Source organism: Tamandua tetradactyla, chromosome 26, assembly GCF_023851605.1.
Source record: "Tamandua tetradactyla isolate mTamTet1 chromosome 26, mTamTet1.pri, whole genome shotgun sequence".
NCBI lineage: Eukaryota > Metazoa > Chordata > Mammalia > Pilosa > Myrmecophagidae > Tamandua > Tamandua tetradactyla.
In genome coordinates, this window is record NC_135352.1 from 34,849,567 (window position 1) to 34,921,655 (window position 72,089).

At 35.6% G+C, this 72,089-nt stretch overlaps 1 long non-coding RNA gene across 2 annotated transcripts; it reads right to left on the reverse strand.

Annotated features, from left to right (window-relative positions):
• Positions 1–19,139: 19,139 nt before the first annotated feature.
• On the reverse strand, positions 19,140–45,072 carry LOC143669776 (uncharacterized). Of its 2 annotated transcripts, none has more exons than XR_013169051.1 (3): positions 44,641–45,072; positions 43,675–43,797; positions 19,140–19,340 (listed from the first exon to the last, which is right to left on the reverse strand). It is a non-coding gene; the product is annotated as an uncharacterized LOC143669776 (long non-coding RNA). The 2 variants fall into 2 exon arrangements; XR_013169052.1 differs by lacking the exon at positions 19,140–19,340 and adding an exon at positions 43,171–43,343.
• Positions 45,073–72,089: the final 27,017 nt, after the last annotated feature.

The window sequence follows — 72,089 nt, forward strand, 5'->3', positions numbered from 1 at the left end:
AAACAAAAACAAAAAAACCCTATAGCTCAGATGCAGCTTCATTCAGTGTTTTAACATGATTACTTTAAGATTAGGTATTACTGTGCTGTCCATTTTTGAGTTTTTGTATGTAGTCCTGTTGCACAGTCTGTATCCCTTATGCTCCAATTACCCATTATCTTACCCTGTTTCTAACTCCTGCTGGACTCTGTTACCAATGACATATTTCAAGTTTATTCTCGAATGTCCGTTCACATCAGTGGGACCATACAGTATTTGTCCTTTAGTTTTTGGCTGGACTCACTCAGCATAATATTCTCTAGGTCCATCCATGTTATTACATGCCTCATAAGTTTATCTTGTCTTAAAGCTGCATAATATTCCATTGTACGTATATACCACAGTTTATTTAGCCATTCTTCTGTTGATGGACATTTTGGCTGTTTCCATCTCTTTGCAATTGTAAATAATGCTGCTATAAACATTGGTGTGCAAATGTCCGTTTGTGTCATTGCCCTTAAGTCCTTTGAGTAGATACCTAGCAATGGTATTGCTGGGTCGTATGGCAATTCTATATTCAGCTTTTTGAGGAACTGCCAAACTGCCTTCCACAGTGGTTGCACCATTTGACATTCCCACCAACAGTGGATAAGTATGCCTCTTTCTCCGCATCCTCTCCAGCACTTGTCATTTTCTGTTTTGTTGATAATGGCCATTCTGGTGGGTGTGAGATGATATCTCATTGTGGTTTTGATTTGCATTTCTCTAATGGCCAGGGACATTGAGCATCTCTTCATGTGCCTTTTGGCCATTTGTATTTCTTCTTCTGGTAGGTGTCTGTTCAAGTCTTTTTCCCATTTTGTAATTGGGTTGGCTGTCTTTTTGTTGTTGAGTTGAACAATCTCTTTATAAATTCTGGATACTAGACCTTTATCTGATATGTCATTTCCAAATATTATCTCCCATTGTGTAGGCTGTCTTTCTACTTTCTTGATGAAGTTCTCTGATGCACAAAAGTGTTTAATTTAGAGGAGCTCCCATTTATTTATTTCTTTCTTCAGTGCTCTTGCTTTAGGTTTAAGGTCCATGAAAGTGTCTCCAATTGTAAGTTTCATAAGATATCTCCCAACATTTTCCTCTAACTGTTTTATGGTCTTAGACCTAATGTTTAGATCTTTGATCCATTTTGAGTTAACTTTTGTATAGGGTGTGAGATATGGGTCTTCTTTCATTCTTTTGCATATGGATATCCAGTTCTCTAGGCACCATTTATTGAAAAGACTGTTCTGTCCCAGATGTGTTGGCTTGACTGCCTTATCAAAGATCAAATGTCCATAGATGAGAGGGTCTATATCTGAGCACTCTATTCGATTCCATTGGTCGATATATCTATCTTTATGCCAATACCATGCTGTTTTGACCACTGTGGCTTCATAATATGCCTTAAAGTCAGGCAGTGCAAGACCTCCAGCTTCGTTTTTTTTCCTCAAGATGTTTTTAGCAATTTGGGGCACCCTGCCCTTCCAGATAAATTTGCTTATTGGTTTTTCTAATTCTGAAAAATAAGTTGGTGGGATTTTGATTGGTATTGCATTGAATCTGTAGATCAGTTTAGGTAGGATTGACATCTTGACTATATTTAGTCTTCCAATCCATGAACACGGTATGCCCTTCCATCTATTTAGGTCTTCTGTGATTTCTTTTAGCAGTTTTTTGTAGTTTTCTTTATGTAGGTGTTTTGTCTCTTTGGTTAAATTTATTCCTAGGTATTTTATTCTTTTAGTTGTGATTGTAAATGGGATTCGTTTCTTGATTTCCCCCTCAGCTTGTTCATTACTAGTGTATAGAGAAGCTACAGATTTTTGAATGTTGATCTTGTAGCCTGCTACTTTGCTGTACTCATTTATTAGCTCTAGTAGTTTTGTTGTGGATTTTTCCGGATTTTCGATGTATAGTATCATATCGCCTGCAAACAGTGATAGTTTTACTTCTTCCTTTCCAATTTTGATGCCTTGTATTTCTTTTTCTTGTCTAATTGCTTTGGCTAGAACTTCTAACACAATGTTGAATAATAGTGGTGATAGTGGACATCCTTGTCTTGTTCCTGATCTTAGGGGGAAAGTTTTCAATTTTTCCCCATTGAGGATGATATTAGCTGTGGGTTTTTCATATATTCCCTCTATCATTTTAAGGAAGTTCCCTTGTATTCCTATCTTTTGAAGTGTTTTCAGCAGGAAAGGATGTTGAATCTTGTCAAATGCCTTCTCTGCATCAATTGAGATGATCGTGTGATTTTTCTGCTTTGATTTGTTGATATGGTGTATTACATTAATTGATTTTCTTATGTTGAACCATCCTTGCATACCTGGGATGAATCCTACTTGATCATGATGTATAATTCTTTTAATGTGTTGTTGGATACGATTTGCTAGAATTTTATTGAGGATTTTTGCATCTATATTCATTAGAGAGATTGGTCTGTAGTTTTCTTTTTTTTGTAATATCTTTGCCTGGTTTTGGTATGAGGGTGATGTTGGCTTCATAGAATGAATTAGGTAGTTTTCCCTCCACTTCGATTATTTTGAAGAGTTTGAGGAGAGTTGGTACTAATTCCTTCTGGAATGTTTGATAGAATTCACATGTGAAGCCGTCTGGTCCTGGACTTTTCTTTTTAGGGAGCATTTGAATGACTAATTCAATCTCTTTACTTGTGATTGGTTTGTTGAGGTCATCTATTTCCTCTTGAGTCAAAGTTGGTTGTTCATGTCTTTCCAGGAACCCGTCCATTTCATCTAAATTGTTGTATTTATTAGCGTAAAGTTGTTCATAGTATCCTGTTATTACCTCCTTTATTTCTGTGAGGTCAGTAGTTATGTCTCCTCTTCCATTTCTGATCTTATTTATTTGCATCCTCTCTCTTCTTCTCTTTGTCAATCTTGCTAAGGGCCCATCAATCTTATTGATTTTCTCATAGAACCAACTTCTGGTCTTATTGATTTTCTCTATTGTTTTCATGTTTTCAATTTCATTTATTTCTGCTCTAATCTTTGTTATTTCTTTCCTTTTGCTTGCTTTGGGATTAGTTTGCTGTTCTTTCTCCAGTTCTTCCAAATGGATAGTTAATTCCTGCATTTTTGCCTTTTCTTCTTTTCTGATAAAGGCATTTAGGGCAATAAATTTCCCTCTTAGCACTGCCTTTGCTGTGTCCCATAAGTTTTGATATGCTGTGTTTTCATTTCATTCATCTCTAGGTATTTACTAATTTCTCTTGCAATTTCTTCTTTGACCCACTCATTGTTTAAGAGTGTGTTGTTGAGCCTCCATGTATTTGTGAATTTTCTGGCACTCTGCCTATTATTGATTTCCAACTTCATTCCTTTATGATCCGAGAAAGTGTTGTGTATGATTTCAATCTTTTTAAATTTGTTAAGACTTGCTTTGTGACCCAGCATATGGTCTATCTTTGAGAATGATCCATGAGCACTTGAAAAAAAAGGTGTATCCTGCTGTTGTGGGATGTAATGTCCTATAGATGTCTGTTAAGTCTAGCTCATTTATAGTAATATTCAGATTCTCTATTTCTTTATTGATCCTCTGTCTAGATGTTCTGTCCATTGCTGAGAGTGGTGAATTGAACTCTCCAACTATTATGGTATATGTGTCTATTTCCGTTTTCAGTGTTAGCTGTGTATTCCTCACGTATTTTGGGGCATTCTGGTTCAGTGCATAAATATTTATGATTGTTATGTCTTCTTGTTTAATTGTTCCTTTTATTAGTATATAGTGTCCTTCTTTGTCTCTTTTAACTGTTTTACATTTGAAGTCTAATTTGTTGGATATTAGTATAGCCACTCCTGCTCTTTTCTGGTTGTTATTTGCATGAAATATCTTTTCCCAACCTCTCACTTTCAACCTATATTTATCTTTGGGTCTAAGATGCGTTTCCTGTAGACAGCATATAGAAGGATCCTGTTTTTTAATCCATTCTGCCAGTCTATGTCTTTTGATTGGGGAATTCAGTCCATTAACATTTAGAGTTATTACTGTTTGGATAATATTTTCCTCTACCATTTTGTCTTTTGTATTGTATATATCATATCTGACTTTCCTTCTTTCTACACTCTTCTCCATATCTCTCTCTTCTGTCTTTTTGTATCTGACTCTAGTGCTCCCTTTAGTATTTCTTGCAGAGCTGGTCTCTTGGTCACAAATTCTCTTAGTGACTTTTTGTCTGAGAATGTTTTAATTTCTCCCTCATTTTTGAAGGATAATTTTGCTGGATATAGGAGTCTTGGTTGGCAGTTTTTCTCTTTTAGTAACTTAAATATATCATCCCACTCTGTTCTAGCTTCCATGGTTTCTGCTGAGAAATCTACACATAGTCTTATTGGGTTTCCCTTGTATGTGATGGATTGCTTCTCTCTCGCTGCTTTCAAGATCCTCTCTTTCTCTTTGACCTCTGAAATTCTAACTAATAAGTGTCTTGGGGAACGCCTATTTGGGTTTAATCTCTTTGGGGTGTGCTGCACTTCTTGGATCTGTAATTTTAGGTCTTTCATAAGAGTTGGGAAATTTTCAGTGATAATTTCTTCCATTAGTTTTTCTCCTCCTTTTCCCTTCTCTTCTCCTTCTGGGACACCCACAACACGTATATTTGTGCGGTTCATATTGTCCTTGAGTTCCCTGATACCCTGTTCGAATTTTTCCATTCTTTTCCAGATAGTTTCTGTTTCTTTTTGGAATTCAGATGTTGTATCCTCCAAATCACTAATTCTATCTTCTGTCTCTTTAAATCTATCATTGTAGGTATCCATTGTTTTTTCCATCTTTTCTACTTTATCCTTCACTTCCATAAGCTCTGTGATTTGTTTTTTCAGTTTTTCTATTTCTTCTTTATGTTCAGCCCATGTCTTCTTCATGTCCTCCCTCAATTTATCGATTTCATTTTTGTAGAGGTTTTCCATTTCTGTTCGTATATTCAGCATTAGTTGTTTCAGCTCCTGTATCTCATTTGAACTATTGGTTTGTTCCTTTGACTGGGCCATATTTTCAATTTTCTGAGCGTGATCCGTTATCTTCTGCCGGCGTCTGGGCATTTAGTCAGATTTCCCTGAGTGTTCGACCCCACAAGTTGTAAGATTTTTCTGTGAAATCTCTGGGTTCTGTTTTTCTTATCCTGCCCAGTAGGTGGCGCTCGTGGCACACGTTTGTCTACGGGATCCACCAGTAAAATTGCTGTGGGTCCTTTAACTCTGGAAAACTCTCGCCGTAGGGGAGGTTTGGCAGCCGAAGCGTCTTGGAAGAGGGCCAGCCGGCCCGGGGGTCCAAACACGGGGAGGGTCGCCGGCTGCCGTAGCACGTGAGAGTGCCCGACCAAATTTCCTAGTCGGCCTGGGGCGCCAAGCATGGCAGAAGGGCGCCAGCTGTCGCAGCCCAGGGGAGTGCACTGTTCCCAGGCGGACCGGGGAGTCACGTGTTTGGAAGGGACCCCCTGGTCACCGTTCTCCGCAGTCTGGGGATTTCTGACCCAATTCTTTCAGTTGGTCCGGGGGGCCTTGCGTGGTGGGGACGCCAGCCGCCATGGCCTGAGCGGACCGCCTGCCCAATTCTGCCCGCTGGCCTGGGAAGGAGGAAGGGTGGGACTCCGGCTGCTTGCCATCCCGCCCAGGAAAGCCCGCGTCAATCGGTGTTCTCACCGGAGCTGATTCTCCCAGACAGTCAGCCATTCCAGGATGGGGTACGCCATCCCTTTGATCTCCGTCGTGGCTCAGGGAGCTGCTCTGTATTGTCTCCACTCCCCCAGTAGCTGTTCTGGAGGAGGAAAGGTGAGGGCGGCAAGGCTGTCGAGGCTGGTGGCGGAGGAGCCGGTGAAGGTGGGGGAAGAGGGCACCGTGGTGGTTGGAGAGCCGCCGGAGCAGGCGGAGAAAGAGAGGGGAGAAGGAGGGCTGGCAGGTCGGCTGCTGCGGGGTGTGGGCGCCGCACGGCGGGCCGGCGGAGAAAAAAAGTCTCTCCATCATATTTGAAAGACAGTTTTGCTGAATACAGAATTCTTGGGTGCCAGTACTTTTTCTTTGTTTTCAAAAACTTGAATATGTCATCTTCTCACATCCTTAGTTCCCAATAAGAAATGGCACTAAATCATATTAAGGCTCCTTTGTATGTGACACATTGTTTCTCCCTGGCACCTTTCAGAATTCTCTTTATCTTTGTCATTTGCCAGGCTCATCATCACATGCCATGATATGGATCTACTTGGGTTCATCTTATTTCAGGCTCATTGAGTACCTTGGATGTGTATGTTTATGTCTTTCATTAAATGTAGGATGTTTTCAGCCACTCTTCTTTTTCATCACTTTTTGGGACTTCCTCAATATAAATATTGGTGTGCATTTGGTGACTCATAGGTCCTTAGGCTTTGTTTACTTTACTTTATTCTTTTGTCTTTCTGCTCCTTGGACTGTATGGTTTTAATTTTCTTATCTTCAAGTTCATGGATTCTTTATCCTCCCTCCTCCAATCTGCTATTGACCCTCACTGGGAATTTCTAATTTCTGTTACTGTGGTGTTGAGTTCTGTGTATGTGGTTCCTCTTCAAAATTTCTATCTCTATGCTAATATTCTGTTTTGGTTCATTTATCATTTTTCTAATTTTTTTTCTTTAGTTCTTTGTCCATGCTTTCCTTTAGTACTCTGAGTATATTTAAAATCATTCTTTAAGTCTTTGGTGTGTCCCAAGCTTAGTCCTCCATGCTGGTAGTTTCTAATGCTTTACACTTCTCCTTTGCCTTGGCCATCAATTCTGGTTTTTTGGGGAGGTTTATTTGTTTGTTTGTTTGTTTATTATTGTTGATTTTTTAGTATGTTTTATAACCTTTTATTTAAACCTGGGGCATATTAATATTAGAATGTGTTATTGTTGAAATTTAGACTCTGCAGCATCTATTCCTTAAGTTTTGTATCCAGCTAGTGCTATACCAGCTTTCCTTGGATGCCAGGAACCAACAAAATCAAAGAAGAATGTATTTTCCTAGTCTTCACAGTTTGATCTACATAATTGCTTTCTACAGGGCTTATCCCATGATTCAAAGAAGGATATCTCCAGACCAAAGCTTTGAGGTATCTCTGTTATTTTTGTACATGCTTTCTGTCTGGCACATACACTTGTGGCCCTAGAGAATTCCCCGTTTTCAGTTATAAATGCACCCTCTTCCCTAGGAAATAGATTGCTCATGATTGCAGGCATATAAGTGTATGTCATACAGCCAATAATCCCATGCCCGAAGCAAAACTATTTGCTGTTATCTCATAGAGTTTTGTAGAGGATTCACTGAGTTGTCTTCTACATTCAGGGAAAGTTTTGGGATGGTGAGTCCCTCAGCCACAATCAGAGAGATGGGACCATGCAAACGTGCTCCCAGCAGACATGTGAAGGTCACTCAGCTTCCTCTGGATCAGGACAAGGGATCTGCACTGGGAGAGGGATGACTCTACTCCAAGCTGTGAAGGGTAGGAGGGACCATCCAGGATATCGTAGGATCCTACAAATTTAAGTAGTCTTTCTTATTGCCATTTATTCTATCCTTGAATCAGTTTTCAAGTTACGAGGAAAATATTTCTACCCATTTTTGCTGACTATTCAAAGCTTCATGGAGGGGATGGAGCCCTGTAGCCTCTCACTTTGCCCTCTTGATCTTGCATGTACATCCTAAATAAAGATATTCTAGATTGAGAAAGAAAGTCATAAACAGAACTACATACATTCTAAAGTAGGATATTGCCAAAACGCTATAGATTTAATGAATAAAAAGAAAGGGAATTCAGTGATTTTTTTCAGCCATTAATTAGCAACTCTGATAGATACTATATCTGTGATATCATTATCCCTCACATAAACCTGCATTATCATATTTTCAAGCATTATCATGTTTTTAAGAGGCGGATTCTGAGAATGAACAAACTAACGTTAACTTGTCAAGTTCAGTTAGTACCAGAGCTGAAATTAGAATTCAGATGTGTTCAATTAGGTAAACTGTGTGACAGTCAATAAATCAAGTTGCTAGAATTTCCTCGCCACCTGTTTAATTTCATAAAATGTAATGATGGAAGCCTTTTTTCGTTATATGTAAATGTGCTCTCCATATTAAATATTCAGTAGAAATTAGGTGTAGCAAAGACAGAGATAAAATTCTCTTTAAATTTATCTGATTAGGTCCACAAAAGTACATGGGCACACATACATGAAAGTAAAACCTAAAATGACTTAGAATATTTTATAGGTTATATCATTGATGCTTATGCTTTAAGTTGTTACTTTACCTAAATGCATTTTAAGGCCACTATAACCAGATTCCTCTTTTTCTGCATAAATCACATGATAGTACATACTTTCTTGTGGGGATGTAAAAGTAAATGCCTCAATAATTAATTGATAAATTAACTGAAAAAAGTTGTCAAGTGGACATGAAAGCTTCAAAAGAAATCCTGACATTTCAGAGCTAAAGAGAAACAAACAAGCGAATATCAAGCTTTTCAGGATTAGTGGAATTGAAGTCAAAGTTCCAAGATGGTCTTTGACTTCAGATGGACATATTTTAACATGAAGCAATATCAAATGTCAAATTCAGATATTTAAAGTTTTAAAAGAAGAGCAGCAAGTTTCCTTGCTGAGCTCAGAAATTTTGTTGGTTTATCTTTAATTTTTAATTTTAGTCTTTAATTTGAGTTATTTCTAAATTTTCTTTTTTAAGAGAAGTTCTGAGTTTATAGAACAATCATGAATAAATTACAGGATTCCCATATGCCCATTATTAACACTTTGCATTGATGTGGTACATTTGTTACAATCTACAAAACCACATTTTTATAATTGTACTATTAATTATAGCCCATAGTTTAACCTTCACAAACACTGTTTGTGTTGTGCAGTTCCATGGATTTTTTTAAAAATTGTATTCTATTGTGATATATACAACATAAAATTTCATCTTTTAACACATCAGATATATACTTCAGTACTGTCAATTACATTCAAGCACAATTATACTTACAATCTTGTGCTTCCATCGCCATGACTCATTACCAATGCATTTCCATTATGCCATATGGGAATTCTGCACATTTTAAATCTTCACTCCCTATTCCCTATCCCCACCCAATCCCCTGGTAACTTATTACTATAGATTGCTAGGCTGCCAAAATGCAGATAAAAATCGGGTTGGCTTTTCCAATGAGAACTTTTTGGTTTACAAGTTTATGGTTTTGAAGCCATGAAAACATTCAAAGCAAGGCAACAAATAGGCAATGCTTTCTTCCTGAAGACGAACTGCTGGAAGTCCTGGACTTTTCTGTCGTGTGGTGAGGCACGTGTTGGTGACTGCCGGGCTCTTCCTTCCTTCCTGAGTTTCTCTGCTTTCAGTTTCGGTTCCATGACATTCTTTTTCAGATTCTATGCATTTCTCTCTATCTCACCCTCTTTTAAAGGACTCCAGTGAGGGGACTAAAACCACCTCTGAATCAGGTGGGTCACGTTTTAACTAAAGATCCTACTCGCCAAAAGATCCTACTACAATGTGTCCACACCCACAGGAGTGGATTAACTTTAAGAGTATGCTTTTGTGGGATATACGCAGTCTCAAACTACCACACCTATATTCCTGTTTCTGACCCAGAGTTTGCTTATTTTAATTATTTGATATCAGTTAGATTAAACAATATGTGTCCTTTTGTGTCTGGCTTACTTTACCCAACATAATGTCTTCCAGGTTTGTTCATGTTGTCACATGTATCCAAATTCCTTCTTTTTATGAATGAATGATATCATCTTGTATGCATATATGATATTTTGTTTATCTATTCAACAGTTGATCCATGTATGGATCCAGTAGTATGTATGTATGATATATTTTTTGTCCATTCATGCAATTTGGGTTGCACCCATCTTTTGCAATTGTGAATAATGTCACTATGAACAAAAGTGTGAAAATTTCTGTTTAAGTTCCTGCCTTCCTATCTTTTGGGTATATATCTACTAGAGGGATTGCGAGGTTAAATGGTAATTCTATACTCAACTTTCTGAGGAACTGACAAGCTGTCTTCCACAATGACTACACCATTTTACATTGCCACCAACGATGAATGAGTGTTCTTATTTTTCCATATTCTCTCCGACATTTGTAATTTGTTTTTCAAGAGTAGTCATTCTAGTGGGTATGACATGGTTGTGCTTAGTCATTCTAGTGGGTATGACATGGTCTGTCGTTGTGCTTTTGATTTGCATTACTCTGATGACTAATGATATTGAACATTTTTTCTTGCAACTTTTGGTGATTTATATATCTTCTTTGGAGAGATGTCAATTCAAACCTTTTACCCTTTTTAATTGTTTTTTTTTGTCATTTCATTGGTAATTTAAAGGATTTCTTTATATATTCTAGATATTAATCCATTACTGGATATGAGGTTTCCGAATATTTTCTCCCATTGTTCAAACTGCTACTTTACTTTCATAATAAAGTCCTTTGATTTACAATATTTTTTATTTTTGATAAGGTTCAATTTGTCTATTTTTCCTTTGTTGCTTATGCTTTGGTTGTAAAGTCTAAGAAACCATTGCTTAACACAAGGTATTGAAGATACTTTCCTACATTTACTCCTAAGAGATTGATAGCTCTAGCTCTTATATTTAGGTCTTTGACACATTTTTAGTCAGTTATTTATAAGCTCTGAGGTAGAGGTTCTCCCTCTTTATTCCACAAATGGTTATCTAGTTTTTGCAGCACCATTTCTTGAAGAGACTATTCCTTCTCAATCGAGTGGCTTTTGCCTGCTTGTCAAAAATCAGTTGACCATAAATTTGAGAGGTTGACTTTTGAGCTTTCAATTTAGTTCATTGATCTAGATTTTGGTTATTGTGCCAGTAACTTGCTGTTTTCGACTACTGTGGGGTTTTTTTGTTTGTTTGTTTGTTTGTTTGTTTGTTTGTATGGGCAGGCACCAGGAATCGAACCCAGGTCTCCATCATGGCAAGCAAGAATTCTGCCACTGAGCTACTGTTGCCAGCTCTTGACTACTATGGTTTTGTCATGAGTATTTTTGATTTGTTTGTTTCTTTTTTGGTATGCTGTGTGGTGAGAGTCACAGTTGATTCGTTTTCTATGCCACTATTCTGCTACTGAAGCACCAATTGTAGATTTTATTTTGGGTGCGGGAAGTGCATAGGCTGGGAATCGAGCATGGGTCTCCTGCATGGCAGATGAGAATTCTACCGCTGAACTACCTTGGGCCCCCTGTAATAAGTTTTAAACCAGGTAGTATAAGTCCTCCAACTTCATTTATGTTTTACAAGATTACTTTGGCTGTTTGGGACCCTTACCCTTCTGAAAAAAAAAATTGATGGTTTCTTTTCCATCTCTGCAAGGACAGCTGCTGGAATTTTTATTGGGATTGCAGTGAATATATAAAGGGCTTTGGATAGAATTGACGTCTTAATATTTTGTCTCCTAATGCACAAACATGGAATATCTTTTCATTTATTAGATCTTCCTTGATTTCTATTAGCAGTGTTTTGTAGCTTTCTGTGTACAAATCCCTCATCCTTTTTCAGATTTACTTCTAGATATTTGATTCTATTACTTGCTATTATACATGGGAATTTTTCTTGATTTCTTCTTCTGATTGTTCATTGCTTATATATACATATAAATATTACTGATATTTGGATGTTGATCTTGTAGGTTTCCATTTTACTAAATTCATTTATTAGCTCTTGGAGCTTTGTTGGGGATTTTTCAGGATTTTCTCCATATAGAATCGTGTCTTCTGCAACTAGTGAAAGTTTCACTTCTTCCTTTCCAAATTGGACACCCTCTATTCCTTTTACTTGCTTAGTTGCTCTGGAGTGAACTTCCAATATAATGTTGAATAACAATGATGGCCGTGGGCATCCCTGCCTTGTTCCTGATATTAGAGGCAAAGCTTTCATCTTTCATCATTGAGTATAATGTTAACAGAGGGTTTTTCATATATAATCTTTATCATATTGACAAAGTTTCCTTCTACTTCCAATGTTCTAAGTCTTTCTATAAATATGGGGTGTTAAATTTTGTCAGATGAATTTTCTGCAATTGAGATATAATGTGTGCCACCCCCCATTCTCTTAGTGTGTTTTATTACATTAATTGAGTTTTTTTTCATGTTGGGCCAACTTTGCATAACAAGAATAACTCCCACTTATTCACTGTGTGTATTTCTTCTAATATGATCTTGAACTTAGTTTGCTAGTATTTTGTTGAGGATTCTTGCATCTATATTCATAAGAGATATTAGTGTGTAGTTTTCTTTTCTTATGCTATCTTATCTGGCTTTGGTTTGAAGGTGATGTCTGGCTTGTAAATGAATTTAGGAGTTTTATTCACTCCTCAATTTTTTTGGAATAGTTCAAGCAAAATTGTTGCTCTGTATTCTTGGGATATTTGAGAGAATTATCCCATGAAGGCATTTGGTCCTGGGCTTTTGATTGTTTGGAGGTTTTTGATTACTGATTTGGTTCCTTTACTAGTTATTGGTTGTTGAAATTTTCTATTTGTTTTTAGTCTGTGCAGGTAGTTTGTGTAATCTAAGAATTTTTCCATTTCATCTAGGTTCTCTAATTCATTGGCACAGAGTTGTTCAAATGTTACTTTTACTTTATTTCTTTTTGCTGCTTTAAACCACTATTTAGTGTCCTTTCCTTTCAGGCTGAACAATGCCCTTTAGCATCACTTATAGGTCTTAGTGATGAACTCCATCTGCTTTTTAATTTTTCTGGAAATGTCTTACTATTCCCTTGTTCTTGAAAGAAAAGCTCAGTGTATATAAAATTCTTAATTGGCAGTTATTTTCTTGAGGCAATTTAAGTATCTCAACCTATTACCTTCTGGGCTCCATCGTTTCTGTTGAGAAATTGGCAGTATTTATAATTGAGGCTCCCTTTTACATAATGCAATGTTTTTCTCTTACAACTTTCTGAACTCTCTACAAGTAGGGAGTTATGTATATATATATATAAACTTTGCATTCAAGCATGTGATCAATATATGATGGGTGTATTTTTCTTCATGTTTATCAGGTTTAGTGCTTTCTAAACTTCTTGGATCTGCATATTCATATTTTTTGGTAAGTTTTGGAAGTTATCTGTCATTCTTTTGCTTTTCATATTTCTTTCTAATTCTGTTCCTTAGCCTGTCTTACTTCAATTTTCTTGTCTTCAAATTTGGTGATTATTTCATCTTCCTTCTCCAATCCCTTGGTGCCACCCTCTTGCAAATTTTCAGATATTGTAGTTTTCAAATCCAGTAGTTTCCTTTTAAAAAACTTTCTTTCTCTTTTTTAAGATTTTCCTATTTCTCATACATTATTTACCTCATATCCTTTATATTTTTCTCCATATCTGTATTCATCTCCTTGAACATTTGTAAGACTATGTTTTGAAAGTTTTTTTTATACATTCTCAGTCTCATCTTCTTCATTGGTGTTTACTGAAGTTTTACCCCCTTCCTTTGGATGGACCATCATTTCTGGTTCCTTTGTTTGTCTTTTACCCCTTTGTTGAACACTATACCTTTTAATATTGAAAAATGTTAACTTTTGGATTTATTCTCTGAGATGTTTGTTTCTTGATTTTATAATCAATCAATGATATATTAGAGATTTTATTGTGTCGGTCCTCATATCAGGGAGGATTGCTTAAGGCAAAGACACACTACAGAGTCTTAACTGTCTTCTCTGGACCTGTGCCTTGTCCTTGACTCATACTTGTTAGTTGCTTTAGAGTTCCTCTGTTTAATAGTCACCTTTATTTCACATGAGACAGACCTCTTCTTTCTTTTGGGTATTTAAAGCCAGGAAGCCTTTGTCCCAGGCCATCCTTTTCAATAGTTTTCTGCATTCCCTTTTATTTTGTTTTGTTTCAAGCAGCTTCACCTGAGAGCATGTCAGAGAGACTTTCAGAGAGACTTTTCCAAAGTAGTCTTTCCCAGCTGAATCAGGACAGAGATTCATGATTGTGTTGCAGACTGGCTCCAAACTACATCAGGGAAAGGACCAAGAAGGGTACCAGGAACTTCTTCCATGGCTCCTAATGCAGTCATTTCTTCAGCTTCCCAGGAGGTCAAATGCAGCCCTTCAGCTGTCTCCTGCAGCCCTGAAGACTCATAGAAACTTTGTGTCTCCTTAGCTGCCTTTGTCCAGGGTGGGTTGGAACAATGGCTGTCCTCAGAGCTAGACCCCCAGTGATGTGAAGTCACTAATCCTGGTCAGCAATTGGCTGTGCTCATACCTGATCTCTTGAGCAAGATGGGTTTTATGTCATTTCTGTCACCAGAAAACTACCCAGGGTCTGAATCACAAGGCAGCCATCCATGAGAACAGGGAATGAGTGCTGGTGACTACTACTCAGTGAGCAATTTACTGGTCTTGACTGTAATTTATCAGCCTCTTCTTTTCACTCTTCTGCTGGACCCTGGAGTTTGAAAATAGCTGTTTCAGATAGTTATTGCCTGATTAATAGTTGTTCTGTTGGAAGGACTGAATACAGGGTATTCCGACTCTGTCATTGTCCCACAATCCTCCCCTATTTCTAATTTTCCTATGTTGTAAAGTTTGATTGTCTTCTACTGCAATGTTTGATAACATGTCCTGTCTTTATTAACTTTATATTTAAGAGAAAACCCTGCAACTCTGTGGCTCTGCTCTACATAATAAACTAAACCATTAATTTAATTGAGGTTATGAACAGTACACACAGATTTGATTATATTTCTTTGCAAGCAGTAGTTGCATATGTTATCTGGAATTAAGCAATATTGTCTTCCTTTTGAATGTCCGCTCTACAAATATCTTTTAAATGAGGACTAACCCCATTCCATGTTAATGTCAATAGTTTCTTTTCTTTATGATTTCAGTTATTTAAAAATTTTCTCTGTCTTTACTCCCCATCATCCTTGATCTCTATGGACTGAGAGTTCAAACGATAGTAACATAGCTCCTATCAAAGTGTAAATGCATGTTCATTAGGATTGGCCCTTATCCAATAGCATTTCTGGAAACTGTATAGATGCTAAATATGAAAGTTTGATTTTAGAACTAACAAAACTTGTGAGGGCCCCCTAGAAAACCTGAAGGTTTTAATGAACTGATGTGTATAGATGAGGGGGAAGAAGATAAAGGCTGATGAAAATATTATCTTAGAAAGGACATGGAAAAGGAACTGTGCTTTAAAATAAAGCAACAGCTTTAAAATTCCATTTTTGTACCTTAATTGCATTGTCTTGAAAAAAATGGTGCTTCGTCTTTATACTAGAAATCAATGGCAAAACTGCAGATCACATTATCAAAGAGATGGAAAAAAGAACTGCTCCAAAGCGCTGCTGTGGTGAGGTTACATGAAAAGAGATGCAGGCTATGTAGACTCTCCATTATTTTTCCAACCACGCTTTCAGCCTCAAATTCCTAGTAATGGTGTATTACAGTCTAAGAAGAGTACCTCCTTTAAATTTTTATTTTCTTAAAAAAAGACTTGTCTGCTCATCAAATATAGGATCAGTTCTGCTTTCAGGTGCATGGGCTACTGTCTCTGATGCCGGTCCTCCCTCCTCACGTGTAGATGACAAAGATGATGTACTTAGGATTTTTAGAATTGAATGACAAATTATAGCTGCCACTTGGATGTTTTGATGTTCTGAAGTCCCTGGATCAGCAGAGAAGAAGGGCCATTGTCTTTGCACAGACAACTTATCCTGGTCATCAGGAGGAGTAAAGGATGTTGGTATACAATGGGATAACAGGAACGTGTGTGGAATTCAGCCTCTCTATGGAACCCAGAGGGGCAGTGGTGCATACGGAGTGATGCATACGGAGTGATGCAACACTCAGGTGCCACTTTAATAAAAACTTCCTGTCCACCTGCAATAATATTCAGATGAAATCTCCTTCAGTGTCTGGTAAATTTGCCAAAGACCATTTCACCCAAGGTTACACTTTCCTTGGGATAGGACTTTTCTGGTAACTAAGACAGATGGGGGTTAAAAAACAGCTGGCCAATTCTGCTCAATGTGGGACATGCTAACCAGTGACACTGACTCCACAATTTCCTACCAGATTGGCCAAGGCTTCATTGCACTTGCATCAGACCAATATTTTCTTTGTTGTATCCATTTCACTAGTTCTGTTCACAGACACTGATCCCTAATAAACATCTCACACCCTGCAGTAGTTTCCTATGGAGGCTGCAACAAATTAGCACAAATGCAATGGCTTACAATACTGTAAATTTCAAAAGCAAAGGCTGCATTTCTCCTGCAGTTTCTAATGGAGAATCTATTTCCTTGCAATTTCCAACTTCTTGAGACTGTCTGCATTTCTTGACTCATCGCCCTTTCCTTGAATCATTCTGACCTTTGAATCCATCACCACGTTTGTTCTCATTCTAACCCTGCAGCTTCTTTCTTTACAAGGACACTTGGGATAGTATGTTGCCAACTTGGATAATCCAGAATAGTCTTCCCATGTCAAGATCCTTTATCACATTTTCAAATTTCCTTTTTGCCATACAAGATATCATATTCACACGTTCCAGACATTAGAATGTAGTCATCTTAAGGGGACCATTATTCTCTCTATCAGATAAACCAAAATTCATCTCCATATCTGTGTCTATAAAACAGAACATATCACTGTAATATAAATGAAAGTTAAATAAATACACATAAATTATAATATTTTTACAAAGAAAATGTGCAATAACACCATGGTCATAGTTATTTGGGAGATTTTTATTCCAGTGTAAAACTTGCCTTACTGAGAAAGTTAGGTATCAAAAGGTTGCCAAATATTTATATTTCTGAGACCATAAATGTATTGCAAACAAAGGAAACATTTGTGTGTAGGAAATGGAATGAAATGTTTTAGTAAACTAAGTGTTGTTTGTTAAGGACACTTATGATGGAATTGTCACGTGCAAGCAAAGCACATAATAAATAGATGAGATTTGATTGGCTGTATCTTGGGTATGGCTGAGGGATCTGGAATGACATTTTAAAGTATGAGGAACAGGTACAGAGTGAGCTTATGGTAATAGTATTGGAGTTTTAAAATGACACTTTTCTGAGTCTGCAAAGTTGAATGTTTCTTGGGCATTGTTGAATCAAATATTGACTTAGCTAGAGGAGATAGATTCAATGTTTCAGGTATATATAGTGTCTTACTTGCAATACTTGATAATGAAAATGGAAGAAAGTTCAAACTTCAAAAAATACCACTGGCATTCTTAGGTGAGATATAAAATGAAAATTATCTCATACAAATATTTTTTTTTATTTCTACCACATGTAGAGTTCAATTATGATATCTGCTATATAGATTTCCCAGAATAGCGTGCCATTTATCCCCCAGTTTTAACAGTATTTCTATGAGAAAATACACTGCGAATTTCATTAAAAATTCAAATAATAAAATCTATTTGTGAATTGAAAATATCTATGTAGCGCCACCTAAGCCAAATTAACATAAAAGTGTATAACAGTTAAATTTTGAGATTCTATTTCTATTGTTATGAGGGAACAACCTATGAACAACATAGGTTGAGGGAACAACCTATGTTGTAAAGTGAGAGAATTGTAGAACAGCATCTTCTTAATAGAAACACATGATTTGCTAATAGTAGAGAACTTTAAATTATATGTGTGTGTGTGTTTATATTTTTAACCTGGCAGTTTTGAGGTAAGTTTTAGCCAAGCTTCTGTGAAAATGGCCATGGATGTGTAGTGCCAGAAGGCACACTGGAAATTACTCTTATAAAAAGGGTAGGCAATACCTTAGAAAACACCTCAGGATCATAGAGGCTCACCTTATGAGACAAGCAGCTGCCCATTGAGTACTCTTCATTATTTAAGCCTGAAGGCCTAGTATCCTTGACTGGAAAAGCAGGTAGTTACCGTGACAAGAAGGAAAATGATAGGCAAGTATTAGGTTGGGTATACGTTCTAGAATTACTGGGCAGTTTTGGGTAAGGAACACATCCTAGTAAGCACAACACGACTGAAGAGTAAAACGCATGATGAAATTTTCTAGAAGTTGAGTACAAAGTCTGATTTTTAAAAAATGTTTTCATTTCATATTGCTGTGTAATAAATTCAGGGAATTAGGGAGTAGGCATACTTCAGGAGGAAGCATTATTTTGCTTTCTTTAGGGGACTTTATAAAGAAATGATAGAAAAACAGCCTTAAATAGAGGCCTGATTGGAATTGTGATTATGCCAAATGCAAATTCTGACACCTTTGGAATGTTCTTTTAGCCTCTTTAAGCTTCAGTTTTCCCATCCATAAAATAAATACAATAATACCTAATTTATGAGATTAATGTGCAATAGTGTAGTAATTTATATGACAAAGAAATAGCGAGAGAAAAAGGGGAAATTATTCTCCAAAATATTAAAAAATATTTTTATATTGGAAAGTACTGGATTATAAAGAGTCATCAAAAATGAAGGCAGAGATTTCAACCAATATCAACATAAAAGATTAATTTTTATAATAATTAACAAACCCATGAAAACTGGTGAGAGATAATATTTAAGAATGAATAGATATGTGGGCATAGGTTACGAGCGGACAGTTTTCCCTAGAACAGAACGCAATGACCAAGATAAATACAGAAAAATGTTCAGCTCAGAAAAGTAATTAAATAAATGCAAATTAAGAGAAAATCCAATTTGTTAAGCTAATGAAATGAAGAAAGATTACAAAGTTGATTTAGAAATCCACAGACATTAGTAAAACATCTATTATTGTCAGTTATCTGATGAAATGGACATACTCAAACAAATGCTTGTGACAAATTTGTACAAGCTTATTCTCAAAATGAACTTAACCATCTTTATTTAAAAAAATGACGAACAGCTATACCACTTAGCATCGTCAGGGCGCTTGTAGGAATCTTATTCAAATAACAACTCTTGCAAAGTTTTATATTTAAATATGCTAATTATAGTGCTATTTATAATGATGACTTAATATGTATTGAGTATTTCACATGGGTAAGGCTGTATTTTAAAGCCTTTATACATTTGTGGTAGACAGTTATTACCAAGTATCCATGTGCTTACCCATGTTTTCTAGCCTTCACGTTGGGGCCATGTGACTAGTTTTGGTCAACAGATTTTGAAAGGATATGATGTGTGGCACTTCTCATCTGAGGTAGTTGTTGACCAGTGTTCCTTTTCAATCCCTCTCTTGGCCTGCTTAGATGATCTTAGGAGCCAGGTAAACACATGATTTGAGATGAAGAGAGCCTGGATTCTTGAGGTAATAGGTAGAGGAGAGTACCACTAATGCAGAACAGACATTAAGTGAGTGACAAACTTCTCTCCTGTTAAGTAACTGAAGTTCTTAATATTATTATCTGCCAAACAATACAATGCATTAACTCATACAATCTCTGAGAAAATCTTAGGAGGTAGATACAATCATTTCTTCACATTGTATTTGAGGAAGTTACAGGCACCAAATGAGTGAAGAATTACAATCAAAGAATTGCCTTCAAAGTTAGTCTTGTTAACAAATGCAACAGCATTTATCCAAAGCAATTTAAATTCAATACATAAAGAAATAAATGTGCAATCAATGTCTTAACCATATAGTGGAATCTTACGTGACCATTAGAAGAAAGTATCTAACTATCTTTTGATAAATTTTGGAAGAAAATAAGCCTAAAACCCAATTTAATTGAAAAAAGCATGGCCCATGCTATATGAAAATTTTGTAAATCATTACTAGAAATAAAGTTCCAAGCTTGCTGATAAAACTTCCTGTGGCTACAAATATTTAAAAAAAAAAAACAAACAACATAAAACGAAATGGTTCCTGCCACTAATACCTATGAAAGAAAGAAGATATAATAAAAACATAGTTTTAAATGCATAGATGAACTTGTAAGAAAGGAAAGTCATCAAACACCAGATGTAAAGAAAGCACTGACAATCATCGGAGTTAGGCTGTAAGCAAATGCTCTCGTTTCCATGTAGGTGTTTTTCGTTGTCACAGCACTTGAGTATTAATGTCCACTCAAGATCAGAGAATGAAGACACAAGGGTACTAATCAGGGAGTGTAACCCAAGAAATGTTGCCATGCCGGCAATTGTGATGGGGGGAGCAGCAAAAATTGATCTTTTATTAGAGGAAAAAGAAACATATTTCTGTGCTTCCTAGATGAGCATAAATCCATTTTTCAGAAACTTTGAAATTTTAGACTCATACTTCACATGTAAATTGGTTAGCAATTCACAATATATTTGTATGCTGAAAAATCTTAAACTGTGAAAGCTACACTACTCTAAAAAAGAAGCTGATAAAATTCCTGTGGCTACAAATATTTAAAAAACAAAGAACAATGATTAAAAAAAAAAAAAGGCCAAAGTCAAGGCACTCTGGAGGGACAGGAGTGATTCTCATGGTGGAAAACAAAAATTGTGTTTTATGTACTTTACAGCCTAAACATAAGAAATTACAAATCACATGCAGGACTGACATTCCATGAACAAGAAGAATCAGAAGAAGTAATGAGCAGCAAGATTAGAACAAAACCCAATTTACAAAGTATATATTCCACTTTTTCTGTAAAATTTATGAATGAGGCAAAATGAAAAATGCATTTGAACATGTAAATAGCCCAGGCAGCAGTGTTTCTAAGGAAGATAGAGCTGTTATTATTTATAAAATGCATTAATCCAATGATCACTTCGGAAGAGGATGTTGAATAGGACAACAAAGTGTGGCGTCTGTGCTTCAAGCGTTCATCATGGCAGAGAGCCAAGGACTCAGATAAATGATGGATCAAATAGATGACACCACGGTAGCTACCTGGGCTCATTCATCCCTATCCCACAAGGAATGCTAAGGTAAAGCCACCGCTTCCCTCCCCCACGTCCATGGAGTGATTCAGAGAACAGTATGGCAGGGTCTACTGTCAGCCAGAGAAAGCATTGCTTTTGTCAGAGGAATGTGTCCTGCAGATTTCCTGTGAAACCCTGCCATGACAGAGGGCATTGCTAGTTAGAAAAGAGCTACAGAAACACCCAGATAGGTGCAGTTATTGTTCTATCTATACCTCTCAGGCTTTCTGTCTGTGCCCTGATTTGAAGGAGATAACAGATGGAGGAGAAGAAGGTAGAGAAAGGACACAGACAGAAACTCTCCCACTGAAGATTCCTTACCCAGTTAAGTAGAGAATGCTTGGATTGGATGTGAGACTTAAGTTTGAATTTAGAGTGGATAGATTTTTAACTCTCAAAATGAAGAGAAACTCTCTAAAAGACATAATTGAAAGTGATTAGAAAGCTTTGGGTTCTGCCAAGATGACATCTAAGTTGAAGAAAGGACTTGGTATAGACTGTTGACAGATGAATGAGAGAAACTTTCATTCATGTGCATGGGGAGACATGTCTAGGTATCTTTATTGTTTCCTAATTGCTTATAATACAAAAAGTTATGAAAACATTCTATTTGTCCTACAGTTAAGGGAATGAGGAGATAGAATATGGATTATTAAAACAATTGAATACTTAGAGTTAAAATATAGAAATGTAGACAAGTTAAAGTATGCTGTTTAGACATTGCAAATTAAAATAATAATATTGAGCAAAGTAAATGAGTCACAAAAGGGTACATGCAGAATGATGTCACTGAAATAAATGCTTATTTAAACACACAAAGTAATAGCACACATTATTTGTATGTGGATATGCATGTGCATATCTATATGATATATATATTTATTGATACATGTATTTGAAAACTTTTTGTAATTCTTGATCATGGAAAAAACCATATTATGTCTATTACAGTATCAACTCAAAAAATTTAACTCTTCTTATTCTTTTCCCAACATTTTGTTGATAATATTGTGAAGAATTTTCATATTGATGGTAAAAACAAGTAATAGTAATGTAATATATGCATTTTCTACAGTATCGAGTATATTGAAATTCTGGTACTGGTTTAAGTATAGATCTGTCTAATGATATTAGAAAACTTAATTCTGCCTCTAAATGAGGTGGCTTTTGCAGTCCAATGCATTTTTAATAACAGTGCAGTGCTTTCATCTATGGCCCATTCCTTTATGCATAAAAGGCGATCGCAATAGTCATATGCCATAAACTTAAGTATTCATCAATGGAGTGAATATGATTTCCCTAAAGCATTACTTATTTACCCCTCATATTGTTAATATCTCCGTCATATGTATTTATAGTCTTTTTTTTTCAGTGGAAGTTGTTGATAACAAAACCCATTCATACAAATCATATAAGATCCAGAAAGGACTTTTAAATACTAGAATGTTGAGATAAATTATTTGTATTGTTATCTTCATGAGTATAATACGTTCTGAAGTTGGAATTATAAAAGTTTTCAGATAATTTGTTTTGCTTCCACATTGTGGAGAATGATTTTTATTCTTAACTACAGCTTTAAAATAAACTTCTCCAGTGAAATACCTTAAGACATACAGTAGTGTCCTTTGTATATTAATGGGGACATATTCTCACAGATATTTAAAATTTGAAGGGAATGTGAAATATAATTTAGTTATCTTATGTATAGTTAAACCAATCCAAAAAGGAAAGTTGGTAAAATTACCACAGAAAATTAACAAGTATTTTCCTATGTGAATAATTCATAAATGGCAGACTTGAGCTCTTGCAATGATGATGTATTTGTGGGAAGTGAAAATTCTGGAAGTCAAGATAAAGAATATAATTTCATTTTTGTGTTGGGTGACTGACTTTTGCCAAGGTCAAGCTTCCTTGGAAATTGAAGACCTGAAATTCTGAAGTTCATAAATTTCAGGATTCATTTGCTCCTGACAATAAGCCACCTCTTAGTTCAAAGGGAAAAAAAATGTATACATTTAAGAGCTAAGGAATAAAGCTCAATAGAGTGCTTAACTTTATATAGTTCTTTAAAATGCAAAAATTTTATGAGTTAAGTGCAAACTAGTAAAAAGAATCATAAATTAATTTTTCTTTACTGTGGACTTGGAGTTTTAAATGAAAGTTGAAAGTGGTCATAAAATGTTCTATTGGTTTCCTACTTTCCAAAGTACTAAAGGGAGCAAAATATATTGGTGATAATGTATGACTCCAACTGCGGGCTTCTCATAGCTAATTAGGATGGAAAAAGAACATATGAACATTAAGACAATACCTATAGGAAAACCAATAATTCTTTTGAAAGAAATACAGTCCAGAAAATCAGTTGCTTTAATTATTTTCATTAAACTGGTTAATTTGATTAATGTTTTCACTGAATTGACAAATTGCCTAAATTGTACTGATTGATTTCCATCTAAACATTGTATTATGGAATATCCTAACTACGCCTTTTTGGGAATGGTTAGGCTGACTTGAAGTGGTCTAATAAGATGACATGTGAAAAAATGCAGCTATGACAACACAGAATTAATTATAAAAAATGTGAATAATTTTGTCCCTATGATTAAAATCATACTTATATTGGTCTAATGCAAATATTATTTTGGAATGCATTCCAGACAAACAATGTTAATCTAAATAATGTGTTTCCAAATCATTTGGATGTATCTGAGAAATAAAATATCTTCCTTTTATTTCGTCATATGTGCCTCTGTCGTGGCCTAAAGCTAAATGTTTCTTCCTCAAAATTAAGAGCATGAATTGATGAATTGGTAAAAAATTGCCCATCTCGTGCAATTTTGAGTCAAAATGACCTAAAGCTTTGCATATCATTTGACCCCCAAACGTCACTTCAAAAAAATAAGCATAAGGACATAACCATGGAAGTGAGAATAAATTTTGTTTAGAGTTCCCTTTTTATTATACCAAGAGAATTGTTAATAACCAATAAATAATTGTTTAAATGAGTTGTAGCATATCCAAATAATGGAATTCAGTGGAATTCTTTGCAATCATTAAAAATTTTTGTAGAAGTCTATGTGGTAAGATGGAAAGTTATAAATAATATTTTTAAAATTATAATTAAAAAATCACTACATACAACAAAGATGAAATTCAACAACTGATTAAATAAACTATAGTACATCTATACGACAGATACTACTTGGCAATAAAAAAGAACCAACCCTTGATTCAGACAACAAAGATCTATCTTAAAGACATTTGCAAAGTGAAAGAAGCCAGCCAAATGTGTGATTGCATTTCTACTAAGACATGACAAAAGGATGGAAATATGTTTTCCCTCATGTCTCCTGTACTGTGCCATGTAACGAATATGCCACGTAGAGAAATATGAAGAAGATCTGTGCCTTCTATTACAATTGGATTTAAGGCCAGTCTTCGGTTGAATTCCAATGGACCTAAAGATGAACAACTAAGAAGTAAATGTGCATAATTGTATGATATTGAGATTTGCCGTGGCTTGTATATAGAGTATGATTGTGGTGATATCTAAATTATAAAATTTGACTATAAAAAATATATTTAAATTTCAAAATGCAATACATTAAAAGCAATTAAAAATGAGAATATATCTGTGGCAAATATGATTGGTCTGTATCTATGATATACAAACAGTGCCTATGTGCTGGAAATAATCATTAAAGTAGTCAAACTAGACAAAGAACTTAAGGAATTCACATAAGGAGAAATGCAAAATTTGAATATTTTCCAGAATTTTTAGCATTTGTAAGGTAATTTCAAACAAGAAGTTGAAATCATTTTTCCTATATTTAATGGATAATGGTATTTAGAGAATGAGGCTATTGAAAATATGGATCAGTGAAACAATCCTCAGTTTTACTTGATGATGTGAATAATATTTTAGACCCAGTGGTTATTCTCATAGCAATAAATCTGAAGAACACATTTTTCTATAAATACAAACATAAGGATGCATGTAAGTTCAAAACCTCTATGTCCAAATAAAGTAACTAGATATTAATACATGAAACATCTATTAAGTAGAACATAATTAAAGAAATTATATTTTATGTGTTCATATATTATATATGTATGAAATTTGACATACATATCTATAATATAAATATAAAAGAAAAAGAGCACATTTAAGATACTAACACACATATATATGAACAAATATTTACCCTTAAGATATGGGTATATATACTTTAAATCTACATATTTCTAAGGGACACCTATGTATACAATAAAGACTAGAATGAATTATATAAGAATTTTAGAAATGATTAGTCCCTGGTTAGTAACTGGTGTTTTATGTTCTTAAGAAATGCTGAGAGACTCCCAGAAGGTGGCTGAATAGAGTAGCTTGAGATTAGCCCTGCACCATGGAAAAGTCAGAGAAAGGACTGGAGGGCAACTGAGGTAACAACTTAGGACTGCGGCTGACCTGGGAGAGCCTTCTGCACCTCATGGGGCATGCTGGTTCCAAAGGCCGAGGAATTGAGAGGCAGAAAGTTGGAGCCAGGCATGGAGGCACCGAGCCTGCGGAAGTGCATGGACGGGAGCCAGGGACTAGGAAGTAAGCCAAGCTGCATTCTTTGGGCGCACTACCCGCACCATCGCAGCCTTGTGACCAGGACACACCCCACACCTCTCGCACCCAAACCCCGTCACCCACTCCTATTCTTCACACTCCAGATGCCCCCACCCCACCAGACCAAGTACCTGCTCCACACCCCCATCCCAATTGCAGCCCAACCCACCTCTCCTGCATCCCTCATGAGCATTACCTCCCTCTCCCTGTTCCCTGCAGGTTGTTGCCAATGCATAAAGGCTACAGGCACTGACCTCCATACCAAGGCTACCCTCATCCCCCGCCCATAGATTTGCACAGCCTCACCCCCCACCCCCTCAAGCTCTGCACATCAGTTTATGGCACTCCTAAGCCCACGCATGTGCACAGGCACTAAATCAGCTCATTCTGCCCTGGGAAACATACTTTACAGCAGTCCTAGAATGGTATATGCAGACAGCTCTCAATCACAATTCCCAGCTTTGAGAAAGTACTGAGCAGCGCAGCCAGGTCACATCCACCCCCGTCCATGAAGGCATAATGCCGACCTGCTGCTACAAAGCTAGGCATACGCACACAAAAGGTCCCATGCCTTAGACCAGTGCACATCAGGGGTATGCCCCCCCAACCAGTGCACCCACACAGCTACACCCTCCTGGCCGCCGAGTGCCCACATACATAGCATCAGCTTTACATCTCCACCTTGTGCCTATAGTTGCCCTGAAACAAATCAACGCACTGAGTGCCCCACCCCATATCCTGCTCCTTGCTATACAACCATCCCGCAAACACAAAGACTTATACTAATGACAGAAATCAACTCCCAAAGTAAATAATTCAAGATATTTACATGCCATGGAGGCAGCAGAAGATCACTAAGCATATCACAATGGAGACAGATATAGCCCTACCTAATGACCAAACTAAAACACCAGAGAAGACACAGATGTTGGAACAACTAATCAAAGGTGTTCATACAACTCTACTTAATAAAACAGGTGAGACAGCAAATGACATAAAGGAGATTGAGAAGAGAGTAGAAGAGCAAAAAGACAAATTTGAAAGAGTAAATAGAAAAATAGTAGATATCACAAAGATTAAAGATGCTGTTGACTAAATAACAAAAATGCTAGTGGTATAAAACACCAAATTTGAAGAGATAAAAAAAATGAATAAGTGATATAGAGGACAGGATAACTGAATTCAAAGACTCAAAATAGCAAATGACAAAAAAAGTTGGAAATATTTGAATTGTATCTCAGGGAAATAGCAGTCAAAACAAAGCACTGAAATATAATAATCATTGTTGTCCCAGAAAGAGAAGAGAGGAGTAAAGGGCTAGGAAGAGTAGTTGAGGATATAATGGGGGAAAACTTCACAACCCTCACAAAGGACATAAATATGCAAGTAAAAGAAGCCCAATGAGCTCCAAATACAATAAATCCAAATAAGCCTTCCTCAAGACACATACCAGTCTGTCAAATGTTGAAGAGAAGCAGAAAATACTGAAAGTGGCAAGAGAAAAACAATCTACTACATACAAGGCAAACCAAATAAGATTGAGTTCAGACTACTCCACTAGCACCCTGGAGGTGAGAAGGCAGTGATATGATGATATGTTCAAGATCCTGAAAGAGAAAGACTTACAGCCAAGAATTCTGTACCCAGCCAAATTGTCCTTCAAAACTGAGGGAGAGATTAAAGTTTCACAGACAAAGAAGTCCTGAAAGAATTTGTCAACATGAGATCAGCTGTACAAGAAATACTAAAAGGGGTTCTGTTGGCTGAAAAAATTAGACAGGAGAGGGAGGTCTGGAGGAGGGCACAGAATTGAAGAGTACCACTAATGGTTATTTAAAGAATACAAAGAGGGAAAAGAATACATAGGTCTGACAAATAAAATTTAAAAGTTAAGATGGTGGATTCAAACAACACCTGTTCAGTAATAACTGAATATTAATGAACTAAATTTACCAATTAAAAGATACAAATTGGCAGAATGGAGTAAGAAATAAAATTCAGCTACATGCTGCTTACAAGAGACTCATCTTAGACACAAGGATGCAAATATATTGAAAGAAAATATGGAGAAAAGATTTTCCACTTAAGTTGTAACCAAAAGAAAGCAAGAGTAGCTATACTAATATCAGGCGCAATAGACTTTAAATGTACAGACATCATAAGAGACAAAGAAAGAAACTATATACTAACTAAAGGTTCAATTAACCAAGAAGATATAACAAGAAGATAAATGTCTATGCTTCCAATCAATGAGCTCCAAAGTACATGAGACAGACATTGGTAAAACTGAAGGGAACAATAGATGTTTCACCAATAATAGTAGGAGAATTCAGAACATCACTCTCCTCTATAGATAGAACAGGCAGACAGAAGATCAACAAGGAATACAGAAGTTAAATAACCTGATAAATGAATTAGATCTAACAGACGTATATAGGTCATCTCACCCAAAACACAAAGATATACATTCTTCTCTAGTGCTCATGGAACATTCTCCAAGATAGATCATATGCTAGGGCACAAAACAGGTCTTTATAAATTTAAAAACATTGGAATTATTCAAAACACTTTCTCTGATCACAAAGAGATGAAGTTGGATCTCAACAACCACCAAAGAATGAAAACATTCTCAAATATATGGAGATTAAATAACACACTCTTAAACAACCAGTGGGCCAAAGAAGAAACTGCTAGAGAAATCAGTCGCTATCTGGAGATGCTGAAAATGAGAGTGCAACTTATCAGAATTATTGGATATGGCAAAGGATATGCAAGAGGGAAAGTTATTGCCCTAAATGCCCATATTAAAAAAAAAGGAAACAGCAAAAATTGAGGACTTAACAGTACATCTGGAAGAAAATGAGAAAGAACACAAACTAACCCCAAAGCAAATAGGAGAAGAGAAATAACAAAGATTAAAACAGAGAGACATGAATGGGAGGGCAAAAGAATAATAGAAAGAATCAATAAAACCAAAAGTTGGTTCTTTGAGAAAATCAGTAGAATTGATGGGCCACTAGCAAGACTGACAAAGAAATAAGAGAGACAATGCAAATAAACAAAATCAAAAGTGAGAAGGGTATGTTACAAGAAAACTTGAAGAAGTAAAAGAAATCATAATAGGATGCTATGAACAATTATACACCAAGAAACTATACAACTTAGATGAAATGAACAAATTCATGGAGATACACAAAAAAGCTACATTGACTCAGGATGAAATACAACATTTCAACCAAACAATCACAAGTGAAGAGATGTAATCAGTCATCAAAAATCTTCCTACAAAAAAAGCCCAAGGTCACATGGCTTCACAGGGGAATTTTATCAAACATTCCAAAAGGAACTATCACCAATCCTGCTCAAACTTTTCCAAAAAATTGAGGAAAAAGGAACTCTACCTAACTCATTTTATGAAGCTAATAAAATTTTAATGCCAAAATCAGGTAAAGATGCTATAAGAAAGAAAAACTACAGGCCAACCTTCCTTATGAACATATATGCAAAAATTCTCAATAAAATATTAGTAAATTGAATCCAGCAACACTATTAAAAGAATTACACACCATGACCATGTGGGGTTTATACCAAGAATTCAAGGATGGCTCAATGCAAGAAAATCAATTAATGTAATACAGCACATTAAAAAATCAGAAGGGAAAAATCACATGATCATCTCAATTGATGCATTCAATGAAATTCAGCATCTTTTTCTGACAGAAACACTTCAAAAGATAGGCCTCAAAGGTAATTATCTTAATATGATAAAGTGAATATATGAAAAACTGATAGCCATCATCGCATTAAATGGAAAGAGACTGAGAGCTTTTCCCCCAAGATAAGGGACAAGACAAGGAGGCCCACTGTCACCACTATTACTCAACATTGTGCTAGAAGTACTAGCTAGAGCAAGAAGATAGGACAAATAAATAAAAAGCATCCAAACTGGAAAGGAAGAAGTAAACCACTCATTATTTGCAGATGATGTGATACTATACTTGGAAGATCCTGAGAAATCTACAGCAAAGTTACTTGAGCTAATAAACAAATTCATGAAGGTGGCAGGAAATAAGATTAATGTTAAAAAGTCAGTAACATTTCTATACACAAGCAATGACTTAGCTGGGGAGTCAGATATGGAAAAAATTCAATTCAAATAGCAACTAAAAGAATCAAGTGCTTAGGAATGAACTTAACTAGGGACATAAAGGACTTGTACACAGAACACTACATAATATTGCTAAAAGAGATCTAAATAGGTGGAAAGACATTCCCTGCTCATGGATAAGAAGGCTAAATAAAGTTAAGATGTCATTTCTCCTCAAATTGATCTACACATTCAATATTGTACCAATCAAAATACCAACAACCTACTTTGAAGATTTGGAAAAAGCAATCACCAAATTCAACTGGAAGGGAAAAAGTTCCCAAATAGCTAAAAGCATCTTAAAAAAGAACAAAGGGGAGGATTAACACTCCCTAAATTTAAAACTTATTATAAAACCACAATGGTCAAAACAGCATGGTGCTGGCACAAAGATAGAAGCATTGACCAATGGAATCAAATCAAGAGCGCAGAAATAGACCACCAAATCTATAGTCAACTGATTTTTGACAATGCCCCCAAATTCTCTGAGCTAGGACAAAATAGTCTTTCAATAATTGGGCATGGAAGAACTAGATATCAATAGCCAAAAGAGTGAAAGACCCCTATCTCACACCCTACACAAAAAATTAACTCAAAGTGTTTCAAACACCTAAATATAGGAACTAGTACATAAAGATCCTAGAAGAAAATGTAGGGAAACATCTTCAAGACCTAGTAACAGGAGGTAGCTTCCTAAAATTTACACCCTAAACACAAGCAACAACAACAACAACAAAAATACATAAACGGGAACTCCTCAAAATCAAAGTGTTCTGCACTTCAAAAGACTTTGTCAAAAAAACAACTCAATGGGAGAAAATATTTGGAAATCACATATCAGATAAAGGTTTGATTTCCTGTATATACAAAGAAATCATACAACTCAACAGTAAAAGAACAAACAACCCAATTATAAAATGGGCTAAAATATGAGTAAGCATTTTTCTGAAGAGCAAATACAGATGGCTCAAAAGCACATGAAGAGATGCTCGTTTTCATCAGCTATAAGGGAAATGCAGATCAAGACTACAATGAGATACCACCTTACACGTATAAGAATGGTTCCTATTAAACAAACAAGAAAGTATAAATGTTGGAGAGGATCTGGAGAAATGCGGACACTTAGACACTGCTGGTGGAAATATATAATGGTGCAGACACTATGGAATACTGTTTGGTGCTTCCTTAGGAAATTAAACATTGAGTTGCCCTATGAGCCAGCACTAGCACTACCTAGTATATACCCAGAAGAACTGAAAGCAATGACACAAACTGACATTTGCGCACTGATGTTCATAGCAGCATTATTCACAATCGCAAAAGGATAGAAACAAACCAAATGCCCACCAACGGATGAGTGGATCAACAAAATGTGGTATATATATACGATGGAATATTAGGCAGCAAAAAGACAAAATTACTTCCTGAAGCACATGACAAGATGGATGAGCCTTGAGGACATAATGCTGAGTGAAATTACCTGGACACAAAAGGATAGATACTGTATGATTTCACTTTTATGACCAGCATTAAAGTATAATCAGAGGCTTATAATATAGAATATAGGGGACTTAGAGATGCATAGAAGCTATAGATGGGTGAACTGCTAGCTAATGAGGTTTCACTCCAATGTAAGAGAATAGATAGGAGTGAAGGTGGTTCTCTAGTGGGTCTATAAGTAGTATTACCATATTGAAGATGAACAAGATTGAAAGTGGTTGTTACTAGTTTGCTAGCTGCCAGAATGCAACGTACCAGAAACAGAATGGCTTTTAACAAGGGGAATTTAATAAGTTGCCAGTTTACAGTTCTAAGGCCGAGAAAATGTCCCAATTACAACAAAGTCTATAGAAATGTCCAATCAGAGGTGTCCAGGGATAGATACCTTGGTTCAAGAAGGCCGATGAAGTTCAGGGTTTCTCTCTCAAGTGAGAAGTCACATGGTGAACACAGTCAGGGCTTCTCTCTTGGCTGGAAGTGCACATGGCGAATAGAGTCATCTTCTAGCTTTCTCTCCTGGCTTCAGTTTCATGATGCTCCCTGGGAGGTGTCTTCCTTCTTCATCTCCAAAGGTTGCTGGCTGGTGGACTCTCTACTTCGTGGTCTGCTCTCTCTGAATCTCTTTCTCCAAAACGTTTCCCCTTTTATAGGACTCCAATAAACCAATCAAGACCCACCCAAATGGGTGGAGACATGTCATCCCCTAATCCAGTTTAACAACCATTCTTGACTAAATCACATCATCCAGGGAGGTGATCTCATTGCAGTTTCAAACATACAGTATTGAATAGAGATTATTCTACCTTTATGAAATGGGATTTATATTAAAACATGGCTTTTCTTAGGGGGGACACTTCCTTTCAAACCAGCACAGGGGTTGTATAGACTTATGTGTCTCACTGATTTAAGCTAGAAATATGAATTAGTTAACACAATAATTACTTCAAATATTTGACTCTTGTACAAAGAGTGCTTAAGTCCAAGGTCCAGGGGGATATCTGTTATTGTATGCTATGACCTATGTTGAAAAGGAAACCATCAACACTACCATGGCAACAGCAGAGGTAAATAATGGGGGAAGTGACACAAGTTAAGAGGAGGTTTAGATTTCCTATTTCTGTGTTTATTGGTTTTCTTTCCCTTGGGAGCAATGAAATTATCTAAAATTGAGAATGTTGATGGACTGTGGACTTTGGGCCCTTTACATGATGCCCAATGAGTGCAGGTGCCTGAAAGATGCACTGCCAGAGAAGTAGATTGGCAAATGACAGTGTATACTTGTGAGCAAAGGTTGTGCTGCTACAAAAAGGAACAAAATCATGAGGCATGCAACGATGTGAATGAACATGTGAGATGTTTGGTGAGACAAAATAAGCCAAAATCAAAAGAACAAGAATGGTATGGTCATCTTTTAAAAACACTTATAAGATAACAGGGGCCTAGATTGTAAGCTTTTGGAGCAGATCCATTAAGTCTGGAGTGGTGATTATCATTTCTGGACTTTGGAAGACTGTTTTATATATGTAATCTGATATTTAAAGCTAAGAATGAAGCTGAACAGGTTGGGATTAAAGTAATTCAAAGCATGGGGTAAGGAAGACAATGTCTATATTTTAGAACTACACATACTCTTTGAAACCAATGGAAGAAAGATTTATTTGGTCTGGAACTGGAATTTTCTGTAGTGAATAACCTAATTCAACCTATCTTTATAGCTCATCTGAATAACTGAAATACAGGGAGTACAGAATAAGAAAGAGGTCCTTTAACCCTGTATAGATTAATGTAATGCCTGAATATATCCTAGAGTATATTAAGCAGATAATCAAAAAGTATTGTTAAAGTCCCCTGAGGGATGGAAGAAAGAATATGGAACTACTAAACTTTTCCATCAGGGAATCTCTGATACTGTCCCAAATTTTAGGTATACTCATATCAATAGGTATGTCCTCGATTATGACAGTTACTCTTGTGAAGCTCAAGTAGGTAGCATAGAAGTTCAGACCACCTATACGCATGCCTAAGAGCTACTTTTGGAGGACCTCTTTAGTTGCTCAGATGTGACCTCAGTCTCTCTAAGCCCAACTCTGGAAGTCAAATCATAGCCTTCCCCTTACGTGGGACATGACATCCAGGAGTGAAAGCCTCCCTGGTGACGTGGGAGATGATTCCCAGGGATGGATCCAGACCTGTCCCCATGGGATCAACAATTCCATCCTGACCAAAAGGGGAAAAGTAGTGTAATTAATAAAGTTTCAGTAGCAGAGAGAGTTCAAATAGAGTCGAGAGGCTACTCTGGAGGTTGCTCTTATGCAAACTTCAGTTAGACCTTGCTACCTATCATAACCTGCCAACCCCCAACCAAGACCATTCCAGTTGATCTTAAAGAACACACAGGGTAATGTATAAGATTCCACAAGGGTTTCATGTACTAGAGTAACTGTCCAGAAACTTACAACCTCCAGAAACGTATCCCTGGTCCAGATAAATCCTGAAACCTAGCACAGTCTCTCTGATAGTTCCATCTCCTTACCCCATATTAGTAACATATTCTTCCAATATCAAAAATTTAGAATTGCCGTAGCCCAAACACCCCTAAAGTTAAGGCTAGAAAGATGAAAGATGGTGGTAGAATTACAGAGAAGATAAGATTTAACAAATGAGTATGAATGCTGAATCATTAAATTGATGTCTCTTTTAGTTTCCAGTATTTTAGAGCAGCTAGAAGTAAAAATCTGAAATTGTGGAATTGTAACCCATGTCAAACTCTGAAATATGTTCTACAACTAATTGTGGTAGTGTGCTTTGAAATTTATAGCTTTTTTGTATATATATTATTTTTCACAAAAAAGAAGGAAAAAGTCAATTGTGATAGTAAAAAAAATATTTAAGCCCTCTAGCCTTCTACATTCTGCAGCAACTAGAAGGAAAAATCTGAGAGGATCATTATGGTAGCCCATGACAAACTCTGGGATCTGTCCTGTAACTATTTGTTGAAAAGCACTTTGAAAACTATTGCTTTTTTATTTATTTGTTTTGTATATATGTTATATTATACAATAAGAAAAAGTTAAAATAAAAAACTGAGAACCCAGAGAGCTTTTATTTATGTCAAACATGACTGATATTTTTGTAATATAAATTTAAACAGAATTTTTTTTTAAATATAAAACTACCAAGCATTGTGGTAGCTAGGTTCAGGTGTCAGATTGGCTGAGTGATGGTGCCTAGTTGTTCTGTAGCTAAGGACTGAAATCAACACCATGTGAATTTCATCTATGGCTGATTATATCTGTGGTTGATGAAAGGTAGTGTCTTCCACAATGAGTGAGGCATAAAAGGAGCAATCAGAAGAGAGAAACAGCCAGCACACCCCAGCAGAACTCAGCACAGCCCAGCACAGTGCAGCTCGGGGCTCAGAGCCAGCTCAGGCCCAGATGTTTGGAGATGAAGAAAGGCTGTGCCCTGGAGAAAGCCACTGGAACCCAGAAGCCGGGAGAGAAGGCCAACAGATGTCACCACATATGTTCCCTGTGACAGTGAAAGCCAGAGGAGAGCCAGCTGCCTTTCCTTTGAAGAACTATAAACTTGTAATGAAGTAAATCCTCTTTATAAAAGTCAGTCCATTTCTGGTATATTGTATTCTGGCAAAATTAGCAAACTAAATCAAGCACCTTTCAATTAACTGTCAGAACAATGGTATTGTTACATGCAACATCATCCATGGAACAGAACACTCAGAAAAGAATGAAAGTAAAAAAGTCAAAAATAATTTTTGTGTAATTTGGAAAACAGTTTCCACCAAAAATTCCCAGGAGACCACACTTTAAATATTATGATTTATTGAATTTAGTGTCACCAGCATGATCTTATTTTTATATCCATATGTTGTGTGTTTAAAAATGTGAACTATTTTACAATTTAATCATATATACTTGTTTTAGATTGTTATGAAAGTGAAAAAGTCAAAAATAATTTTTGTATAATTATGAAAAGAGTTTCCACCAAAATTCCCAGGAGACCACATTTTAAATATTATGATTTATTGAATTTAGTGTCAGTAGCATGATCTTAATTTTATATTCATATGTTATTATGTATTTTAAAATATGAATTATTTCACAATTATTCATATATAGTTGTTTTAGATTGTTAAAGCTGCTGGAATGCAATGTGCCATAAACAGAATGGCTTTTAAAAAGAGGAATTTTTAAGTTGCAAATTTGCAGTTTTAAAAGGTCATGAAAATGTCCAAACTACAGCATCCAGTAAAAAGACTGAAGGGTCCAGAACACCTCTGTCAGCTGAAAAGTCACATGACAACGTCTGCTAGCTTTCTGTCCCAGCGTCTCATTTCATAAGGATTCCCTGGGGTATTCTCTTTCTGCATCTCCAAAGATCTCTGGCTGTGTGGGCCCTCTCCACTCTAAAGCTTTTTCAAAAATGGTTCCTTCTTAAAAGACACCAATAAGCAACCCCACCTTGAATGGCTGGAGACACATCTCCATGGAAATCAACTAATCAAATTTACCACCCACAATCGAGTGGGTCCCATCTCCATGGACACGATCAAAAAGTTCCCACCCAGCAATACTGAATGTGTATTAAAAGGCATGGCTTTTCTGGAGTACATAATAGCTTCAAACCAGCACAATACTATTCTGAAATCAGAAAGAAGTGGAATTATTATTAAAATTGTAAAAGCTGATGAAACAAATGGCCCTGTTTTACACAAAGGCTCCAAGCTTACCCTTCTTAAATATTTCTGCATATGTTGCTAGAATGCTTTTCTCAAGCCTCTCTTGCTTCCCCTCCCTTCTTTTCCTTCCTTTTTTGTTCCTACCTTTTGTCCCTTGAGCCTTTTCTCCTTTCTCATTTTTGTAATCCAAACCAAAATGTACTACCCACTATATTGACCACCACCATATATATTTATTTATCTTTTCATGCGACCCATTGTTTGCTATCTATAAGCTCATCATTTAATAAAAAGTAACAAGTATGTCCTGGGATTGTCTTACATTCAAGTCCTGTATCAGGTGGCCCACATTTTTTTTTTTACTTGCATACTGTAAATTGTGTAAAAGCTCATCTTTCAAAACATCTTCTCAACCTTTAAGGCCCCATTTATAACTTCCACTATAACAGAAAATCCTGTAAGTTTTCTAGTGGCCTCTTCTACACAGGTGAATGAAGGTCTTCGATTGATGCATTTGTGCTTCCCTTCTCTTTCCAGACATATGTAAAGAAATGGAAGGCAGAAAATGTGTGCTATAGTGGATTGCATTCACCAAAGTACCACGTGGCTTTCTCAATATTTACTATGTGATCAGTAAAGAACTGTTAGCTTATCAACTTCTCTAGTATTTGATAATTTAGAAAGAAAATGGCTGTCATACTTTGATAAATGGTGCCATTAGATACTCACACTGACTGACAGGAAATAAAACAAAAATTATTGTCCTTAAAGTGGAAATGATAAAGTGTCTTGCATAAAATTTTTATTAGGATATAAAATGTAAATTGGTGTTAGTGTTAATACAATCTCAAAGGTTACTCAAATATGATTTTCCCTAAGAGAAGTATTTACAAATTCTAATGTATAATAAGTTATGTGCAGGATTTTAGAAACTGAACCTAGAAATGTCTCAAAAATCACCTTGTTTCTTCTTAGAAAGGTGCAGGATTCCTTTTTTTATTTGCATGGGCAGGTACTGTGAATCGAACCCGTGCTCTGGCATGGCAGTCAAAAACTCAGCCTGTTGAGCCACCGGGGTCTGCACAGGATTCCTTTTGATAGTACATTCTTAAAACAAAAACAAAATAATGTAGTGTTTAAAGACAGCACCTGTAAATTCATCCACATATTTTTTCCAGAACTATATTATTAGTATAGTTCTATATAGTTAACAGAACAGCTTTGTACACGAGACAGAGTAAATTCACTATATAAACATTTTAGAATATTATCATTTTCCTACAAAAACCACAATTTTAATTGCAAAAATTTTCATTACAAAAAAAGCCATTAAACATGTAGGGAATAAAGAGTGTGACTCATGCATGGTATTTTTATGAATATTGTCTTAGTTTCCTAGCTGTTTTAATAAATACCACACGATAGTTTGGCTTAAATAATGGGAATTCATTCTCTCATGATTTGGGTTTTGGAGGCTGGGAGGCTTGTTTCTGCCTAGAGTCGATACTGTTCAGGCTGGGCTGGCAATCCTTGGGGCTCCTTGGCATCCCCCTCAGATGGCAGTGGCCTCTCCTTTCCATTCTGGTTTTGGTTGACTACCAGTTTCTTGCTTCTCCATCTGGCTTTCTCTAATTAAAGCTTCCAGTGATAGGATTAATGCCCAATCTTTTCAGTTGGGCCATGCCTTAATAAAAATTAGCATCTTCAAAAGGTCTGTTTCCAGTGATTAAGTTGAACACATTTGTTTCCAGGTGCACATAGTTCAATCTACCACAGATATTAACTACTGTTTGAATGTCACTGCATTTCATTCATATGTGTATACACAGGTGGATAAAGAGAGAGATGTAGATATTATGTGAATGAATTTAACAATGTCTGCAGCATAAAATGAGATGTACTTGTACAAATAACATTTAAAAATCTGAATCTCTCTTGTGGCTCTTCTTGTCATGCCTTTTGCAGTTTTTCTAACAGAGCATTTATTGACATTTTTATTGATTGCTGTGGACTATGTACCAGCAGCAATGGTGATTAGTTGAGTCAATACTCACAATGTGCGATAGGCTTCAATCTAATTCGATATTTGCTTAGTTTTATGGAAGGACAGAGATTAGGAAATAAAGCTCGCACAGCAGTCATCTCATCTGGAGGCCCAGCAGCTGCCCAAGTGTGCGCCTCCCTGTGCCCCCTTACATACACATAGCGTGTAGAGAGAGGGTTGATGTTTCCCAAGGCATTTGTGATCAATAGCCTCAGTTTCCCACCAGTCTTTTTAAAAGAATTATTATTTTTACTTGGAGAATTTGTAGGTTTACAAGAAAACCTTGCATAAAATACAGAGTTCTCCTATACAATCCCATTATTAGCATCTCTCATTAGTGTGGTACTTTTGTTACAATTCATGAAAGAATATCTACACTCTAGGCATGGAGAATCTGTCGCAGGCATTTCATTTTACCACTACACCAGGTCAAGTGCAGTTGCACAGCAAATAAAGCAGACACATCAATCTGCAGTTACCTTAACTCAGGAGTTTTTACAGAAACAGAAATCCCAAGTCCTTTATCTAGGTGAAACTGGGTCAGCTAAGGCCTCATGTTAAAGCTGCCTCTCACATTTGAAAGGGAAATAATTTTCTAATTTGTAATTGACAGTTAATTTTGCTTGTGGTACTTTTGATAAGTGAAATTTTACTCAATATATAATTTTTTTCAATTAAATAAATTAATTTTTAACTAGAATATTAAATTCTAATAAAAATAATAATTGCTAAAATAACTAAAATTAATCATTCCATCAATACGGATCAAGAATATTTTGTAACAAATATTTTACATATATTGTCTCATCTTATTTCATCCATTTTGTGTTTTATTTTGAGATTCACCTTTCCTGGTTTTTATTCATTCGATTTTCTTATGTAAAATTTCAAATATGTAATTATATTTTGTGTTATAAATAATTCTTGTAATTAATTTCATTCAAATAAGCAATCCTCTTTATTGAAGTACAAAATAAAACAGACCACTGTTTCTACCTCATAGACCTTACATAGGCATAAACAAAATAAATGAATAAATATGTAAAATACAAAAACTATGACATGATTGCAAATGCTATGGGAAAAATACATAAATATAATATACATGAGGAAAGAAGGAGGAGGTATTTTGAATTTTCAATAGAGTGATCAAAGAATCTCTGTGAAAGTAACATAGAAGCTAAACCATGAAAGATATGGAAAGGTTTCAATTATATGAGGAATAGTGTTCCAGGTATGGGGAATATAATGTGCTCTGAGATTAAAATATACCTGGTTGTTCTAGGAAGAACATGGAGAGAGAAGATTACTTGGAGCAAACTAGACTAGACAAGGTCAGGTATAGGAGGCAATGGTGTCAGAGGTTAAATAATGACCAGATCTAATTCTAGTCTCCCTGTCTCTCTCTCATGTCCCCCCCACCCCATTAACTATCACCTATCATCTGTTTACCCATCTATCACCTATAATCTATCTAATCATTTATCATCTATCGTCATTATCATCATCACCTTGTGTCCATACCATACTCCAAACTCCCCTTCTTCATTGACAGTTTTAATATTTTTCATCTTTTTAAGTGAACTGTTGTTTTCCGTATTTTTGTTTTGCATTTATATTTAAATTAAAATTCATTTAAATTGTACCACGTTGAATAGGTAGTTTTCCTTTCTACACTATTCATTATGCACAATGTTCGAGGATCCAAAAGTTTTCTGTGGAAACACCGAATTTGCTGTTTTCTAACTGCCCTCTGATCCTGTGTTTTAATTCTACACTTCTAATGTTGGGTATCCAGATTGCCGCCAGCTTACACAACAGCTCCTTCTTTATGTCTGTGCAAGATTTCCCTGGACCATGAACCCAGATGCAGAATCACTGTGTCATATTTAATTTGACTCTGTATTGTCAACTACATTCTCTAATGTGTGTGCCAGTGGGAGGGAGTGTGGCCGTTTGTGTATGATTTGTGGATTTCAACATATGGTGAAAATGTATCCTTTAATGACTCTGGATTAGATAATATAATATAAGAAAGAAATCCCAGGTAAAACTATATAGTCTAAATTCAAGAATGTAATTCACTATTTCTTTTTTTGCAAAAAATATTTAGCCTCTTTACGATTATGAAATGTAATGATTGCATCCTTGCACTCAATTTCTACTATATCAACAATTACTTGCCTTTCCATTCATATTCCAAAATATATTTGAATTTTAGTGATTTTAATTAATTTTTCCACTTCATTGTATCTAAAATTTATTTTATTTTTTTCTATTTTCATTTATTTCAGTTGTAATTTTCATAAAATTTATTTTGCCTTGTTCGGTTTTGTTTAACATACTTTAGTAACAACTGAAATTAACATAATTTGGCTCATTAATTGTTGAAATTTCTTGTTAAATACCACTATTTCACATGAAAGACCATCATATATTAAATCTACTTAAAAGTCAAAAGTTCAAATATTTAGCATTTTACATTCATTAATTGCCTGATGGATATATATATATATATATATATATATATATAACTTGCCAAGTTTTCAACACTTAATAATGCATTCTATAAACATTATTTAGTTTATTTTACTTCAGTCTGAGAGATTTTGCTTTTTTAACTATGTTTTTGTTTCAACTAATTTTGTTTCAATTAACTGTTTTTATTTCAATTCATTATATATATATATATATATATATATATATATAGTTTATATATATAGTGATGTGTCATGTGTCATGTGTCAACTTGACCAGTTGTTTAGTCAACATTGGCCTGATTGTTACTGTGACGATATTACATCATTAAGTTGGTTGCATCTAGGGCTGATTTCATCTACAATCAACTGAGGAGACTTCCTTTCACAAAGTGAGAAGTTTCATCCAATCATCTGAAGGCTTTAAAAGGAGAAGTGATGATTTCAGCAATCAGAACAGAAAATTTCCATCTTTACTTTAGCCAGCCAGCTTCTCTTAGGGGAATACACTCAAGAGATACATCAGAGTTCCTAGCTTGCAGCCTGCCCTTTCAAATTTGGACTTTCCCATCGCTACGTCTACATGAGACAATTCTTATAAATATACCATAACATTCCTATACATTTCCTATTGGTTCTGCTTCCCTAGAGAACACTAACATATTGTATAAGTGTTTTATATTTTCAGAGAATTATTCGTTATTCACAATATAATTCTGATTATGTCTATGTTTTCCCAATATATACTTTATGGCTGTTTAAAATGATTAGCAGTGATACTTCTTATTTTCAAAAGTATCAGTTTGGACTACCAATTATGTGACCACTCTACCAGAAATAATTTCTATTCCTCAATTCTGTTATTTCAAAGATTTGTTTGCTGTATTATGTCATATTATAATACAACAGCAGTGATGATTAAAATAGCTAAGTTTTATTTGAGGATTATGTGCTAAGCATTATGTCATACACTTTCCATAAACAATATAATTTAACACTCAAAGCAATCTGTTGAGGAGTATTATTTAGTTATACAGATTAGAAGAGTGAGGCATAAAGAATTAAATAAATTGTGTTACTTAAAAAGCTTAGAATTATAAAAGAAGCTATCTGGTAAGTCTTTAGAGGTTGTAATTGGAAAACCATGTTATAATTTTTGTTTTAATTTTTATATCTTATCCATATGATAAGACTTTCATTTTCTATTTGTTTAATCATAATATAATGTTGTCTTGAAATAATATTTATATTAATTTAAATTAGCACCTATCTACAACTCTGTCCATTTTGTACTCTTAACTTGCCAAGTTTCTAACATTTAGTAATGCATTCTACAAATATTATCTAGTTTATTTTACCTTAATCTCAGAGATCTGGTTTTTTAAAATATGTTTTAGTTTTGATTAATTTTGGCGTTTATGTTATTTATTGTCATGCAGTAAGATAACTTTCTGCTGATCTATATCATTTCATTTTCTTTGAACACAGCATAGATTTGGAAAATATATATATTGCCTTAAAGTATTTTTGTTGTTACTTTTTTTTCAAATATATGTGCCTCCATTAACGAATATCAGTCTGATAATTATATTAGTGTTACTTTATTTTTAATCTGGTAGCATATGTAATTAACACTTCTATACCTGGATGGTGGCCATGAATATGCTGTGGGAGTCACAGCTGACTGATAGCACGAGCTGCTGCCCTTCTGAATCCAACATCACTTTCCTACTTAGGGTCTGCTTCCCATGAGCTCTTCCCAGCTAACAACTGAGTATGGTGAAACACGAAATCATATCCATTCCTCTGTGAAATGGGAGCCCCCAAGAGAGCTACCTTGGCTCAAGAACTCCCTATCAGTCTTCTGCAGACACTTTAAGAATTGAGTTGCAGTATGAGACCCTTCCCACCCAATTCTCCTTGTTTCCTTCTCTCCTTTCCCTGGGGAAGACCTCATTCAGTTGGATGACCTCTTCACACATGCGCCTTTATCCTTCACAGGTGAAATCTCTTGCACACATCATCCCATCTAGACAGCTGTTTCTCAGAGGATCTGAATTAAAGCAATTCTTCCTTGATCCATTGGTGCCTAAATTCCCCTATCCATAGCTCTATTGTTTATCCATTTAGAGGCAGGTATTCATATATAGGAAACATGCTATATTTTAACCCTTTTACATAAACTACAAGTTGACTCATTGTTTTACATCTTCTGTTTTTTTAACCTAACACATACGGAGTACTATTTCATATAAATGCGAAAAGTTTTTTCATTAATATTTTAAGTCAGAATCTTTTTGTACCACCACCATCATAAAAAACTTGTAAGATCAAGAATGTAAGAAACATTAAGTTACCTTCTTGTTTAAATTAACAACAAAAAAAACAAAGCTTCTGAGAAAAGACTGAAAATGCATTAGATATTGACAGCTAAATGAAATGGATATGCAATCATATAATTCATACTTTTTACCCTGATGCCATATTTCAATCATGAAACTTTTTCAACCACTCTTATCTGATTCAGTGCTTCTATGTAACAATAAATATTTCACTTTTCCCATTAATTAATATTGATTGATATCTTAGTTTTCTGGTGACCATTTTCAAATTATTTTTTTTTAATTTGTACAAATTTTTAAAGACATTTTATTTTTGAAAATGTAATATCTCATCAATGTGTTTTAATAGCCTTATAAATTTACAAACTACATAATAAACTGTAAAATTCTGGGGGTACAGGCTTTTTCTCAACATACCATTGTAGTTCAGTGATTACCTTATTTTCCTTTGACAAACTATTGTCTCTAATTCATGAAATCCATTAAATTCCTCTGAAAATTTCCCATCCACTCAATAGAAAGGAGAATTGGATTGTCCCAATTTATCTTTTGCTGGAAAGCTGCATTGTAGGCAGCTATCCTGATAACGGGCCACCCTTGGGCCAGGTGCTCACACCTGATAAAGAGAGATGATCAAATTGAGAAGTTCCCCTTAAAAGAAACTCTGGGCAGGCAGACACAACAATGGAGCAGAATAAAAAGCTGACATGGAGAAATCCCTAGAGGCAGACAGTCACTCTGGAATTCATCACATCTTTGTCACAGATATCTGACAATAGCCAGTTTAAAATGTTTTTAATAGTAACCTGAGCATAACTATTACTGAATAGAAAAGGAGCGATGGAAAAGAAGCAGTGGTGTCTATTCACTCAGGTTGATTCTTTGCTGTCACTTGAGGCTTTTGTAATTTTCAACTAGAGAGGCTATGAGAAAGGGTAGAGTCTTACCACTGGAAAATCTTCTTAGTGAACTTGTTATCACAGGAATACATTTGGATTACTTTGTCTGGGATAAACAGCTTTGAACAGGGAGAAGTTTTTTTTTTTTGCAAGCATAGGGCTGAAATCATCCTAGGCATAACATAAAGGGTAAGTCCACAAATGAAATAAGAGTTTTTACCATCTAGCTGTTGCTAGGTTTCACAATTGCAATTACATCTTATATATAACAGTAATAGAACTACTAGTAGTAATAACAATAATGATAATAAATCCACTGAGTCCATGTTCCCCTTTATTAAAGGGCATATTGCTTTTCTAAATAGGTGTATGGGAGAAAATTAGCAAATGGTACTTTTTGTCTTGCTATTATCAAACATATATCCAAGAGTGTATGTTCTTCCCTTTGAAAGTTATCCTGAACACTTTACAACAATTTTAAGCTAAAACAGATAAAACATTTAAAAATCCATTACAATAATTATTCCCTTCCATTGTTAGGTCTTAACAAATGCAGTTTAAATTTTTATAATTCAACTGATGAACCTTAACATCTCATATAAGAACACTTTCTGTGTGAAACAGAGAAAAATGAATATTAAGATCTGGTGTAATAAAAGGAGCCATGGAAATTCAAAATATTAAAAATCAAATAGGTATTTGAGGAAAACAACAGACCTTCCTCCTTTCAACTGATTATGGATTCTTTAAATATTTGAATACCCTGCCTATTGAACTAAATATGTTGGGTCATTTTTAAATTGATATTTAAATTCTTCTAAATCTTCTAAATCTTTTAATCTTATCATAACACTATACTGGTTGTCACTGTAAATTACATTATCAAAATAGCATTTATGTTTGCTCACAAGAGGCACATTATTTTACTATAACAGAAATCATCCCATATAGCAATAGTGGGAATGTAGCACTTTTCATTAAAAAAAAAAGTGTTGTGCTGGAACGCTGTCTTACCTCTGTATATCATTCTTGTTATTCTTTTCCTAGAGAATAAGCCACAGAATTTCCAGAAATTCAATAAGTAAGATGTATTTTAATGATTGAAATATAGCCACTTTTGGCTTGTATTATATGACTGATGAGTTAAAAAAAGATTTGGAAATATTACATATTATACGATGTTTTCTATGGAATATAACATTTTTTAGAATTGTATATGCAATACATTAGGACACAAATTCTGTGGTTGTGTTCTGAGAGATTAAGTCTAATCCTTCTCTCCTTGAAATTAATTGGCCTCGGGGACTTGCTTAACTAATGGAGTACAGTGAAACTGATTATGACAATCCAAGACCCACAACTTCAGTAGAATTTAGAACACAGACAAGTGTGCTCTGAGCTGCCATGGAAGCAGTTTGTTTACTCTTAGAGCTTTGTTCAGGAACCTCAGCCTTGCCCTTTAAAGCACCAGATATGTGCATGATTCTACAGCAGCCCACTGATGTTCATCGACTAGGACAGAACAATTATCAGGCAAGAACTGCATAAATTTCTGACCAAGAAAAACATGGGATAAAATAAAATGGGGACGGGCCATGATGGCTCGGCAGGCAGAGTTTTCACTGCCATGCCGGAGACCTGGGTTTGATTCCTGGTGCCTGCCCATGAAAAAATTAATTAATTAGTTAGTTAATTAAGTAATTAAATGGTTATTAAGTTAGCAAATAAATTTTGGGATAGTATATTACAGAGTGATAAATAACTGAAACAGAATTGGGGATCCGGACGTGGGGTGCTGCCATAACAAAAGCTAAAACACGTGGCATTGGCTTTGGAACCAGGTGGTATGTGGAAGCTAGAAAGACTTCTAAGAGGGTATTATGAAGACTACGTTCAGAGAAGGTAATATTATCGGATGCTGAAAAAGTGAGGACACTTGTTAAATAGTACAAGAAATTTGGCAACGTTGTCTCCTGCAGTAATGTGGGAACTGGAAAAGTACCTAATGAACTGGTAAATTTAGCTAAGAAAACTCCCAGAAAGAAATTTTGAAAATGCCTACTTCTTTTTTTTCAACCATGCATGATTAAATATGAGTAGAAAGATATGAGCTTAAAGAAAAGAATTTGTTAAATATTTAATGAAAATGAGACAATAGATAACAATAAGACTCCCTCTGTTTAAAAATATAATTACTTGTCATTACTAGCCTCTCTAGATGTCACTAAGCTCTAAAAGGAAGAAATGGTCTCTGAGGAAAATTGAACTCATCAGTATGGTTCTAATACCATTCAAGTTTCAGAAAGATTTCCTTGCATGCCTCATACATCTCCTCAGCAATGCTAAGAGTCTTCTAAGAACCCTAATGTGTGGTTCCACTGCACTTTGATTCTCAGCCTAAGCTAGAGAGGCATCAAACTCAAAGAGTTTGGCCTTAATTTTGTTTAGTGGACAGAACCTCAGTAAGATTTCTAAGAGCACCAGAAAGTTTTTAGCACTATGAGCTTAAGATAAAAGGAGCAAGGACAGTTAAGATGAAAAATATGGTCAGGTGCACTACCTATCTACAGGTGGGAGGTGAATTCAGACACTTGTCAACCGCATACTGAGATCTTTTCTTCATGTGCGTGTGCAACTATAGAAAAGGAGATGCAGAATAGCATCTATCAAGGTAATTCTCAAGCAAATCTGTATAGACAAAAGTCTCAACCAAGGACAGTTGATATATCAGTTATGATAAATCATATTCCACATTTTTATATCAAAATATAAGCATGGACATCTGGGACACTTAGAGAAATAATACACACTATCCAAATATATTAAGCAATTGCATTCATTTTTATTAATATATAGATTTATAAATTAAATGTCTTTGAGATGAACCAGCTAAAGAAGAGATATAAAGGCTGCCTATTTTTCCAGTGCCCTAGTTCTGCAATTTGGTGACACCATCCAAGTCCCAGGAAAGTAGTAGATGTTAGAGGGCTTCAATTTTCTGTAGCAGCGGGTAATAGAAAAATCCAGGGCCTCACAACGTGAAGCAGTTTTTCAAATGAAAGTACTGGCTTTAAACTATCACATATAATTGAATAAATAACAGTGCAACATCTCTAACAATATTAAAAAACAAACATCTATCTATAATCAAATAATTAATATGTGTATAGAATATATCCGAATAGAAAGAATCCAAGCATAGAAACTGCATTATTTTCTAAAGGGATTATAAAAATAAATGATCAAATAAATTAAGTTTGTACTCTTTGTAAAATTTAAAATATTTTTGTGCATGATTAAGTGAGAATTCTGGATTTAAATATTCTTTCATCATTTATGCTTATTTGAGAAAGGAACTGCTGGTGCTCCATTGTTCTAAATCTATGGGAGTTAGTAAAACTTGTCTCATCATGAATTTTTTTATAAATATTTTATTTTGAAATCATGTCAGATCTATAGGAAAACTTCAAAACTAATTCAAAATCCATTAACATAACTCCATTATACCTCAGATATCCAGATCCACCAATTTTGACATTTTGCACATTTGCCATATATTGTTTTTTCTGTCCATCTAACTATCCGTCTATCTATTGATTCATCTTCTATAACATGTCTACCTGTCTAGATATTTACGTAAAAATTTCTTAAATAGTTATAAGTAGATTGTATACATCATTGAACACATAATTCTGCCATGTGTATTTCCTAAGGATGAGGTTATTCACTTGTGTAACCACATTAAGTGCAGTTATCAAATCCAAGAACTTTAACACGGATATAAAGTTTACATTATCATTCCAAGTTTGTCATACGTCCCAGTAATGTCTTTTTGAATATTTTCTCCTCCATGATCAGGTCCACTCTGGGATAAAGCATTGCATTTAATTATTAATTGTCATTATCTCTTCAGTTGCTCTTATTTTTTCAAATTGTAAGGGTACATAGACAACATGACCTTTCCCATCTCAAACATTCCTAACCATACTATTCAGTGACATTAATTACAGCCACAAGTTTACACAACTCTCACCAGCATGCTTTACCAGAACTTTTCAATCATCCCAAACAAAAAACTTATACTCATTATACAGGAACTCCATAGTCCCTTTTCCCCCACCCATGGCAGCTTTTACTCAATTTTTTGTCTGTATGAGTTTGCATGTTGTTACTTTTCATGCGTTTGCATTTAGATTCTGTAAGAAGTAAAAAAAATAGAGTTACATGTTAAATAGACAATACAATATTACTGGTATTTATAATTAATCATATGGTTATTTTTACCGGAGGTCATTATTTCTTTATGCTGCTTCAGTCTACTGTCCATTATCCTTTCCTTTCTATCTGCAGAATTCACTTTAGCATTGCCTTTTAAGGCACCAGTAGACCTGGTCATGAGCTCCTTCAGCTTTCTTTATCTATGAATGTCTTAACCTCTCCCTCATTTTTGAAAGAAACTCTCCTTCTGGAATAACCACCAATGTAGGTGTTGGTACTTTTGGTGGTGGGTTACATGTCTCTCAGACAGTAAACTGTCTGCTTACTTTTATTCATTGCTTTTTCTTTTTATTCCTCAGACATTTTAATTGTGTTATCTTAAAGTTCACTGATCCTTCTACCAACACCAAATTGCTATTTAAACTCTCTAGGGACTTTTTAAAATTTCTGATACTGTGATCTTAAGGCATTTGGCTTAGTTTTCTGCTTATAATAGATATCCTAATTATGTTCATTTTATCCTCTTCCTGATGTTCTTTAGCTCTTTGTCCATGTTTTCCTTTAGCTTTTTAACATACTTAGGACCATTGTTTAAGTCATTGTCTGGAATATATCAGGTCTGGTAATCTTCATTGGTAGTTTCTGATGATTTAATATTTTCCTTTGTTTAAGTCATTACTTCTTGTTTCTATGTTTTATAATCTGTTGCTGAAACTTGAGTATTTTGGTATGCAATGTGTTAGCTCTGGAACTCCATGGTGTCAGGGCCAGGCTCATACCTGGAGATCATCTCCCACATTGCCAGTAAGACTTTCACCCCGGGGTGTCATGCCCCATATAGGGAACTGGGCAATCATTTCACTTGCAGAATTGGGCTTAGTGAGGGAGAGGCCACATCTGAGCAACAAAAGAGGCCCTCTGGAAGTAACCCATAGGCATAACTAAATGTAGGCTCAGCTTCTCCGCTACATAAATAAGCTTCACAGGAGCAAACCTCAAGAACAAGGGCTTACCCTATTGACATGGGAGTCACTAATGTTTGAGATACTATCAGAGTTTTCCCCTGTGGTAAAGTTTAATAGTTCCATATTTTTTCACCCATTCTTTGGGAGACTTTGCCTAACTTTCAACATATATTGGGATGTATCCAGGTATTACATTAAGCTATGCAGTATTACAAGCCCTATTTCTCATTAAGGGCTCCCTATGTTTTGGGTTGTTTAAATGACCTATCCATACAAGTTGAGTTAGATTATATGCTACAGAAAATTTAGGTTCAGAAGATTTAGAAACAGAAGATTTAGGACAAAATAAACCTCTCTTCCTTTGGTCTCATAGAGTAGGGGAAGTTCTAAAATGCAATGTCTTCTTTACTCCTGTATTCTGATTTACCTTATTCCCAACCCAATCAGCTTCATTCTTATCTCTAATTGAAGCCTGATCTCATTTTATCAATTTTTTATCAGTTATTGTATGTGGAAATGCTGACTTTCAGAACTGCAGAACCACTCTGAGTCTTAAGTGTCCCACAGTACCCAATATTCCAGAGAAATTCTAGGTTATGTATATATATAACACAGCCTCTCAATATCTAGAAATAACATTTACCACACTGGACAAAATGGGACTGCTATAAGGGCTTAAAATCTAGGCCCCAATCTTCTAAGTATTTCTAAATAATATCACACAATATTCGTTCTTTTGCTTCTGGCATTATTTCATTGCATAATGTCCCACAGTTTCATTCACAAAATTGCACTGCTTATTACTTCATTCCTCTCTGTGGCAGCACAATATTTGATCATCTGTATACACCACTGTTCACCATTCTACTTCTCAGTCAATGTATTCTTCAGCCATCTCCATCAATTGAGCATCAGGTATCATGTCCAAAGTCAACAGCCCATCAGCAGCCTTAATTTTAGAAAATTTTCATTGCTCCCAAAGAAAAATTATCAATAAATATACCCTCACCAAATAGAAAATCCAAACCTCCTCTTAATTCTTGTATTGCTAAGGTACTGTGGATGTCTTCCTATTAAATATATTCCATAGCATGTAATAGTAGTTTTGCCCCATGCCCTGATATTATAAACTTTTTGTACAAGATCCATACTTTTGAAGTAGTTCATACAAAAATTTGTTTATATTTGTAGTGTTAATCAGTGGGATATATGTTTCTACACAACCCTTTTCAATAATGTTCACCTTCAATATTGCAATATTATTTTAGACCCATTAATGAACTGCCTTCATGTCAATCTTACATTTAAGTTCGACCTCATTAGCTAACCATTCACTTATCTCTAAATTTTGTATACCTCTACGTCCCCTATATTTATAAGAATAGTCTTTGATTTTACCTTTACCATGGTCATAAAAGTGGCATCTCTTCTATTGTGTCTTTAAGCTTCATCTATCTTGTCATACGATTACAGATGTCATTTCATTTTACTGCTACACAGTTTTATATATATATACCTATATATGTATATATATATAGGTATATATACACAACATTTTGTTTACCCTCACATTTGTTGATGGGCACTTGAATTGTTTCTGCCTTTAAGTGATTGTGAATAGTGTTGCAGTGAACATCGGTGTGCACATGTCTGTTTATGTCACCACTTTTAGTTAATTTTCTTTTGATTTTAAATAATCTGATACCCTTTAACCAAAATAATTGCTTATAATTTTTGTTCCATATATGTTTTGAGGGTCAACAAAGAAACAAAGAAAGTATTAATTCATTGCTTGCAGTAAATTACATTAATAACTATCACTGAAAAATAGAAAAATGTGAAGATATTTGAGATACATTATGGTGGTAAAAACAACAATAATTTCTAATAAATTGGATGTCAGAATTGAGGAGGAGATGAGAAGTAAAGATGAGTACAGATTTTTAACTTGAGGTTGAGTAGAGGTTACATCAATCAGTGAAATGGAGAAGTCTAAGGAAGTTATTTAGGAAGACAATCAACAATTTAGTTTTTCTGATATTCCTTCAAGAGTGTTTGCATAGAAATGCTGAGAAGGTACCATCAATAATTTATTTTTGGAAGTATTCCTTCAAGAGGGGTTTGAGTGGAAATGCTGAGAAGGTATAATTAATCATTTAGTTTTTGAAGTGTTACTTTGAAGAGTATTTGTGTGGAAATACTAAGTAGGTATTAGGATTTACAATTTGAGGTAAGGGAACTGTCTTGGCTTGCCAGGGCTGCTATGACAAATATATTTATCTCCTGATATGGATAAAATCATGTATAAACAGATTATCAAGAGCACAGAGTTTTAAAAGACTAGTAACAAGCTCTTAAGAGGTTAACTTTGATAATTGCCTTTGCATAAATAGGGGATATGTATGTAATCAAAACTTGAATTTAAAAATAAAATAATTTTCTTAGATCATTTTAATATTGTTCATTTCTTCATGCTCTGCATACATATTATAAATATACATCTTTTCTTAAATTTTATTTATATAATTTTTATATGTTAGCCAGAATAGTTCATCTCTTCTTCAGTTTAAAAAATATATTGAATGTCTTTTTAGAGAAGTTATGGGTTAACAGAACAATTATGAATAAAATACAGGATTCTCATACACTACCCCACCACCACTTTGCATTGATGTGGACCATTTATTACAATTGATGATAGCTCATTTTTATAATTGTACTCAATTGAAGTTATAGCTTAAGTTAGGGTCCCCAGTTTGAGCAGTGCAGTTCCATGATTTTTTTTTAATTTGTATTCTGTTATCAGATACGCAATCTAACAGTTCCCCTTTAAACCACATTCAGTTATGTATTTCAGTGCCATTAGTTGTGTTTACAATACCGTGCTACCATAACCACCATCCATTTCCAAAACAGTTCTCTTGTTCCAAATAGCAACTCTGAGCATGTTAAGCTTTAACTTCCCATTCCCTATCCCCAAACCTGTCCCCTGGAGACCTCTATTCTGTATTCTGATTCTCTGAGTTCACTTAAAGTAACCTTTCAATTCAGTAAAATCATACAATATTTATCCTTTCATTTCTGTCTTATTTCACTCAAAATGATGTGTGTGAGATAAGCCCATATTTTCACATGTATCGTACATCAGGAATTCATTCCTTTTTATGGCTGAATAATAATCTATTGCATGCATTTACCACATTTTATTTATCCATTCACTGGTTGATGGACACTTGGGTTTCTTCTGTCTTTTGATAAGCATGTATAATGCTGCTGTGAGCATTAATGTGCAAACTTGTGTTCAAGTCCCAGCTTTCAGTTCTCTTTGGTTTATATCTAATAGTGGGATTGCTGAGTGATATCGTCGTTCTTCATATAGCTTTCTGAGCAACCACCGAACTGCTCTCTACAACAGCTGAGCCGTTTAACATTCTCTCCAGCAATTAATGAGTATTCCTATGTCTCTGCATACTCTCCAATACTTATTAAATCTTTATATCCGTTTTTGGTTTCATCTGTTTGTCATTTTGCTGTTGAGTTGAAGGATTTCTTTATATATTCTGAGTATTAAATTTTTACCTGATATGTGGTTTCCAGATATTTTCTCCCATTGTTTTTAAGATGCCATTTTGCCTTCATGATAAAGTCCTTTGAGGAACAAAAGATTTTTAATTTTGATGAGGTCCCATTTATTTATTTATTTTTGTTGCTGGTGCATTGGGAATAAAGTCTAAGAAACCATTAGGTCCTGAAGATGCTTACCTACACTTTCTTCTACGAGTTTGCATTATATATATTTCTTATCTTGAAAGGAAAAAATTGTCCAACTTAATATTTTCAAAAACTTTATTTATTTATATCTGTCATATAATATCTTATTTTTAAAAATAATTCCTTATTAACAGAGACAATTACACTTACTTGATTACTCATGCACACAATTCTCATCAATTCAGAAAATTCAGCTGTCGTATGCACTTAAAATTTTCAATTAAAATGAATTTCAAGGGCGGGTCTTGATGGTTCAACAGACAGAGTTCTCTCCTGCCAGGCCGGAGACCTGGGTTTGATTCTTGGCATCTGCCCATGCAAAAATAAATAAATAAATAAATAAAGAGAGAGAGAGAAAGAGAAACAAAGAAAGAATTTCAAAAGATATAATTACACAATTTAGTAGAAATATTAACTCTTTTTAAATATTTTGAGAAACTATGAAATTACCACTTTCAATATCAAATTATTTTACTACATTAAGCATTGTAAAAAGTAAGAAAAAAATAGATGTTATTTCTCTCTCAAGGAGTTCACTTCACAGTTGATGAACCAATACTGAAATTCTTCAAGAAGAAGCTAAAAAATGATAAAGTTGTATTATGTGACATAAACACAAGTTTTGTGGACTTCTGCCTTCTAATAACAGGATGATAGTTAATGGGAAGAGTTACTGTGGTTTCTACTAAAATTGTGACATTTATGTGAGATCCTTCCTATGTTGGGAGCAGTAACTTTGGGTCTTTTTACACCAGTTAATGTTCTGTGAAATTGTTCTTATTTTTCCCATTTTTCTAATAAATGCATTGGGGCTAAAAGTGCTTAGATGAATTACCTACGTTCTTTCAGGTACTAGTTTTAATTCAACTCTAACTCCAAGGTTCAACTTTCCCACATATACCATTGCCATTTGGGTACTTTGCAAAGACCCTCAAAAGCACAACACAATGACAGGAAATAAACTGAAAGGACATTAGCATACACACACACACAAATACACTCGCACATACATGCTGTCTTTGAAACGCAAGTTTATCTGAGTTTAATAAGAAGGTCTCTAGAGAAACAGAGCAATGAGGAAGGATAAAGTTATAAAAGACTTTTATATTAATAAGTGCTGCTTAATTCTGTTTTTGTCTATGGAAATACAAAATTCTTCAATTTAGGCAATGCAATTTGTTTGTAAACCTAAAAAAAGTGCCTTCCAAGATTTCTCTTTCAGACATTTTCCTATCTTAAGATTTATAAAGTAGGAAGAGACTGTAAATTTCTATTTACTTTGAAAGATGAAACTTCATCTAGAAATTCCTGCAACACAGTCACCAACTTCAACATAAATCATTTCAGTAAGAAATGGCAGAAAATACAATGTTAATGTTTTCAATTGTTGTCATGCTGTGCCTGCTTTTTCACTGCTATAATATACATCCATCTTGTTGAATGGTGTATTAGTCAAGTTCTCTAGGGAAACAAAACAAGCAGGAGACATCTGTAAGCATAAGAGCTTATAAAAGTGTCTCACACAACATGGGGATACACAGTTCAAATTCCATAGGGCAGGCTGCAAACTGGCAACTCTGATGAAGGTCTTCAATGAATTCCCAAGGAAATGCTGGCTGGCTGAAATAGAGACAAATTTCTCTCTTCTGACTGTGGACATCATCACCTTTCCCTTAAAAGTCTTGGATTGAATGGATTAAATCCAGCTGATTGGATTCTCTCATTGTGAAAGGCATTCCCCTTAGTTGATCATAGACGTAATCAGCCATAGATGTTATCAAATGACTGTTGATTTAATTCCATGAAATGTCCTCAAAGAGACCGTTAGGACAGTGCTTGCTTGGCCAGACAAGTGGGTCCTATAGCTTGGCCAAGTTTTCACATGAACTTAACCGTAACACATGGGGATGGATTTATGTATTCTTTGATGCTTGTTTGGGTTATTAAAATTGTTTTCAGTGGTAATCTTTCTGTTTTAACTTGGTAAATAGTAAAGAATAAGAAAATATCACAAAATAAGTGATAAATATATATCACTTATATATAAAGATTGAAGCATAACAGGATTCTAAAATTATGAACAGGATATAGTTCAATATCTATAATATCACTGCTGAAAGAAAGTTGCATTACTGAGTGACAGTGGCAACTGTTCTGATAACTGCACATTCCACTAGGAGTTCAAAGACATAAACAATAATATCAAACACAATAGGTGGTCCTTTCAAGCATTTATTTTAAAAATTATGGCGCAGTGTGGTTTGTTAAGCTGCCAGAATGCAATATATTAGATATGCAATGGACTTTTAAAAGGGTATTTATTAAGCTAAAAATGTACAATTCTATAGCCATAAGAGTGTCCAAGCTAAGGCATCAAGAGAAACATACCTTGATTTAAGAAAGGCCAATGGGTGGAGAACACGTCTGTCAGCTGGGAAGGCATGTGGTTGGCATCTGGTGGTCCTTGTGCTTCTAGTTTCAAACAGTTTCCCCAGAAGCATTTACTTTCTGTGTCTCCAAATTCCTGGTTATGGTGCTGGCTCCGTCACTTCTGTTTTCCAAGTGTCTGCCTTGAAGGTTTCTCCAAAATGTTTCCCTTTTAAAGAACTCCAGTAAACTAATCAAGACCCATCTTGAATGGGTGGAGTCATATCTCCATCTAACCCAAAGACCATACCCACAATTATGGGGTCACATCTTTATGAAAACAATCAATGTTTTTACCCCATAATATTAAATCAGAATGAAAGAATATGACTTTTCTGGGACACGAAATAGCTTCAAACTGACACACTGGGTACAAAGGATTTACATTTCAAGAAAATATATGAATAGTAAATTCTGGAGAAGGAAGAGAGGAAAGGAAGCTTTCCCTGGAGGTGAAACAATTGCACACAAAAAGATAATCTTCAAAATCTACAACATATCCAGAGCAAGAAACAGGGCAGAAGAGCTGAGAAAATTTTTAGTTAAATACAAGCCACTCTAAAGGACCATAATAAGTTGGGCCAAGCATCAAAGAAGAATCTTAACATATAACCAATCGATAAAAAAACCTTAGACAAGAGGGAGAAATTGACTTTTCGAGTTAACACATAAAATAGAAACCAATCATCAGGAAAAAATTACAAGCACAGTTAGAAACTGGAAGGTATTGCTCATTCAAGGGAACAGATTAAAACTTCAGAGGAGAAACAGAATTTGGAATAATTAATCAAACAATTCAAACAAATCTCCAATTTGCTAGCAGGAACCCTGGAAGTGAGAAGGCTTCCATCTGACATATTTAAGACACTAAAGAGAAAACCTGCCAGCCAAAAGTTCTTCATTCAGCAAAACTGTCTTTCAAAACTGAGAGGAAGAAGGACTGTGAGAATACAAATGAGTGCTAAACTCCAGGACTCAGCCCTGACTCCAAAACAACGATTAAACAGGCAAGAGCTATATAAAACAAATATTTTGAAACTCCAGAGGCCAGTAGAACACTACCATATCCAGAGAAAAGTGGGATGAATAGTCTTGTAAACTATGGTAAAGAACAATAAATTGGTTTCTCCATGCCATGGTGGTTGATGCAAACCCTCACACCCATGGCGGATCACTGTAGAGTGCAGGCAAGTTCCCTGGTAACAGATGAGGACATGAAAATCCTATTCTCCAATACCAGGGGCGAGCATGGCAAATCACTGATCTTTGCTTTTGATGAATGACTTTGGATCATGGGAGCTCGACTCTGATGGTGGCCATTCTTCCAACCACCCTGGACAAATGTGGTGACACAGAAGACTTGGTGACATTGCACTTCCTCACAGCTACAAGAGACAGTTGGTTGGGAACTGCATTTGCTGGACAGACTAAAAGATCATGGATTTGGAGGCCATGGAGAAGCTATTGATGCCCTTCCAGAGCACTTTTCCAGGGCACTTTGCAGCCAGTCTGCACCCCCTTCATTGGTCCCAGGCCCTGCTTTGGCTGGAAAAGACAGATCTGAAAAAATCCTCTCTGGCATGCCTCTTCTCCAAAAATTTACCCCCAGACCAAAGAAACTTGCCACAGCAAAAGGGATGTAAGAATCTATAGAGGCAGACATTATGTGGCAAGGACTTTCCTACTTAAAACACCCTGGAGTGTCTTTTGGGAAATAAAGAGATATTCAAACTCCTGCAAACAGGACTCCAAAGCAATTAACAAGCCCAAGTCCAGTACAAGACACAGGCCTAGAAAAGACAGGGACTGCACTGCATACTGCATTGCATTGGACAGTCTTTGCTGACAGGAGAGATGACACTAAAGAGAATCACTACCATATCACCAGCTGACTACAAAAAGTAGCAAAACAAAAAAACAAGGTCATCTCGGGAAAAATTCCCAAGTTAAATTTTTAAATATTAAAATATGCAATGTGCGACAAAAATATGCAAGGCAAAGAAACAGAAAATCATATCTAATCTAAAGGAAAAGGATAAAGATGCAGAAAACCCAAGAAATGAAGACTAGAATGTGGACATAAGAGTAAAAAAATGACTTTGAAAATTATCTTAAAAATGCTCAAGAAGATGAAGGAAAACACAGAGAAAAAATTAAGGGATATCAGGAAAACAATGAGTGAGCATACATGTGTGTGCTATTTTACTAAAGAGAGAGAATTTTAAAAAGGAAGGAAACAGGACTACTGGAGTTGAAGAACTCAATAACTGAAAGGAAAAGTGCCTAGAACAGTTTGAAGAGTAGATTGGACAGGTAGAAGAAAGAATCAGTGAACTTGAATACAACACAGTGTAAATGAGTCAGTCTGAGAATCAGAAAAAAAAAAAAAGTACAAAAAGGAAAATTAGCCTAAGAGACCTCTGGAACACCATCAAGTGTACCAATATATGCATTATGGGAATCCCAAAAAAGACAAGCAAAAGAGAAAAGGGCAGAAGGAATATTTAAAGAAATAATGACAGGAAACATCACAGACTTAACAAAAGATGTGAATATGCACATCCAAGAAGACCAGAGAACACTAAGCAGGATAAACAAACAAACAAACAAACAAAAATACACTTTGTTTTATATTGGTCACTCTATTAAGTGCAAAGCACAAGGAAGGGTTTCTGAGAGCTGCAAGAGAATAGCAAGTTATTATGTACAAGAGAGTGGTCCCAATTAGATTGAGAGTCAGTTTCTTATCAGAAACCATGGCAGCAAGAAGGTAATAGGTTGAAATACTTAAATTGCTGAAAGAACACAAATGGTAACCAATAACTTAATATCTGATGACAGTATTTTTTCAAAAATAAATGAGAGATTAGACACCTCCACATAAGCTGAAGCTGAAGGATTTCATCACCATTAGACCTGTTCTTCAGGCAACACTACAGAGAGTTCTTCAGACTAATGGAAAGAATATTAGACAGTGCTTCAAAGTGGCATCTAAAAATAAAAGACCTGTGGTAACCATAACCATATGGACATTATAAATGCTGCATTATTACAGCTTACTGTATGGTATGTACCTCTACTTCTTATTTCCTACAGGTGTTAACATGCAAATGCATAAAAGGTGATGATAAATAAATGGTTTCAGGCATACAAGTGCAATGATATAAGTGATAATAAGTACAGAAAAAGTTGGGGGTTGGAGAGTAATAGGAAATTCTATATGTGTGCTGTTAAAGTTAAGTATGTATGAAACCAAATATGATTGCTACATATTGAGGATATTAAACTTTACCACCATGTTAACCACAAGGAAAATACATGAAAATATATATTCAGATATAAAAGATAAGGCTCTCAATATGGTACCCCTCACACACACAAAATCAAATAAAGATAAAAAAAGACATTAATAGAAGAATTGGGGGGGAAGATATAAGACTTACAAAGGTTATTACAAATTGTAGAAGATGGTGCTGCACTATCAGTAGTGATTTTAAGTATAAATGGATTAAACTCTCCAATCAAAAGGTAGACATTGGCAGAATGGATAAGAAAGCATGATTCAACTATAAAGACACAAGTAGATTGAAAGTAAAAGGATGGAAAAATATGCCATGCAAGTAGTAACCAAGAGAAAGTTGGGATAGCTATACTAATACGAGAAAAGAATAGATTTTAAATTAAAAAAGTTATGAGGGCCGCGCGGCGCCCACGCCCCGCAGCAGCCAAACCGCCCGCCCTCCTTCTCCCCTCTCTTTCTCCGCCGGCCCGCCGCGCGGCGCCCACGCCCCGCAGCAGCCGAACCGCCCGCCCTCCTTCTCCCATCTCTTTCTCTGCCGGCCCGCCGCGCGGCGCCCACGCCCCGCAGCAGCCGAACTGCCCGCCCTCCTTCTCCCCTCTCTTTCTCCGCCGGCCAGGCGCGGTGCACACGCCCCACAGCAGCCGAACCGCCCACCCTCCTTCTCCCCTCTCTTCCCCCTCCTGCTCCAGCGGCTCTCCAACCACCACGGTGCCCTCTTCCCCGCCTTCACCGGCTCCTCCGCTACCAGCCTCGACAGCCTTGCCGCCCTCACCTTTCCTCCTCCAGAACAGCTACTGGGGAAGGGAGATAATACAGAGCAGCTCCCGGAGCCACGAGGGAGATCAAAGGGACAGCGTACCCCATCCTGGAACGGCTGGGACAGCGTACCGCATCCTAGAACGGCTGACTATCTGGGAGAACCAACTCCGGTGAGATCACCAAGGGGCACGGGCTTTCCTGGATGGGACGGCAAGCGACTGGAGTCCTTCCCTTCCACCTTCCCAGGCCAGCTGGTAGAATTGGACAGGCGGTCCCCTTAGGCCGCGGCAGCTGGTGCCCCCACCACGCGAGGCCCCCCGGACCAACTGAGATAGTTGGGTCAGAAATCCCCAGACTGCGGAGAACAGTGACTGGGGGATCCCTTCCAAACACGTGACTCCCCCATCCAGCTGGGAACAGTGCACTTTCGCGGGCTGTGACAGCTGGTGCCCTCCCGCCACGCTTGGCGCCCCGGGCCGACTAGCTAATTCGGCCGGACGCTCTCCTGTGCTGCGGCGGCCGGCGACCCTCCCCGCATTCGGAACCCCAGGCCGGCTGGCATTCTTCCAAGACACTTTGGCTGCCAAACCTCCCCTACGGCGAGAATTTTCCAGAGTTAAAGGACCCAGAGCAACTTTCACTGGTGGAATCCGTAGACAAACGTGTGCCACGACTGCCACCTACTGGGCAGGATAAAAACAGAACCCAGAGATTGAACAGAAAAATCTTTCAACCTGTGGGGTCGAACACCCAGGGAAATCTGACTAAATGCCCAGACGCCAGCAGAAGATAACGGATCACGCTCAGAAAATTGAACATATGGCCCAGTCAAACGAAGAAACAAATAGTTCAAATGAGATACAGGAGCTGAAACAACTAATACTGAATATACGAACAGAAATGGAAAACCTCTTCAAAAACGAAATCGATAAAATGAGGGAGGACATGAAGAAGACATGGGCCAAACATAAAGAAGAAATAGAAAACCTGAAAAAACAAATCACAGAACTTATGGAAGTGAAAGATAAAGTAGAAAAGATGGAAAAAACAATGGATACCTACAATGACAGATTTAAAGAGACAGAAGATAGAATTAGTGATTTTGAGGATGAAACATCTGAATTCCAAAAAGAAACAGAAACTATCCGGAAAAGAATGGAATAATTTGAACAAGCTATCAGGGACTCAAGGACAATGTGAACCGTACAAATATACGTGTAGTGGGTGTCCCAGAAGGAGAAGAGAAGGGAAAAGGAGGAGAAAAACTAATGGAAGAAATTATCACTGAAAATTTCCCAACTCTTATGAAAGACCTAAAATTACAGATCCAAGAAGTGCAGCGCACCCCAAAGAGATTAGACACAAATAGGCATTCCCCAAGACACTTACTAGTTAAAATGTCAGAGGTCAAAGAGAAAGAGATGATTTTGAAAGCAGCGAGAGAAAAACAATCTGTCACATACAAGAGAAGCCCAATAAGACTATGTGTAGATTTCTCAGCAGAAACCATGGAAGCTAGAAGACAGTGGGATGATATATTTAAGTTACTAAAAGAGAAAAACTGCCAGCCAAGACTCCTATATCCAGCAAAATTGTCCTTCAAAAATGAGGGAGAAATTAAAACATTCTCAGACAAAAAGTCACTGAGAGAATTTGTGACCAAGAGACCAGCTCTGCAAGAAATACTAAAGGAAGCACTAGAGTCAGATACAAAAAGACAGAAGAGAGAGGCATGGAGAAAAGTGTAGAAAGAAGGAAAGTCAGATATGACATATATAATACAAAAGGCAAAATGGTAGAGGAAAATATTATCCAAACAGTAATAACTCTAAATGTTAATGGACTGAATTCCCCAATCAAAAGACATAGATTGGCAGAATGGATTAAAAAACAGGATCCTTCTATATGCTGTCTACAGGAAACACATCTTAGACCCAAAGATAAATATAGGTTGAAAGTGAAAGGTTGGGAAAAGATATTTCATGCAAATAACAACCAGAAAAGAGCAGGAGTGGCTATACTAATATCCAACAAATTAGACTTCAAATGTAAAACAGTTAAAAGAGACAAAGAAGGACACTATCTACTAATAAAATGAACAATTAAACAAGAAGACATAACAATCATAAATATTTACGCACCGAACCAGAATGCCCCAAAGTACGTGAGGAATACACTGCAAACACTGAAAAGGGAAATAGACACATCTACCATAATAGTTGGAGACTTCAATTCACCACTCTCATCAATGGACAGAACATCTAGACAGAGGATCAATAAAGAAATAGAGAATCTGAATATTGCTATAAATGAGCTAGACTTAACAGACATTTATAGGACATTACATCCCACAACAGCAGGATACAGCTTTTTCTCAAGTGCTCATGGATCATTCTCAAAGATAGACCATATGCTGGGTCACAAAGCAAGTCTTAACAAATTTAAAAAGATTGAAATCATACACAACACTTTTTCGGATCATAAAGGAATGAAGTTGGAAATCAATAATAGGCAAAGTGCCAGAAAATTCATAAATACATGGAGGCTCAACAACACACTCTTAAACAACAAGTGGGTCAAAGAAGAAATTGCAAGAGAAATTAGTAAATACCTAGAGGCAAATGAAAATGAAGACACAACATATCAAAACTTATGGGATGCAGCAAAGGCAGTGCTAAGAGGGAAATTTATTGCCCTAAATGCCTTTATCAGAAAAGAAGAAAAGGCAAAAATGCAGGAATTAACTGTCCACTTGGAAGAACTGGAGAAAGAACAGCAAACTAATCCCAAAGCAGGCAAAAGGAAAGAAATAACAAAGATCAGAGCAGAAATAAATGAAATTGAAAACATGAAAACAATAGAGAAAATCAACAAGACCAGAAGTTGGTTCTATGAGAAAATCAACAAGATTGATGGGCCCTTAGCAAGATTGACAAAAAGAAGAAGAGAGAGGATGCAAATAAGTAAGATCAGAAATGGAAGAGGAGACATAACTACTGACCTCACAGAAATAAAGGAGGTAATAACAGGATACTATGAACAACTTTACGCTAATAAATACAACAATTTAGATGAAATGGACAGGTTCCTGGAAAGACATGAACAACCAACTTTGACTCAAGAAGAAATAGACGACCTCAACAAACCAATCACAAGTAAAGAGATTGAATTAGTTATTCAAAAGCTCCCTAAAAAGAAAAGTCCAGGACCAGACGGTTTCACATGTGAATTCTATCAAACATTCCAGAAAGAATTAGTACCTACTCTCCTCAAACTCTTCAACATAATCGAAGTGGAGGGAAAGCTACCTAATTCATTCTATGAAGCCAACATCACCCTCATACCAAAACCAGGCAAAGATATTACAAAAAAAGAAAACTATAGACCAATCTCTCTAATGAATACAGATGCAAAAATCCTCAATAAAATTCTAGCAAATCGTATCCAACAACACATTAAAAGAATTATACATCATGACCAAGTAGGATTCATCCCAGGTATGCAAGGATGGTTCAACATAAGAAAATCAATTAATGTAATACACCATATCAACAAATCAAAGCAGAAAAATCACATGATCATCTCAATTGATGCAGAGAAGGCATTTGACAAGATTCAACATCCTTTCCTGCTGAAAACACTTCAAAAGATAGGAATACAAGGGAACTTCCTTAAAATGATAGAGGGAATATATGAAAAACCCACAGCTAATATCATCCTCAATGGGGAAAAATTGAAAACTTTCCCCCTAAGATCAGGAACAAGACAAGGATGTCCACTATCACCACTATTATTCAACATTGTGTTGGAAGTTCTAGCCAGAGCAATTAGGCAGAAAAAGAAATACAAGGCATCAAAATTGGAAAGGAAGAAGTAAAACTATCACTGTTTGCAGACGATATGATACTATACGTAGAAAACCCAGAAAAATCCACAATAAAATTACTAGAGCTAATACATGAGTACAGCAAAGTAGCAGGCTACAAGATCAACATTCAAAAATCTGTAGCTTTTCTATACACTAGTAATGAACAAGCTGAGGCAGAAATCAAGAAACGAATCCCATTTACAATCGCAACTAAAAGAATAAAATACCTAGGAATAAATTTAACCAAAGAGACAAAAAACCTATATAAAGAAAACTACAAAAAACTGCTAAAAGAAATCACAGAAGACCTAAATAGATGGAAGGGCATACCGTGTTCATGGATTGGAAGACTAAATATAATTAAGATGTCAATCCTACCTAAACTCATCTACAGATTCAATGCAATACCAATCAAAATCCCAACAACTTATTTTTCAGAATTAGAAAAACCAATAAGCAAATTTATCTGGAAGGGCAGGTTGCCCCGAATTGCTAAAAACATCTTGAGGAAAAAAAACGAAGCTGGAGGTCTAGCGATGCTGGACTTTAAGGCATATTATGAAGCCACAGTGGTCAAAACAGCATGGTATTGGCATAAAGATAGATATATCGACCAATGGAATCGAATAGAGTGCTCAGATATAGACCCTCTCATCTATGGACATCTGATCTTTGATAAGGCAGTCAAGCCAACTCACCTGGGACAGAACAGTCTCTTCAATAAATGGTGTCTAGAGAACTGGATATCCACAAGTAAAAGAATGAAAGAAGACCCGTATCTCACATCTTATACAAAAATTAACTCAAAATGGATCAAAGATCTAAACATTAGGTCTAAGACCATAAAACAGTTAGAGGAAAATGTTGGGAGATATCTTATGGATCTTACAACTGGAGGCAGTTTTATGGACCTTAAACCTAAAGCAAGAGCACTGAAGAAAGAAATAAATAAATGGGAGCTCCTCAAAATTAAACACTTTTGTGCATCAAAGAACTTCATCAAGAAAGTAGAAAGACAGCCTACACAATGAGAGACAATATTTGGAAACGACATATCAGATAAAGGTCTAGTATCCAGAATTTATAAAGAGATTGTTCAACTCAACAACAAAAAGACAGCCAACCTAATTACAAAATGGGAAAAAGACTTGAACAGACACCTACCAGAAGAAGAAATACGGATGGCCAAGAGTCACATGAAGAGATGCTCAATGTCCCTGGCCATTAGAGAAATGCAAATCAAAACCACAATGAGATATCATCTCACACCCACCAGAATGGCCATTATCAACAAAACAGAAAATGACAAGTGCTGGAGAGGATGCGGAGGAAGAGGCACACTTATCCACTGTTGGTGGGAATGTCAAAGGGTGCAACCACTGTGGAAGGCAGTTTGGCGGTTCCTCAAAAAGCTGAATATAGAATTGCCATACGACCCAGCAATACCATTGCTAGGTATCTACTCAAAGGACTTAAAGGCAAAGACACAAACGGACATTTGCACACCAATGTTTATAGCAGCGTTATTTACAATTGCAAAGAGACGGAAACAGCCAAAATCTCCATCAACAGAAGAGTGGCTAAACAAACTGTGGTATATACATACGATGGAATATTATGCAGCTTTAAGACAAGATAAACTTATGAACCATGTAATAACATGGATGGACCTAGAGAATATTATGCTGAGTGCATCCAGCCAAAAACTAAAGGACAAATACTGTATGGTCCCACTGATGTGAACGGACATTCGAGAATAAACTTGAAATATGTCATTGGTAACAGAGTTCAGCAGGAGTTAGAAACAGGGTAAGACAATGGGTAATTGAAGCTGAAGGGATACAGACTGTGCAACAGGACTAGATACAAAAACTCAAAAATGGACAGCACAATAATACCTAATTGTAAAGTAATCATGTTAAAACACTGAATGAAGCTGCATCTGAGCTATAGGGTTTTTTTTGTTTTTGTTTGCTTGTTTGTTTGTTTGTTGTTGTTGTTTTTTATTATTATTACTACTTTTATTTCTTTTCTTTATATTAACATTTTATATCTTTTTCTGTCGTGTTGCTAGTTCCTCTAAACCGATGCAAATGTACTAAGAAACAATGATCATGCATCTATGTGATGATGTTAAGAATTACTGAGTGCATATGTAGAACGGTATGATTTCTAAATGTTGTGTTAATTTCTTAAAAAAAAAAAGTTATGAGGAACAAATATGGTCATTATATACTAATAAAGCAGTCAATTCAACAAAAATGTGAGTTATAAAAATATACATTTGCATGCAACAGCAGAGCCTTTTAATAAATGAATTAAATAGTGACAGGTTTGAAGGGAGAAATGGATGATTTTACAATAATAATAAGAGACTTTAATATCTCAATAACAATAATGGATGGAACAAATAGGCAGAGGATCAATAAGAAAACAAAGGCTTTAATGTTATACAAAATACAGTAGACTTAACAGACATATATAGAACACCTCACCCAACAAAAATAGCATACACATTCTTCTCTAAGGCACACAGATCATTTCCCAGGAGAGACCATATGTTAGGTCACAAAAGAAGTCTTATTAAATTAAAAAATATGGAAACCATAAAATGTGTGTCCTCTTAACACAATGGAATGAAGATAGAAATCAATAACAGAGAGAGAGAAAGGGAAAATTTGCAATTTGATGGGAATTAGGCAACATGCTCTAAATCAGTGCATTAAAGATCAAATTGCAAGGGAAATTATTAAATATTTTGAGGCCAATGAAATTAAAAATATAACATAATGTATGAGAGATGCAACAATAGCAGTAATGAGAGAGAAATGTATAGCTCTAAATGCTTACATTAAGCAAAAAGAAAGTGTTCAAATTACATACCAAATGTCAGGAGTGGAAGAACTAGAAAAAGAAGAGCAATTTAATACAAAGCGTAAAGAAGGAAGGAAATAACAAAGATCTGAGTGGAGATAAATAAAATAGAAAACAAAAAATCATAGAGGGAGTCACCGAAACCAAAGTTTGTTTTTTTTAAAAGATCAATAAAATTGATAATTTATCAGTCAGGCTGACAATGAAAAAAGAGAGAGGGTACAAAGAACAAAACCAGAAATGAAAAAGGAATCGATACTAATGATCACACTGAATGAAATTGACAAATTATTAGGACACCACACAAACTACCTACACTGATCCAAGAGGGAATACATGATCTTAACAAGCCAATTACCATTAAGGAGATTAAATAAGTAATTAAAAGTGGAAAATAACAAGGTTTGGAGAGGATGTGGAGAAATGGGGGTACTCTTTCATTGCTGGAAGGAATGTCAAAATGGTTCAGTGGCCGTGGAAGACAGTTTGGTGATTTCTCAGAAATCTAAGTATAGAATTACCATATGACCAGGCAATCTCTCTACTAAATATATACCCAAAAGTATTGAAAACCAGGACTTGGACAGATATTTTCACACAAATATTCATAGCAGCTTTATTTACAATTACCAACAGGTGAAAGCTAGCCAATAGTCTAGCAACCAATGAATGTTTAATAAAATGTGGTTTTTACATACAATAAAATATTATTCAGTCATAAAAAGTAATGGAATACTAATACATGCAACAACATGGATGAACTTTGAAGACATATATTGAGTGAAATAATCCAGGCACAAAAGAACAAATGTTGTGTGATCCCATATTGATTTGAAATAAATAGAATAATCAAATGCCATAGAGTCAGAATCTAGAATATATTTTACCAGGGTATGGGGTGAGGACAGAGAATGGGAAGTTAAGACTTAAATGAACAGCATTCCTATTTGGAATGAATGATGAAAATATCTTGGTAATGGATAATGGTTATGGTTGTACAACATTGTGAAAATAATTAGCAGCATTTAAACATATATCTGAATGAGGTTAAAACCTAAACATCAGATTGGATATATGGTAGAATAATTTTTTCTTAAAAAAAAAATAGGGCTGTGCAACAAAATTGTGATCAATGAACTATAGTTAATAGTATAAGTTTTTTTCAGGAATTGTGACAAATATACCACACTAATGCAAGTGTTAATAGAGGGTGGTATATGGAAAGTTTCTACTTTTGAATGATTCTTCTGTAAACTACAACTTCTCTAATAAAAAGAAATTCATATAAAGTGATAAGTACCTTTAAAAATTTCATTGATTTTTTTATTTTTTTTATTAATTAACGGGAAAAAAGGAAAAAAAGAAATTAACCCAACATTTAGAAATCATACCATTCTACATATGCAATCAGTAATTCTTAACATCATCACATAGATACATGATCATTATTTCTTAGTACATTTGCATCGGTTTAGAAGAACTAGCTTGGAGCTGAAGTAATCATTGATTTTTAAAGCTAAACTCAATTAGTAAAACATGACTCCAGAGTTTTAGCAAAATAACCATCCAGATTTCACCAATGGAGCCAAGAGTGTTCTGCCATAAAGAATAATATATAAAGTATATGAATTATCTACCATGAAAAATTTAATAGTATATCCTCCCTATAAATCTGGTAATGAAACACAATGTTCTAAGAGTGAACTAGAAATAAGCCCAAGACAAAACACGGAAATAGACTCTCAAATTTTGGCATAGGAAAAACAACTTCATGGAAAATGTGTAATCATAAGCTTTTGCTTATAAAAAGTTTCAGTTTAAATTCTACTATTTTCTACTATAAAACCATCAGGTAAAGTTGAAAATCATCTTCAAATAGGCTTCAGAAAATTCTGACAAGTAATAGTTTTATTGGATATGTGTAAAGTCAAATTTACAAAACACGCAAGGAAAATGAACACTGAGCAAGAGAAAGCAGATCAATTGTCTGCAAAAATCAAACCAACAAAGACTTTATAACTGGAATTATCATTCATAGAATATAAAAGTATGTCTATTTAAAATACATTTTAATTTCTTATTTTGAAATATTTTAAACTCATAAGAAATTGCAAGCATAATCAAAAGAATTCCCATTTATATTTCATTCAGCTTCCCCTAAGGATAACAAAGGATATTTTCAAAATGAGGAGACTGATACTGGTTTAATAGAATTAACCGAGTTACAGAACTCATTCAGATTTGACCAAATATAAATGCACTTAGTTTTATATATGCATAGTTCCTTGAAATTTTATACACATGGAAATGTGTGCGATAAGAACAATAAGGGTACTGTACTGTTCTGTCACCTCAAAAACACTTCTTCATGTGACCCTGTTTTAGGCTGAATGCAATATACCAGAAATGGAACAGCTTTCAAATGGAGATTTTATTAAGAATCTTTTATTTTTATTAAGAATTTTATTAAGAATTAAGAATGTGGCTTTTCTGGGGTACATGACAGTTCAAACAAGCAAAGACCCCTGCCATAGTCATGTCCTCTGCCGACTGTAAACAGATCAGTCATCAACTGATTATTCTCCAGTAATATATTTTTTAATATTTACATTGAAAAATATCCACATGCATAGAGTTCAACCGTATTACACAATCCATAGCTCACAATATTTACCTTTTGGATTTTATGTGTCATATGTATTTTTTCTCCTTAACCTTTACTGATAGTCTTCATTTCTACACACTTTTATAGACCTCTCTCTCCTGCCTTTTCCTATCTGCCCATAGTGCACTCTTTAGTATTTCTTGTACAATCGGTCTCTTAATCACAAATTGTCTTGGCAATTTTTGTCTAAATGTATTTTTATCTCCCCCTCATTTTTGAAGGTCAGTTTTTCTGTTACAGAATTCTTCTTTGGCAGTTTTTCTCTTTCAGAATCTTAAATATATCATATTACTGCCTTCTTGCCTCCATTTCCTCTGTTGAGAAATCCACACATAGCCTTATTGAACTTCCCTTGAATGTTATGGATTGCTTTCTGTTGCTGCTTTCAAAATTCTCTTTGTCTTGGGCATTTGACAATCTGATTAGTAAGTGTCTGGAAGCATGTCTTTGTGGGTCTTTTTTCTTTGGAGTACATTGTGCTTCTTGGATCAGTAATTTTATGTCTTTCATAAGAAATAGGAAATTTTTAGTGATTATGTCCTACATCAGTCTTTTTGCCCCTTTTCCCTTCTCTTTTCCTTCTGGGACACTGAGAGCACATATATTCATGCACTTCACATTGTCACTCAATTCCCTGAGATGCTGCTTATATTTTTCCAAAATTTTCTCTGTATTTCCTCTTGTGTGTGGAAAGTAGCAACATATTTCAGGTGTGCAGTCTTCTTGTTCACTAATTCTTTCTTCTGCCTCTTCAAATATATTATATTAGGTTTCCATTTATTTACTTTTTATCTTTCTATTGTGCCTGTCATTCCCATAAATTCTGTGATTATTTTTTCCTCTTTTTGTTTTCACTCAATGTCTTTTTCATATCCTCCCTCAACTCATTGATTTGAATTTTGATGAGATTTTGCATGTCTGTTTGAGTATCCTGAATTAGTTGTTTCACCTCCTGTATCTCCTTTGAAATGTTGGCTTGTTCCTATGACTGGGCTGTATCTTCCATTTTCCTAGTATGACTCATTAATTTTTGCTGGCATTTTAGCATTTGATTTCCCTATTTAGTTTATACTGGAGGTTGTTTTCATTCTTTTATTTAGGGTTTTCCTGTTTAATGGCTTCATTCTCTCTCTGTTCTTTGATATTCAATTCAACTTATTCTAGAGCTCTAGCACAGGTTCTGTCTAACTGATCAGAAATTTTCAGTTCCTGCTTTTCTGTTTATTGCCCTGCCTATAAGGAACTTTTTTTTGGAGGGAGACTCCTCAGATATTATATGCCCCTGTCAGAATTTCCTAGACCAGACAGGCCCATAACTCAGGAAGAGAGAGTAGCCAACATCAGCTTTCCATGAAGGTGAGACCCAGCTCATTGTAAGACTTTCCTGTGAAGCCTCTAGGCTCTGTGCTTTTCATATCTTGCCCAGTATGTGGCAGCTGTCTGCCGATGGCTTCCCACCAGCTTAAAGTGATGTTGTGCCTTTAAATTCAGCAAATATCCCTGCCAGGGGCATGACTGAGACTGCTGCAGTATTAGTCAGGTTTTGATTGCTTCTGTTTTCCAGCCCCTGGAGCCTGAATTCTCTGAAGATGGGCCTCCTTTTGATCTGGGCGCCATTTCTTGGGGAAGAAATGTTTTTTTAGGTAATTAAATCCTTTCACCTAACTAGTTACTTTGTCTCTCAGACATGCCTTAGTTCTGTCCTTGCCTCTGGTAGTGCTGGAGCCTGAGAATGCTTACAATTCTATTTTATGAACTGTTAAGCAGTAAAAAAAAAAAAAAATGCAAAAAACCTTTTCAGAGCAGGATTCATGCTCCTCCAGTTTGCCAACCAAGAGTTTAATTGTTATGCGGCTCTATGTCTCTCCAGGCTTTATGCACCCCCTTTTCTTGGAGTCCAGTCTTTTTCCAGTACTTTGTGCTATCTAACTCAAAAACGTCTATACCTTCTCTGCTGGGGCAAAAGTTCCTAATACTTTTATTGCTTATTCCATGTTTATTTGTTCTGGGGCCCAGTTTTCCATAGTCATATTTGTTAATTAATTCCACAACTGCAGCCTGGTTGAGCTAAGTCTTTGCTACTAATAAAGTCTGTTTCCTTTCACCTCAGGGAACTAGCAACCCATGGAGATTTATAGTTTTGTGTAGGATCTTAGCTGTTCCACCTGGTCCAGACTGGTGTACACTGTGTACATCACTAATGCTCCCCCAGCAGCTTTTCTGTACCATTCATGGCTATTTACTAGCCACTCTCGAAGATAAACTAAATTCCACACCTCACTATGCCAACATCTTGCTTCATACACCTTTTAATGTAATTTTGTCATTGTGAGAACGTCATCCTAGCAGAATCACACAATACGTGACCTTTTGTGATTAGCTTTTTTCTCCCAAACTCAGCTTAATTCCATTGAGATACAGCTAAACTGTGTGAGTCAATAGTTTGTTCCTTTTTACTACTTAAAATGTTCCAGACATGGAATGTAATCCATTCACCCTCTGAAAGACAACTAGGTTGTTTCCAATTTTGGGATACTAAAATTAAAACTTTTATAAACATTCACATACAGGTAGTTGTTTGAGCATAAACCTTAAATTTATTAGAAGAAATACTCAGAAGTACAATTGTCGGTGCACATATTATGTGTATATTTAGTTTATTTTTTATGAAACTGCTAAATTATTCAACAGAGAGGTTGTAGCATTTACCTTCCCAACAGTAATGTTTGAAAAATCGAATTGCTGTTTATCTTCATCAGCACTTAATATTGTCAGTATTTATTACTATAGGCTTTCTAAAATGTATGCAATTACATCTTAACATGACTCTAATTAGCACTTCTTCAATAGTTATTGAATGCTGGACATCTTTTCATGTGCTTCTTTGTCATCATAGATCCTCTTTTATGAAGGATTCCTTCTAATCTTTTCTCAATCACTAATTTAATCATTTCTTTTCTTCTATTAGGATTAAAAAGCTTTTTATATGCCCTAGTTTCAGGTTGTTTGGTATTTCCATGACTTGAAATTTTCCATCCCGTTTTATCTGCATCCAGTTGTATCTCCATTATCAAATATTTCTGAGTGAAAGAATAGCAACTGCAATTTATTAGTCATTTGGAAGGTCTAGGTGAAAACAATATGGGTGTGCTTCCCAGAACTTTAGGAAGAGAATAATTATGATTGCTTGCAGGCCAAAATGTTTGCAAATCTGTTAAATTACAATTTGTGCTTTAAACATATTTGAAGAAGGGTTTCATCATCAAGTCAAATTATAAATCATTAAAAATGCATATAATCCTTGAGGCAACACAATGTAGATTTTGTTTGTGTGTGTGTGTGCGTGTGTGTGTGTGTGTTTTGCATGGATAGACACCAAGAATTGAACCTGGGTCTCCAGTGTGGCAGGCAAGACTTCTGCCACTGAGTCACCATCACACTGCTCCTCAATGTAGATTTTATATAATAGTTTAGAAGCTCTTTAATGGTAGCATTATTATGAGAAAATTTCTTCCATACCCATTGCTTTATTTTGGGTACACTGTTTTCACATCACCTCTATATACAAAAACATACAATAGGAGGAGAACTGATGAATTCAGTCTAACTCTAGCT